This window comes from Bidens hawaiensis, unplaced genomic scaffold, assembly GCF_021521415.1.
Source record: "Bidens hawaiensis isolate Kalapana, Puna unplaced genomic scaffold, B.hawaiensis_p1.1 tig00001032_1, whole genome shotgun sequence".
Classification (NCBI taxonomy): Eukaryota; Viridiplantae; Streptophyta; class Magnoliopsida; order Asterales; family Asteraceae; genus Bidens; species Bidens hawaiensis.
The window spans coordinates 675,854-743,406 of NW_027491060.1; the positions used below are offsets into that span (position 1 = coordinate 675,854).

The 67,553-nt window shown below is 38.2% G+C and overlaps 1 protein-coding gene and 1 pseudogene across 3 annotated transcripts in view; one reads left to right on the forward strand and one right to left on the reverse strand.

The window, feature by feature from the left end:
- LOC143554260 (uncharacterized) overlaps positions 1–6,500 on the forward strand; it is a 9,312-nt pseudogene extending 2,812 nt beyond the window's left edge. The window contains exons 7-18 of the transcript XR_013138981.1: positions 3,555–3,736; positions 3,814–3,874; positions 3,966–4,143; positions 4,721–4,759; positions 4,864–4,925; positions 5,009–5,045; positions 5,126–5,175; positions 5,267–5,336; positions 5,845–5,920; positions 5,986–6,065; positions 6,137–6,205; positions 6,334–6,500. The product of XR_013138981.1 is annotated as an uncharacterized LOC143554260 (transcript). The remainder of the gene's footprint in view (positions 1–3,554; positions 3,737–3,813; positions 3,875–3,965; positions 4,144–4,720; positions 4,760–4,863; positions 4,926–5,008; positions 5,046–5,125; positions 5,176–5,266; positions 5,337–5,844; positions 5,921–5,985; positions 6,066–6,136; positions 6,206–6,333) is intronic.
- A 20,626-nt stretch (positions 6,501–27,126) lies between these two features.
- On the reverse strand, positions 27,127–50,120 carry LOC143554269 (serine/threonine-protein kinase TOR-like). 2 transcript variants are annotated; one of them, XM_077044075.1, is made up of 56 exons: positions 49,752–50,120; positions 48,701–49,039; positions 48,547–48,621; positions 48,256–48,428; positions 47,664–47,762; positions 47,247–47,406; positions 47,007–47,150; positions 46,744–46,913; positions 46,456–46,660; positions 46,199–46,384; positions 45,883–46,035; positions 45,414–45,535; positions 45,228–45,327; positions 45,060–45,158; positions 44,295–44,425; positions 43,691–43,793; positions 43,434–43,616; positions 43,266–43,358; positions 43,134–43,169; positions 42,110–42,208; positions 41,924–42,022; positions 41,659–41,821; positions 41,451–41,575; positions 41,306–41,358; positions 41,077–41,200; positions 40,812–40,988; positions 40,568–40,720; positions 40,342–40,494; positions 40,012–40,083; positions 39,784–39,918; positions 39,635–39,696; positions 39,416–39,513; positions 39,051–39,160; positions 38,766–38,939; positions 38,620–38,685; positions 32,928–32,996; positions 32,714–32,824; positions 32,492–32,632; positions 32,271–32,399; positions 32,011–32,170; positions 31,686–31,900; positions 31,327–31,533; positions 31,133–31,246; positions 30,847–31,050; positions 30,648–30,728; positions 30,504–30,578; positions 30,312–30,378; positions 29,682–30,016; positions 29,472–29,600; positions 29,266–29,349; positions 28,906–28,967; positions 28,754–28,826; positions 28,535–28,669; positions 28,287–28,457; positions 27,950–28,206; positions 27,127–27,310 (listed from the first exon to the last, which is right to left on the reverse strand). In XM_077044075.1, exons 1-56 carry the CDS (start codon positions 49,869–49,871, stop codon positions 27,292–27,294), a joined length of 7,392 nt encoding a protein of 2,463 aa, XP_076900190.1. In that variant the 5' UTR covers positions 49,872–50,120; the 3' UTR covers positions 27,127–27,291. The 2 variants fall into 2 exon arrangements, with proteins under 2 accessions (XP_076900190.1, XP_076900187.1); XM_077044072.1 differs by lacking the exon at positions 49,752–50,120 and having other exon boundaries at positions 48,701–49,043.
- Positions 50,121–67,553: the final 17,433 nt, after the last annotated feature.

Genomic DNA, 67,553 nt, shown 5'->3' on the forward strand with positions numbered 1-67,553 from the left:
ACATAAACAACCTTTTCCTGTTAAAAAACTTGTAAAGAATCCATTGTTGCTTATCACACCGAAACATCTGAACCAGTTGACCAACCTTATAGTGCATTTATCCCCCAATTTCACACCATTGATTCTGGACTGCACAGAACCCTTGTAAAACCCAAGAAGATCCTCATCTTCAGATGACATCGCTTCATCCAGACTTCCAGAGTGAAATCAGTTTGATTGCTACTGCTAGCCGCTAGGCTTCTGGTTTCATAGCCTGTTTAAAATGAATTTGAAGATGCTTCTAGGGTTAAGGGTTTTCTTTTGGTATATATGCTATATATTCAAAATAATAAAATTAGATAGTTAAATGGGTTTAATCATGTTGCAAATGGGTTATGTGGGTTTTGCACGAATTTAATCGTGTTTGACCTATTTAAGTCAAAATCATGCTTAACTTCGTGTCGTGTTAACCGTGTTAGGATTAAACGCACACACGAAACTGAACACACACACGAAAGCAGTAAACGAACACGAGGATTTAACGTGGTTCGGTCTAAACTGACCTACGTCCACGGGTGGCAACTAGGTATATCTTTATTGAGTGACAAATATTACAAGTACATAATGTTGTTTATATAGAGACTGAACTAGGGTTAGTAAATTATTATGCAGGAAATCTAAACCGGGCCGGGCTTGGGCCCGACCGCCCACACCCATCTCCTCTTTTGACTTCATATAATAAACCGGGCCAACAAGGCCTACGAACCCAACAATCTCCCACTCGGAGGCCTTGAGTACTCTCGTCTGCACTCCTGATTGTACTTCTGTAATCTGAACATTAAACTTCTTCTAGTTGCCACCGCCTTCTCATCAATTAACCTGAAGGCCCGTTGAAGCTCCCCGGAGCTCCAACACGTCAGTCATGGCTGAAACTGCCCCTGACCCGTTCTCTGTCCCTACCCGGCTCCCACTGTAACGAACTACCGGATCCTGAGATAACCTGAGAACAAACACTCTCCATATTCAGCAAGTAATTCATTGGAGAGACTTTTACAGCTGGAATACTGGTTTTCTTAATCCACTGTCGACCTGGAACTGTAACTGAAACACGACCTGTGCTCCCACTGTCACGATGTCCCCCAACTGATTTAACCTTCCTAGCTCGTTCATCCTGAATCTTCACTTTGGCTCTGGGTTTGTTACTTGCAAAACGAACCTTCTTCTGCCCACGAGATTCTGTGAACCGGATTTTGTCTTTCACCAAAACTGGATCCACTCCTTTCGATGACATATCGACCATATACAACGAACCCATTTTCTTGCCACGAGCAACCACGAGATTCCCTTTGACTACTTTCCACTGCCCATATCCCGAACTTAACATCGTGCCCCTGGTCATCCAACTGCCCAACTGAAATCAAACGTTTCTTCAAACTTGGAATAACCCTCACGTCTTTCAAAGTCCAAGAAGTACCGGCTGAAGTTATCAAATCAACGTCTCCCATACCCGTAACCTCTAAAATATCATCATTCGCTAGTCGAACCTTTCCAAAATCCCCAAATTTAAGATTCTTCATCGTTTCACTACAGTGAGTGGCATGAAACGATGCACCAGAATCCATCACCCAAGCATCAACGCTACTCTCAACACTACAAACCAAAGCCTCATCACTACTGACCCCGTCATCTGTGTCGTCTTCTGTAACGTTCACCTCTTTCTTACCATTCGGACACTGATTCCTGAAGTGTCCTTTCTCTTTACAACCCCAACATTCAATATCCTTACGAGTCTTAGACTGACTCCTCTTCCTGCTCCCACTGCCCATCGCTGTTTTCTCCTGCCTCTACCTTCTGTGACTAGCATATTGCCTGATGATTCACCTGAACTTCTGCGTCTTGAATCTTCTCCCAGAATCAGATCTCGAATCCCATCGAAAGTAATATTTGTAGACGAACTACAAACTGCAGTCACTGTTTGCGACCAACTGTCGGGCAAAAGAGGATAATAACAAGAGGCCTTGAACTTCATCATCAAACTTAATGTCAACTGACACTAAGCGGGACAAGATCGAATTAAGATTATTGATATGAGTTGTAACTGACCCACCCTCTTTCATTCGAGTTGTCACTAGCTCTCTGATAAGATAGACCTTATTCGCTGCCGAAGGCTTCTCATACATGTTGGATAGTGCGTCCATCATTACACGGGCTGTGGTTTCTTTCATGACGTTAAACGCCACATCTTCCGACATCGACAATGTAATACAAGCCCTAGCTTTCTTGTCTACTTCTTCAATCTGCTTCTGACAACTTTTCTGGTTTTTCATCTCGAACACTACATCCAAGTCTTTCTGACAAAGTAGTGCCTCAATCTGCATCTTCCACCAACCGAACTTCTGTCCGTCAAACTTCTGTATCGAAACCTTTCCGTCTTCTGCCATAACAATGACTAAAAACGAAAAACTGGATAAAAAAAAACAGAGACAGACACAGCAACACGAGCCTGAACTTAACGATTGTTCTAACTGAACTCTGTTAAACAATCAACCTATTTAACGTGCAGCGGAATAACGAACTGTAAATCAGAAACCGAAACTTTAAACTGAAACGATAAACCTGACAAACGCGGTTGGCACTGGTTCTAAGTTTCTTTAAATTTCTTCTGACTTGAAACTGTTCTTCAACGAAAATAGGATCTTGATTCGCTGTTATTGACTCGTACTTTGCAAAGTAGGATCTCGACTCGCAAAACTTCTGCCTTCTTTTCAACCTTCCGGTCGATCGCTGGATACGTCGGCTAGCTGCCAACACCGAAAACCTAGATCGACAACCTGAATCTGACCTGTGGCAACTGGTGGCAGCGAAACCCTAGCAGCAGTTAGCGGTAACGCGGCGGAACCCTAGCCCCGATCACTGGTGCGGCGGCGACACGCGGAACTGGTTCACCGTGTTCTTCGTGTGATCCGAACCTAAGCTCTAGATACCACTTGTTAGGATTAAACGCACACACGAAACTGAACACACACACGAAAGCAGTAAACGAACACGAGGATTTAACGTGGTTCGGTCTAAACTGACCTACGTCCACGGGTGGCAACTAGGTATATCTTTATTGAGTGACAAATATTACAAGTACATAATGTTGTTTATATAGAGACTGAACTAGGGTTAGTAAATTATTATGCAGGAAATCTAAACCGGGCCGGGCTTGGGCCCGACCGCCCACACCCGTCTCCTCTTTTGACTTCATATAATAAACCGGGCCAACAAGGCCTACGAACCCAACAAACCGGCCATGTCAAAAATTGCCTAAGCCACATTGACCCATCCATAAACTAAAATTAACAGTTTTGATCTGTTACCCAACCTGTATGACGTGTTGCCATCTCTACTCTACGTGTGTTTGATTTATTCATTCAATAGCATACATGTTCTGTATTCTTTTCAGATTCATGTTCTGTATTCTTTTCAAATTCATGTTATTTCTTTCGTTTTTCACTTCCATGTTTATAATTGTGAATTGTATAATGACTTTTGCAAATATGATTTTTGTTTTGTTGGTTTCTTTTGTGCAGTAACGCTCTGAGAAACTTAGAAAGGATAACAGCCAACGTATTTGGGAGGAGAGCCCATGGTAGACCAGCACGCACCGATGATTTCGATTGCACGCTTTGCTTAAAACTACTATATGAACCAATTACAACTCCATGTGGTCACACCTTTTGTCGCTCTTGCCTATTCCAATCAATGGACCGAGGTTGGTCAACTTCCTTGGTGGACCCAACATACTTTTTTCCGTTACTAATTCTTTTCTGTCCTTTGAATAAATGATAGGAAACAGATGCCCTTTGTGTCGAACAGTTTTGTTTATTAGTCCTAGAACTTGTGCAATAAGGTGAGTGTGTTTGTTTCTGTTTTTTAAGTTTTAAACTTTTAGTCTTCTATAAACTGTTATTATTATGTTAATAACATTTTTTTTGTTTTAGTGTGACACTGAACAGCATAATAGAGAGAACCTTTCCACAAGAATATGCAGAGAGGAAACTAGAACACGAGAGTTTAGCTAACATGGGTCCCGATTTGATACCTCTTTTTGTCATGGATGTTGTGCTACCTTGTCAGAAATTACATTTAAACATTTTTGAAGCTCGTTACCGACTTATGGTGAGTTATAAAAGGTTCTTTATTATTAGTTAGTTGTTTAAGAATATAGTGATTCAAATTAGGCTTGCAAAAGAACCACGAACAGAACAACACGTGTCGTGTTTGTTCGTTTAACTTTAACCGAACAAATGACCGGACATGAAAAACTAATGAACGGGGTTTCCATGTCCATGTTCTTACGTCAAAAAAATATCAGTGTGTTCATGTATATTTGTTTGTTAATGGTATAAACGAAAGTAAACGAACAAAGATAACTTAACATAGATGAAAAAAATATGTTTTGAGGGAACAGCAATTAAAAGTAAACATGTACAAAATCTGTTCGCCTAAAAGTTCATTAACACCAGACTAAATTGTAACGGGCTATCATAAACTAAATGAACAAAAATTTTGCTCGTCTTCGTTCGCTTATTAAATAAACGAACATAAATGAACTTCCTGGCTAATGGTTTATGAACAGTTCACTGAACGTTCGGTTCATTTACAGGCCTAATTCTAATGATCTTATTGGCATAAAACAACAATGGAAATAAACATGTACAAGAATGTTATGTGTGATCTTTGTGTTAAATGACAGGTAAGGAGGATTATGGAGGGAAACCGACGAATGGGAATGGTATGTAACTGTATATAATCATTGTTTCATTTCTTTCCCCTTTGATTAAGATAGCTTGGTGGATTAGTGCTGAATAGATATAACTTTTCTTTCAATTTGTGCAGGTTATACTTGATTCCGCTACAGGGTCTGTTGCCGATTATGCTTGTGAAGTGGAGATCACAGAGTATGCTTTGGTTAAGATTAGGACACAAGTTTAAATGTATTTTTAACAAAATTTTATTGAACCTTTCTTTTATTTACATGCAGTTGTGAGCCTCTTCCTGATGGCCGCTTTTTCCTTGAGGTGAATTAGTTATAGCTTTTTTATTAATCTGTTTGAGGTTGTTTTAGTTACACCTGTTTTAACTGATTAAATCGATGCAGGTCGAGAGTCGGAGAAGATTACACATCCTTAGAAACTGGGATCAAGATGGGTCAGTAGCATCATTGTTGTCAACCACCTATCTTGACTGCTTGAAACAATGTGGTTTTAAGTTTGACTTTTTATCTTTTTTGTCTATGAAGGTACCGTGTTGCTGAGGTGGAATGGGTGCAAGATTTCTCTCCGCCTGAAGGATCAAAAGAGAAACATGACGTAAGTATACTTAAGATGTAAACGTTTTCAAGCTCTATTTCTAAAGCTCGAACTTGGCTCATCAGTAGTTTCTTCAAGCTCAAGCTCAGTTCAGGGTCGGCTCATTTATTATTTATTCTTTTAATTATCTTATGTACATATAAATTTATAATTATTTTTGTATATATTTATAATTATGATGTTATATATAATGAATTTTATTTTCATAAATGTATACATAATAGTAATTATTATGTAAATACATATCTAATATATTTTAATATAAGTTATCTAAATAGTAGACTCGTGTAGGGTCAGGACCTAATCAGCTCGTTAAGTGAAGCTTGGGCTCTAGCTAGTTTAATCTCAGCTTAATTCGAGCTTTTAGCGAGCCGATCTCGAACCCTAGATCTTGGCTTGTAAACATTTCTTTTCTTATATAATGACTTATTTTTGTTTCTTTCTAAATTGGAAAATAAGATTACATTCGTTGGAACTTATGTTACTAGTTTAATCATACCCTTAACAGTTACTGCAAACAACGGATAAAGTAGCAGCATATGCGCGATCATGGATAAAGGTGGCTCAAGAGGCTGCACGAAGAGGTAAAATAAACAAAATCAATATCTATAGTTTTCGGTTGAACATAATTTTAAAAAATTTCATGCAGATCAATCAAGACTTATGGAATTGCATAGAGCCGAAGGTCTAATGCCTTCAACAAGCGACCCCGAATCCTTCAGTTTTTGGGTATGTACGTTCACATCGTCTTGTTTTTATTTTTATAGTAACCAGTTTATGATGAACAACATTTGTTGCAGCTTGCTTCCTTAACTAATCAAAGACCACAGGACCGGCTGGCTCTTCTTCGCCTTAGAGATACAAAAGAGGTACTCAACTAGGTTGCTAATCGAGTCGTGTTCTTGGGTTGACAGTTGACACCAACACAAGCTATTTGACCATAATTTTTAACATGATTAAGGTAGTATTTTTTATTATTCTTTTTTTTTTGTTGCAGAGGTTAAAAAGGGGGTACTATTACATGAAAGCAGAAGAACAGTGATGTGGATTTGAATGAACATAAAGATATATAATTATATTCATTTATTCATCAAGTATATTTTTGTTTTATAGGCAATTATATATTCTTTTATCTTGATATAGAGGTTAAATACAAATGGTAAACGGCCACCTTTTGTTTTGAATTTGGAATTGTAATAGAAAAAGGCTGAATTGCATCCATCCTGGTGTCTAGACATAACATTTTTTTTAAGGCAACTTATGATAAGTACCTTATTTGAGTTACAATGTACCTACATGGTATGTTTGTAGCAATTTCCTGATGGTCTTTCGGGTAACTAAAATCAAACAAATTCGTAAGTCGAACATCTATAAGAAAGACTTGTTTTGGATGCTTTGGATGTGGATGAGAGACCTGTAATTTATCACACGTGATTGAAAGAACTAGAACCAATAAATCTTGATGTGGAGATTCAATTTTATCCCTACTCTGCAACATATTCCCTAAATGTTCATAATAAAATAGTCGTCAAGCCTAGATTATTAAGTCAACGAGTGAGTCAAGAATATTGGACGGGTTGAGTATTTTAGGCCAAGAATATTGCTGGACGAGTATTTTGTAGAACAAAATGTGAGGGTTGACTATTTTAGGAAAAAAATTAGTCTGGAATGAGTTTTTGTGTAACCTTTTTTCCTTTTATGAAGTAAGGAGTGCTCCTTTTTATAACCCGTTCAAGGTTTTGTCCTTCCTTTAATGTGGGATAAACTCTCACATCTTCCACTTACATTGTTAAAGATTTGACGACTTTAACATGTTCAAACACCCAACTTTTCATCCTAACTTCATTTTGGACATTGTTTGGTTCACTGTGAAGCTCTCACAACATAGTGCACAAACGAAATAGTTAGGATTTACATTAACCACAATTATATATAAATAACTATGTCCAAATTTGTGAAAAATACATATTTAGTGAAAACTCATTTTCACAATTTTTCTAACACCTGTATATATAACATGTACAATTTAAAATATATCATTTGATTATTATCACTACTAAATAAATCACTACTAGATAAATGAGTATTAACTAGAACAAAATACTGACAACCATAATCCCATGGTGATCACAGATGGTTACCAACTGAGACCAACAGATTTTGTTGCTTCTCCGTCAGTGACAAGCAGTTTGGTCGCTTAACAAATAGTTGGTGATCCGTCGGAAAGTAAGCTAGTGACGTCCTTTGGTGACCTCAGTCGGTAACATGGGCGGACCTAGCTTTGTGCGAGGGGGGTTCGTCGTCCCCTATGGATTTTTAGTGCTATTATATTATAAAAAGCCCAACCAACCCTTATAAAATATTGATACCGGTCCCTATAGAATTTCAAGAAGATCCTAATAAATTTAAAAGAAATTTTTACAAATAAACTTATATAAATGTATTATAATAATTTATCCAATTAATTTTGAGTTTAATACTCAATTTTTTAGTCCGATACCCAACCCAATCAATCACTACACAAATTTTTTAAGCCCAATCTGTCACACCCCGATCAAAGGCGGCGGAACATGCCGGGGTGCAACGATTGCTCATAAGCGCATGACACTATTTAAAGCGACAATATTTAACAAACTCATTTCATTTCACAACATCGAAAATGTCACATAACCTGATATTCATAAGTCAAATACAACAAAATATAACAAAATATAGCAAATCAAATATTGTTCATTTTTGCTAATATCCTAACGGTATTTGTGACATTTTCTTCACCGAACTCCAAAATCAACCTAGATGCAAACCTGTAACATTTCATAAAATAAAGTTTATCAACACAAAGGTTGGTGAGCAATTCATAAGTTTGAACAATAGATATATAGTATGAAAAAGCCACAAAACTAGTATACAAAACCATAAATAATAGCTATAAACTTGGATAAATAGTTATCGCTAACAAGTTAGCGACACCCAACTATAAGGGGTTGCCAAATAGTTTAGGATTTTATAGTTATCGTTAATTGCATTACGTTAACGACACCTTGCCATGAGGGGTTGCCAAATGGTCTAGGATTTATAGTTCCACCATCCAAAAGCGATAAACACATAGGCAAATAAGCATAGAACACCAAATCGAACAATTATTCAAGTAAAGTATACAACAACGTTTGTGGTTTAAGACCCAAGTATAAAATATTTAGTTTAGATAAGATGAAATGTCACCCCAAAAATAAAAGATAGAAAACGGGGTATGAAGTTACTCACGTTCAAGTATAAAACTTGATCGGTAAAAGATGAATAACCGGATGTATGAAGTTTAACGAGCAAGGCCTAAATGACAATAAAATCTTGGATTTAGAATGGTTGTCTTGAAGATCTCTAAATAAAATAATTGTTGCAAAAAGTAAACAATTAAAGTTCAAGGTTTAAAATGTAACTATTTAAGAATTTATAATAACAATCATTTAAAAATGTAGGTTTGCTCGAAACTGGGTTAAAGTATCTAACCTTAATATTTACTTAACCAATGTTAAGTAATAAGGTGGGAAAAATGCTAAAATGCAAGTTCCTTTGGGACAAAGATACTAAAACGGGTCTTTAACGAGTGTTCGGGTTGTCGGTTCGGGTCTTGACAAATGGTCAAACCCAAAGTCAACTTTCCAACATATTAATTGTTATGAGATAACTCATTAAAATATACTAACACTTAACCAAGTATGTAGATCTATTGTTTAGAACTAACAACACACGTTAAGCGAGTGTTCGGTTTTGTCTGTCCAAACTATGTGATGAGATCAAGTTGGATCCAACAATTCCAAGTATTTAAGAAAATAATTAAAATCAGTTTGTAAACTATTTTTAAAGAAATATACAAGTCTTGATAGCTAAAAACACACTTGTGTGTCTTAAGCGAGTAAAAGTCGGTATAGTTCGGTTTGGTTCGGTCTCCATCTCACAAATAGTTCATAGATGGTTTCTACATGCCCAAATATCATAGAACCTGTATATTGGTTTATAAATGAAGAAAACTTAAATTTTACAACTAAAAAGTTAACTCCAAGTCTTTTAAGCAAAAGTTTCGGTTTAGTTCGGTTTCCATCTCCCAACGAGTTCATAGATGGATTCCATATGCTTAATATCAAAGAACTTGTAAAAATGATTTTTGAAACTCAAATCTAGCAATAAACATGTTTAAACAACTATTTTAACAAAACTAGTAAACAAAAGTTCGGTTTCCGGTTTGGACTAGTTTCGGTTAGACCGAGGTTAGTCTTATACAAACCCACACCATGGAACTTGTAAATAAGACGAACAAACTAAAAAGGGTTAGAAGTTAGTCATAAGTGATATGTATAATAAGTTATGTGTGTGTAAATATATATCAAGAACACGAAGTCCTCCATGAAGTCTTGCCTTATGACATTCGAAACTTAACCAACCGGAGTCGGTGAAGTAACAAATAAAGGAAACAAGGGGTGTGTTGTACCACCATATTCAAGTGTTAGTAATATTAGATGAACAAGTTAAAATGAAAGACTATAGTTAGTTGACTTTAAGAAATCAAAATAACAAAATGTTGAAAATGAATACTTGGATTTGAGAGAGATTTGGAGAAGATGAACAACCAAAATGGTGTATGGAGCCTTGCTTTTATAATGGTAAGAGTATGGTTCATACAAATAGGGTAAAGATGCATGTGATGGTTAAAATGGTCAAACAAGTTTTTGGTAAATGGAAATAATAGTCCCCAAAGTTTGGTTTAAGTCATTTTTAAAGAGTTTTAAGGACCAAAAAGAATGTTTTCAAGACTCAACAAGTGTAAAACAATATTGTAACATAAAATCCATCATTTTGATTATATCATAAGCTTTGGTTTACAAAATGGGTCGGTTTACATGATAAACGAATACAAAAACGAATGTAAACGAGACCCGAAATTGACGAATGTCACACAATTCCAACTCAATAAATCTCTACCCATATTATAAGCCCAATACCCAACCCAATCTACATTTAACCTTATTAAAAAAATAAGTGGGGTCGAAATTCTAATTTGTTTGAAGTGTGTAAACCTTCGACCATCAGACCTAGCCTCTGACCTTACCAAACAATTGCTCACGCTGGACCTGCTTGCTGTCGACTGGCCACCATCTGGCCAACCGCCTATCCCTGTTTCCCTCTCTTCCAAACTCTCATCCATATTAGATATATTATATTTTAATTATGTATTTCTAATGACGTTTCACGTACTTTTTTCAGTTATATGATATTTTTTTTATTATCTTCTTTTATATGACCCGACCGCAATGGCCGAACTAGACAAAGAGTTACATACCGATTTTCTCCCGATCCGAACGGTCTGAACCATATCGATTTTTTTTTATATAACTAAGTACCGACTCAATAAATTTCCGACCACTATGAAAATTTCCTGGGTCCGCCAATAGTCAGTAACCTATCCCATGATAGTCAGATTGGAAGTCTTTACAATATTGTCAATCGTTAGTCGATAACTAACATCACAAGGTTATCCATCGGTAAGACCCGTCGCTAATCTGTTGCAAAAGAGATTATCCACTACCAAAACACCGATGGACTTTCCACTGTTTCTCTGTGGGTAACGACTAGTATTGATGGAACACAGACGAGTATGACCGTTACATACCCATAGATAATACTCGTTTATTTATTTTGTATATTTTTTAATTTGTTTAATTTACTCTATATAATTTGTCAAAAACATAAAAACTCGACCTTCCTTATGTAGGTAAAATATCTCTCTCTTATAATAAAAGACTACCATTTTTGTCACTTGTCAATCTTATAGTTATTCTCACATTTTTTTCAAACAATTTCAATATATGGTCCTTTATCTTTTAAGTTATTTTAATATATGAATTCAATATTTTAATTGAATATAAAGCCTAACCGATTCATTCATTAATATGACTTTTTACATAAGATTGGTTTCAAATTTTGGTATTAAAATTTTCTCATGTGCGTTTAAACAAAGGAAAATGTGTATTTTCTTAATTTTCCACAAAAATTTTGTATAAATTTTGCAAACATGAAGAATACTTATTATATATACATATCTTGGTGCTTAGCATTAAATCATTGAAATTGAATATTATAATTATAATTCATATGTATAACGATTTACTATATGAATTATCTGTCATTTATTTATATAACTTTTTTTTTTGTGTGTAGTATAAAGGGTTTTAGCAATAAGAAGATCAATATTTAGTTTTCAATATTTCTTTCATAACTCAGACCAAAATGCTTCAGAAACATATATATTTATGATTTGATTTATACTTTTTTACACATTTAAATATATTTGTGTAATTTTAATTATGTAATTTTAATATAAATTGTAATTGTATTAACAATATATGATCATTTTTCTTGATAGTATTTCACTTAATGGTTATTTTCATTAATTATCCGTGTAATACACGGGCCTTAAACTAGTTTTCTTATAAAATGAAATCTGAATACAATTTTCTTGTTAATTAACTAACTTAATAGGCAATTAAATTATAAATAGAAAATATAACAAGCTGGAGTGTCGGTGGCATAAAAATTATTGTGATATAAAATTAATTTATTCAATCATGATTTGGAAAGCTAATTGAATCACAGCAGGATTTTAGATATATTATTATTCATTTTTTATTTGTTATTTTGTGTAGATGATGATAATGAAGAGCAAAGACAAAAAATACTTTACAAGAGTAGTCTCATTATTTGTTATTCGAGTTGTCTATTAATTATTTTTATATAGATTTGGTTAAGGTTTCATTTTCCATGATGATTAATATGGTCAGTGATGTTAGAATTTTATATGAACTTATTTGTAAGGGTTGTAAGGCATGGCGTGTCTATGATGCTATGAAGATATACACATTCTTAAGGTGTGTTTAATACGGGTTCGAATCATTTGTATTTTTGTACTGATTTTACGAGCGATTTTACTTACCATTGGAGTTACCATATCTCGCAACATCAGTGTCACTCAATTAGTCAATTAGGGTGGATCTTAATGAAGCTTAATGGTCTTTGTTGATCCCGGGTGTGGGTTTGACGATAAATGATTATCGATTTTCGTCAAATGAGAGATCAAGATAAACTGTGATTTACCTTATCTTATTGGTTACTAAAATATTCACATGTCCCTTAATATTTTGTTAATGGATTCTTATGATTAAAAAAAACTCATTAACCAAACACTCTAAAGCATAGCCTAATAGATATGTTGGAAAATTTTATATATATATATATTTTTTGTTATCTAGAATAAAGCCAAATTATGGGTATAAGCATATATAGTAAATTCTTAAAAACCTTGCCTAAAATAAATGCCACTCACCAACTGAGAGATAACACATGTAAAGATACGCTAATAATTATTTTCCTAATTTATTGTATATTTCTACTTAGAAACTAAATTATTTTTCAATTATACTAATTCTTTTCTAATATTCCAAATTTTAAAAAATATAGATATGTTAAACTCCTTAGACTTTTTAACTGTATACAAACAAAAACTAATGACCAAGTTGGGGAGGGGCACTCCCCCTTGCAATCAAGGTAGTTTGGAAGCTAAAATAAGATAACAACAAATTAGCAATCATCTTGTTGGTAATCATTTATTAAATCTAAACATGAATTTTGATCTTTGGACATAAAAATGGTGAAACATTAGGTATACATGTTTTTAAACATACTTTTTTTCTGACAAAGATAACGGTATCCAGCATCTTTAAAGAGTTGAATCTTATCATTTTCAATATTAAAGTATAATATGTTTCATTAATCACCTTGTAATTGTAAAAGTGGCGATTATTATTTTTCTTTAAATATTTTTTTGCAAAAACTATGTATGTGTGATAACAATGATTATATTTCTTAAAATGAAAAAAAGAGTCAAGTGTTATTTTCGTCATTATGGTTTAGCAAATAATGCTAATTTAGTCCTTTTTTTGCGTATAGACCATCCACGTTTCCCCGTTCTTGGCAACTACATCCAAATCACTAACCTTGTCTTTTCACTCTTTCTTTATTATAATACTAATGTCAATGAATTGCGGTTTTCATCCATGTGGTTTGTCCAAATCTACGGTTTTAGTCCAGTAGTTTCAAATTTGTAATTTTCGTCTCTATGGTTTCATTTCACTGGCAATTAATAATTTACCTACTGAAATCACTTTGTAAAAGTGGCGTTTATTATTTTTCTTTAAATATTTATTACATAAAGTATATATCTGTGATAATGGGTTTGGTTCATATAAAGAAATTTGCGTGCTAATTGTGAGAATCAAGTAGAGTAATTATATATACAAGTATTAATTTTCATTATTAACACGCTAATTTCAGTTATACGTTAACCTTTCTCATGTGATAACAATTGATAATATTTCTTAGAATAAATTATCAGTCTTGTTGGGATGATTACAAAGCATTGGTTATATAAGCCAGGAACAAAACAGCTTGGTTAGTTGGTGGCCTCAGATACATCAAACACATATCTCAAAGATATATATATATATATATATATATATATATATACTTTTCATATTATTCTAGTATTTCACAAAAAGAAAAGTATAGATATATTACTAAAAGAAAATAAAATATAGTTTTAAAAAAACCGATGCTTGTTTTAAGGAACCTTATTGTTCATCACCTGAATTACATGTGTGTTCAGATTCTTTTTTATACATTTATTAAAGCAGTATATTTATTTGAACAAATGGTGGGAAAAAAGGAAACCATATGGCTAACAACAAAAGACTATAAAACTATAAAGGGAAAATTTTTAATACATAAATAATTTTAAGTAGATTGTCGTGAAAATCACGTAGCTAATATATAATAGAAGAGAGAAAAATAGTATATTATGCGATTAAATATATGTTTTACGTATATAGTTAAAATATTTATGTATATATGATTCTTATAATTTTCTACCGTTTATAATTTTCTATTTGAAATTATTAATGTATTAATTTTCTACCATTTATAATTTTTTATTTGAATTAAATAATGTGTTAGCAGGAAGGAATCTGATTAATAATTATCATTCGATAGATCGATAGTAAAGAAATTAATAGGTATTAGGACATGTGTCTTGGGACGAATAGGTTAAATTGCACAAAAAAATAAACGTCAAAACGTTGAACCATGCACGCGGACACGTTAAACTATGGAAAAAAAATTAGAAGTCTTTGAAAGTATATAATATAAAACCAAAATTTTTACGTAAACCTACCCCGCATGAGAAAAGCATGTAAGAAAAGTCCAAAAACAAATCTAAAAGTTTAAATAAAAAAGAAAGTTAAAAAAATAAAAATTAAAAATCTTTTTTGATGCTTGTACATTTTTGCTTCGTAAACTTGTACATTGTCAAACATTAAACACGTCATCACGATACTACATCATATTTCAAAAATTATATGAGTAAAATATAAAAAAATCAAATCAATGTGAATGCAACCTTTAGCATAACTTGATTGGATAGAAAATTATAATTTAAGAAAACAATGTATTATTAACTTGTATGATATTTTATAATAATGTGTCGTGAAAATTGTTAATCTTAGTAAATCTCACACACATTCATCAAAAGTTAATAAAAAAAAAACCCAATGATTTACCATAAGCATTTAATGTGTTGATGTCATGAAGCAATTAACCACTTCCTTGTTCCATTTAAATATAGAAAAAATAGCCACATTCCTAATACAATCCACATCTCTGGAATCACCAATTCCATACCTCTTCAATTCCAATGGAGAGAACAACAATCAAAATCATCAGAAAATCAATCCACACCTTCCTCAAACACTACAATTACTTCACAAACATATCCCTGTTAGCACTTCCATTCTCAGCCTCAATCCTCATCCTCTCATCATCTCTTTCACCTCATTCCAATTCCCTCCACAAAACACTCCATTTCCGCCTCCTTTCGCTCTTCGACGCCTTCGGAATCCCTTATTATTCCCATGAACTCTTCTCCATTTTCACTCTCAAACTCTCCCAAACCATCACCTCATCATTCCTACTCCTACCCTTCACCTTTTCCTTCCTACTCATCACAAAAACATCCATAATCCAACACCTTCATAATCATCACCAACATAACAAACCGCCACCTTTCGTCGAAATCTTCAATTCCATCCTCCAAACACAACTATGGAATTCATTCCTACTCATCTCCGTAAACGCCACATCATTTTTCACACTTTTTATCACCTACAACTGCTTAGAAACCCTCAACATCTTCTCATCTTCCACCTTGATCATATTATTTTCCATAACCGGAGGAATCGTGTATTCCGTAGTTATAGCCTATTCCATGATCATATGCAACATGGCTCTAATACTCTCAGGAATGGAAACACAAGGAGGATGGCTTATTTCTATTTTCAAAGCATGTGTTATTATCAAAACAAGAACTACAACTGCTCTTTCATTAGCTCTTTACATCAACATAACTTTGGCTGGAATCGAAGCGATATTCCAGTTCCGGATGGCAAGTGTTTATGCATACACAAGAACAAGTAATCCCAGTCCTTTTATTATATTAGAAGGGTTGTTGATAGCTTATCTATACTCCATTGTCATTACACTTGACACCATTACAAGCTGTATGTTCTACAAAAGCAGTAAACTTGCAGGCCTTAAGAATATTGTTCTTTATCAAGAAGAAGGTAAGATATATGAGTATTGCTTGGAAGTCAAAGGTGAAGAAGATGAGCTTCAATGAATTAATTACCTTTTATTCGGATTTTTTTTTTTGTGATTATGAACTTTTTACTTATTCATTTCATTTGAGACTAGATCATAGGAATAAAAAAAGGAGGATGTAAATTATCTCCCAATTTGGATGAAACATGATTGTGTGTGGATTGTGGTCTTATAAGGTAAATGTACATATATTTTGTCATTTAATTAATAACTAACTACATATCATCATTAGTCATTTTCTAGATGTAAAAATGACAATTATGTGATAAAATAAGTTTTCTTCCCAAAATAAACCATGTATATTGTTTAAACTAAAAAAAATGTACATAGTATTTGTTTTAACTAATTTAATTGAGTTATATTAAGTGAATAAAATTAGGTAATCTAAAAACAACACCCGGTTCTATGTAGCAAACCAGCTTTTAACAGTTATAATAACAGGGTTAAATAATCGAGTTTTATTTACGAATTCTTAACAGTTAATACTTTACTCTTAAATCATCAAACTCACATAATACAGGATTTGAACCATCGACCTTCAAAGAAAGGAGCACTTATTAGTTCGTGTAATAACTAATAAGTGCTCATTTCTTTTAATCTTAAAAAATAATAACTTGTATATGGTTTTTGTTTTTAATTAAAAATAATCGGGTTATATTGAGTGAAAAAATTAAATTAGATAACTTGAAAGTAGTGTCACGTTTTATGTGTAGCAATTATATTTTATTAGTTATGGGACCCGATTAAATAATAAGATTTTATAATTACTTTTTAATTAAATTTCTTAATAATAAAAGGTGGATTATATTCAGGTGTTTTCTTTATCATTCACCGATTTAATTTGGACGCATTAAATCATTATGATCTCAACAATCCATGTTTATCTATATGACGTTGATATTATTATTATTATTTATATTTTTTATTACAACATCAAACACTAAAGATAGACACATTTGGTTGTCATCATCATCATCATCGTACTCAGTATATCCCACCAATAGCAAAGCTATAGTATATCCCACCAATAGCAAAGCTATGGTATCATTATCATGAACCTCCAACATTTGGTTGTATGAAATATAAATCATGAACCTCCAAAATAGCAGTCATGAATGAATTCAGCCCCTCAAGTTAACCAACTACGGTTATCATTATCATAAGTACCCAAAAATACTTGTCACATTTAAATTGTTGTGCTTGTTTGCTCAAAGAATTTGTGAGGTTTTCACATGTATTTCTCACATGAATGAAAAAAAAAACAAAAAAAACATCAAACATAGCTTGCAATGCATGAGTCACATGTTCCTTGCACATAAAGTAGTTTCGGTTACTAGCCTATGGCAAAAAGAATACGCGTCTAAAGACTATGATTGGTTATTTTTCTAAACCAAACCGATTATAGCTAGTGCTAGTAGATTTTAGCGATTTCCGGTTGAAACTTGGGGCACAAGTTTGGTCCCACGGATGGCGCCATGAAGAGGTAGGTCCCAGCAGAGCCCAGTTGGACCCGCAAGACTCACCTCAAAGAGACGTCTGTGCAGTTGAACCCGCAAGACTCACCTGCAACAGGGACGTCTGCGCAAAGGCTAAACTCGCAAAGACTCACCTTGAAGAGAGACGTCTGCGCAGAAACCAACTGGATCCGCAGGACCCACCATGCTCAGAGACGTGACGTCCTTACGCGCAGTACGCAAGCTGTTCCCTCAGGAAAAGCCTCCCAATGGTCGACGTACTCCGCCTGTTCCCGTAGCAACGGATACTAGCCATCAGGGAAGGCTACCCGCGCAGCAAGGCTACACGCACAAGGCACTTAACTCTTAAATAATTCAGTAATGTCACCTGAAGAGGAGATGAGCAAGCCGGGAACACTCCCGCACAAAGCCGGGAAAACTCCCGCCCAAATGAGCCAGTCCGTACGATACTGGAGGATCTTTTGTACTGTACCTGACGATGTATGGACAAAAGATCTGACCAAAGATACGACAGCTCACTGACAACAGTATGACGAGCAGCATGCTCTTGTACTGTATCACTATCAGCCGCTGCCTACTCACCAACCTGTCGAAGGACGTGCATAGCCTGCAGTTGGTGGAACAGGAATAGTACACAGCCGGCCTGGTCACTATCAGCCGCTGCCTACCCACCAACCACCAGCATGGCATGTGCGTAGCCCACAGTTGGCAGAACAGGAATATTATACAGCTGGCTGTACCTGCTTGGAAACCTACCTTCGGCTATAAATACTCCAACACCTTGGAACGGTATCATCATCTTATATCTTCATATATTATCTGATATCTGCTCTAGTCATTTCTCTTAATATACGCTTATATTCAAGAGCAATCTAGTCTGATTCTCACGCCGGAGGGTGGTCACAAGGAGGTACCCCCCCTTCTCAGTGACGAGCTCACGGTGTCTGTTTTGCAGGTTATCAGAACAACCATCTTTGCCGGACATAACCCTCTTGGGAAACATCTATTTAACCCCCAGATTATCCGTAATCTGCCCGGGGTCGATTAGTGTTTCTTAATTGGCGCCATCGGTGCATAAAAGCTAGAACTAATTCATTCAGTTTTTTCAAACTTCTGGAAAGATGGTTAAGGTTACTCCGTTGCCAAAGCCAGCGAGTGACCAAGAAATCCGGGTAATCACAACCCCAGCTACTGGGAGGAACACCGGCGAGCACACAAATTTTACGAACACTACCCCGGTTACTCAAGCCGGGGCAAGTGCAGTAAATTTTACGAACACTACCCCGGTTACCCGAGCCGGGGCAAGTGCAGTAAACAATCCTTCACTGGGATTCACCAATACCCAGTTGGAGAGACAACAGACGAGGCTCCCCCGCTAAACACTCGATCAAGTTAAAGCGTGGGCCGAAGCACGTCAGAAGGAATTCCAAGCTGAGTTGGATGAACGCTTGCGTTCACTCCAACAGGCTGACGAATTCGGAAGCACTCAACAGCTTAACATGAGCAATGAGTGCGAGTACTTGGACGATGATTCGGAGGAATCCGACACCGAAACAAACCCTCGCCATAGGGCGAAAGGGAAGCGTAAGGAAACGGACTTCCAACCGAGAAGGAATTTTGGAGAAACCTTCAAACCAAAAAACGCGGGTGGAAACCCACGTGACTTCTCTAAAACCTTCAGACCAACCGCTGCAAATGCGGGAACCTCCAAGTTTGCAAGGGACATTGCGGAAGCAATCGCCCCAAGAAGTGCCAAACAGATGTCCAACATCGGCACTTATGATGGTATATCCGACCCAGACGATCATTTGAACAGATTCATAGCGGGGGCAACCGTCAGCAACTGGACGGAACCCACGTGGTGTTATATGTTCCAGATGACGCTGGTTGGAGCAGCCAGAGCGTGGTTCGACCGTCTACCGGTCCACCACATCTACGATTGGGCAGACTTCCAACAGAAGTTTAGCTAGCACTTCAGCCAACAAAGAAAGTATACCGAAGAGCAATGGACAATCCTCAATTGCATTCGAGAGGAAGATGAATCTTTGCTAGACTTCATCACTCGCTTCAACTCAAAGAAGCTAAGTCTGGGTAGTATTAGCGAAGATCTTGTTCGCGCTGCTTTCATCCAGGGCACAAAAGACCCAGAGCTCATCCGCACCTTAACGGGTAAAGATGGCATGCCATCCACATGGGATGCCATCATGACAGCAGCTAAACGCTTCGCGGAAACGGAAAAGCAACTGGGTAGAGATCTTCCCCAGAGCACAAACCTCTACACCCAGAAAACAAGAGAAAACAATGTCCTTACCGCCCGACTAAACAAAAAGAGGAAGCTAGGCATTTGGCAGTCAAGGGTAAACTTTGACACCTCATCCGGCTCGCACCCTCGGTTAGGCGGAAAGGATAACATGCCGTCGTCAAACCGGAACTCCAGATGGACGCCACTCACCAAAAGCGTCACCGAGATATTCGACACCGAGAGACTCCCATGGCCAAAGGCTCCAATAATCCGAGAGCGTCACAACGCTGATCAGAGCAAATTCTGTGACTTCCACAGGACAAGAGGCCACAACACCGAGGAATGCGTAGACTTTAAGGACATCGTCGAAGCATTTGTCAGAGATGGGACGCTCACGCACCTCGTGGCGTAATGAACGCTGAGCAGGCTAATGCGTGTAGAACCCCAGTTGGGGAAAACACGAATAAAACTGCAGCTTCAATGTCGGAGACTACATACTGCGTAAACAACGAGATTCCGAACCAAGTGCATATCGGCTCGAAAAGCTCGATGACACTCCCAAGAACATGGAAGGGAGCTCAATTACACAGTCTGCATGTAGATCAATTCCAAACTTGTAAAAGAAAAGGCCCAGAGCCACTTCTAATGGAAATGATTCTCCTTATCACATTGACACTGATGGTCTTACATTTATACTTAAACTTTCCACACTGATATGCCGGTCTTCACCGCATACATAAGTGGGAAAACAAATCGTTACGTGTGGAAAGCGGCAAAACCCACATAAACACAAAAAACGGCAAACCTTCACGCAGGTCAGTCATAGGTGAAGTTCGGTCATCCCACTAAATGAAAGTGCCGGACCTAACCGCACAAATCATGATAGAGGAAATTGAACTTTAACCTATTGACAACCGCGCGTCGAACGGTTAACTTATTCAGAACACTTAGAAAATATCTTCAAGGAAAAAATGAGGAAAACCTCCACGCAGGTCAGATATAGGTAAAGTTTAGCCATCCTACTAAGTGCAAGTGACGGTCTTACCCGCACAATCACGAAAAAGGAAGCAAAACTTTAACCTATTATCTGCCACGTTGATAGGTTAACTTATTCAAAGTACTTAAGAAATTGCTAAGTTAAACTAAAGTATGCACAAGCGAATCATATATTGCTTATACGGCAAAACAAATGCCAAATTAAACTATAATATGCATGAGCAAGTCGTATAACGTTTATAAAGCAAGAGTGAAGGTTCTACCCGCACAAAGGATTTACACTCTATAAAAATTCAAGTATTACAAGAATGGCCGGGTATCTACCCGCCTACAAGAGTGTAAATCTATACAAAAACATAAACCTATCCTAACAGTGGAAAGGGATCTAAAGGTTCAAGCTTCAGGACCACTTCCTCCAAACCCACTTGTACCCGCACCATCACTTGGCTGTAGCGGTTCAAGGAAGGTCTTGAGAATGGTTAACCCATCATCAGCAGCAGCAACTTCGTTCACCTTCTCCACCACTGGATGCGGGAAGGCAGCATACTGGTTCACTGCTTGGTCATAAGCAGCTTCAGTATCCACATCATATAAAGGGAAGTTGGAAGGCGGGATGCCCTTCTCAACGAACCCTAGACCAAGCAGGAAGCCAGCCTTTTCCCCATCCTTATGAGAAGCGTTGAGGGCTGTGCTCATGGCATCGTCATATGATGTGTCCGTGAAGACCCGATGCACAACCTACAAAACAAAAATACAAGTATCAAAACCTTTTCTAAGTATAAAGAAAAGCGTGAAGACATTATGAAGCTAAGCTTACCTGCGACAACGCTTCTCGTAGAAGCCATTCCTTGGTAACCAGAGCCTCCTGGAGGGCAGCTTGAGCTTGGTTATGGGCGCGTTCGGCTTCACTTTTGTTAAGGTTGGCAAGCAACACTTCTTTAGCCGCAGCCTCTTCGACGCCCTTTAGCTTACGCTCAGTATGGTCAAGCACGCCCCTCTGGTCCAAGATCTCTTGGAGCTTCTTGGCGTCTTCCATGGCCAAGGCATCATGAGCCTGTTGGAGCCTCTCTAGTTTGGCTTTAAGTTCCTCATTCTCGAGGCGTAGAGGCTCAGCAACAGCTTCAGCCTTGGTGGCCCTCTCAGTTGCGTTCCGTGCAGTTTCCTTAGCCAGCCAAAGATGTTCGTTAACAGCTTGGGCAGCCCTGGAACGGGCCTCGAGACGGGCCTGAACTTCAACCTCGAGGGCCTTGAAGGCCTTCATCTTTTCCGCAGCAACAGCGGAGAGCCTCCTGTTCTCCTCTCGGACAGCCCGCGCCTGAGCTACTTCTTGGATCCGAGCTGCCTTTAACTTGTCGTTTTCACGACAAAGCAGCTCGACGCGCGGCTGCATCCGGGCTAGGAGAATCCGGAGCTCATTTGTCAGCCTACCCTCCTGGTAGCTTGACATTGCTACCCCCAGCGCCCCACTTGGGGCGGCGTGGCGCGACCACTCGACGCATTCCACAGGCGTCCGAAGGGTTGTTCCTCGGCGGATGTTCCATCGTGGAACATACACTTCATTGGAATCCGACACTGCAAAAGCAAAAAGCAGTTAAGAAAAGATGATATATAAAATAAAATAATAAAAGGCCAAAGTAACCCTACGCACCTGTAGGGTCGACGACAGGCCTGTAGCCGCCAAACCCATCACCCGAACCTAACGGATATCCATCCAAGAGGTCAGGCAGATGGGAAGGAGGCAGAGATTGGCTTGACGCCCCAACCCTAGACATACCTGAAGGACCGGTCGTAGTCGCCGGCGCCGGAGGAGGCATAGCGGAGGCCGCCGTGGTAGAAACCAACGGAGGTGAACTCACAACCGCGGCCGCGGCTGTGGAAGAATCCACAGAAACACTCACCGCCGGATCAGTGAAGGAATCAGTGAATATGGCACTGACAGCCGGCGGAGACATCGTCACAGTTGGAACAGTTGGCTCAACCGGGTGAGCAACTGAACCAACTGAAGCAGGCGCAGTCGCCTGGGTCATCGCCTCAGGTAGGTTGACCAAACCTACCGTCATGGGTCCGGAGGTGCTCCTCCCCGCTCCACCCTGGAATGCGGTAGCATCCACGCCTGCAAAAAGAAGATATATAAGTATAATGGCGGAAAGTTATGCAGTTAAGATAAAGGAAGTATACTTACGGGTCCTTTTGAGCTTGAAGGTGCGAACGGGCGGGGACGAACCCGATGGAGCCGGCCTCTTCGTACCGGTCACCGTCGTTGTCCTGGGCTGCTCGGAGGTGACAGCCGTTTCAACCTCCAGAGCAGTGGTCGCAACACCACCCGGGTTCCCCGCCGCCTCTTCACTCTCGGTCTCCGACTCAGACAGGTTCACCTGGTCGGCAGTGGAGGCTACCTTCGCCTTGCCCTTCCCGCCAGCAGCCTTCTTCCGCTCAAGAAAAGGACCATCTGCCGGATTCCTCATCAGAAGATGACAAGATTAGAGGAATTCCAGCAGAGGTTTCAGCATTCAGAGGGCGAGGGTTAAATAGTCTTTTACCTGGCCGCGTGGCGCTCAGTATTTCGTGGCCTGGCGGGTAGGCCTCCACAAACCGATCCGCAGTCTGCGCAAGGATGGGCAACTCGTTCTCGTCAAGAGCACGAGTACCCATCCGAGCGGGACCATCACTCTCCCGCGGCTGCAGGAGAGACTGCAAGTCGTTTCCCTCTGAAAACAAAAAGAAAAAACGGTTAGAACAAAAACCCTAAATTAACGGATAATATGAAGCATACCGTAAGGGACAGAGTTCAAACCGTATTCGAGGACGATGGGAATCTGTGACGCCTCCTTCCACACCCGGCTCATCCCGAGCATCACCATCCCTGACTCCGCAAAGCGGTAAACCGGAGACTGGATCCGGGAAACCTTGGAGAACCATTCCGCCTCCTGGTAATTGGAGGCGTGAAGGTTCGGCAGAGCTCTCCCGTTCTTGAACGTCATCGCTATGGGACGACGCGAGCGGAGATATAGAAGAACTCCCGCTTCCAAGATCGAAGACTGCGCTCGGTAGCGCAGATCTTCAAACCCTTGATCCGATTGACCAAGGTATACCACCCCTGGATGCACCTCCAGGAATAGAAGATCATCAGGCGGTCAACATGGGGCTCCACACCCAGAATGAGACACACCCACTCGAAATGGCGGATCTTGGCGATCGCCATTGGGTGTACCTCAGTCAGATGCACACCATGTCTCTCCAGAACACGGTATACAAACTTCGTCAATGGGAACCTGAGATTCCCATAGACGAAGAATGCAGCGTACACCCCTATCTTGCCCTTGGGGGCATCGTACACCGTCTGATGAGATGCAGGAAACTCAGGCTCGAAAGGCTCGAGCATGAACTTCCTGACGACGTACTGATAGAGGTCGACCGGAAGAGCACACTGGCACTCGCCAGCAGTACTCTTGTCATCCTTGTCCGACGTGGACGACGGATTCTCGAGGTATACATCGGACTCCTCGACAGTCACCTCAGGATCATGAGAAGACATGTTTGGGATGTAAAGAAGAACGATTTCAGGAGAATGCTCGACGGAAAAGTTAGAGTATTCGCCGGAAATCGTTTAGAAGAAGAAGAGAGAGATGAAACTGTGAGTTGAGATGCATCCTCTCCTCCCTTTATATACTCATCGCAATGAATGCGATGAATTTAATGCGAAAGAGAGAGGAAAGCGCAGGTGCAATGAAACTATGACACGTGGAATATGCAAGCTGGCAACAACTGTTGACAGGACGCGTGCCGTAAACTTCGCGGCCACGCGCCCGAAAACTCGCGCCCACGCGCCTGAAAAAGCGTCTGGAATGACCATATACTGTCACGTCGCCATAACTTCCTGCACGTCCTGACACTGTCAGAAGAAACCGTCGGACGACGTTTCAACAGTTTGAACTGTTCTTATCCTTTCACTAACTCTTCGAATTTCAAAAAGATTCAAAAGTAAGCGGGACTATACCCCTTACCTTGGCAACCAAGTAACTATAAGACAGGTGTGAGTACAGTGTTAAGGCAAAACCCTTCACATACTTAGCACCTGCAGGGAATTGAAGCCAAGAATACCTCGGCAACCAAGTAACTATAAGACGGATGCGGGTACAGTGTCTAAGGCAAAACCCTTCACATACTTAGCACCCGCAGGGAATTGAAGCCAGGAATACCTTGGAAGTAAAGTAACTATAAGACGAGTGCGGGTACAGTGTCAAGGCAAAACCCTTCACATACCTAGCACTCCGCAGGGAATTGAAACCAAGAAGGATCTTCTGGGCCATGCTTGCGGAAACGGGAATAACATCCCCGCATAGCGGGAACGTCGAGAACTAGATTGTGTGAAGCTCCAAGATGGAATTGGTTGTTTAACATAATTGATCACTATGTTCAAAACTACCAAAACCTCATGGAGAATCTATACAAGTGGAACTCAACGCTCCTGACTTGCGAGGAGGTTACAGACCTACCCGCATCATACCCAAAGATCAGGCAGAAAAGTCGGGAATTTCTGCGTGACATTAGGACTTCCGCGGGAAGAATCCCCATGGAAAACCTTAAAACTAAACCCTTTTCAAAACCCTTTGCTTAAGTCCAAAAGTTCACCTCACTTATTAGCAATTCATGAGAAGAACATTAGACTGGGGGGACTTGAAGAGGTAGGTCCCAGCAGAGCCCAGTTGGACCCGCAAGACTCACCTCAAAGAGACGTCTGTGCAGTTGAACCCGCAAGACTCACCTGCAACAGGGACGTCTGCGCAAAGGCTAAACTCGCAAAGACTCACCTTGAAGAGAGACGTCTACGCAGAAACCAACTGGATCCGCAGGACCCACCATGCTCAGAGACGTGACGTCCTTACGCGCAGTACGCAAGCTGTTCCCGCAGGAAAAGCCTCCCAATGGTCGACGTACTCCGCCTGTTCTCGCAGCAACGGATACTAGCCATCAGGGAAGGCTACCCACGCAGCAAGGCTACACGCACAAGGCACTTAACTCTTAAATAATTCAGTAATGTCACCTGAAGAGGAGATAAGCAAGCCGGGAACACTCCCGCACAAAGCCGGGAAAACTCCCGCCCAAATGAGCCAGTCCGTACGATACTGGAGGATCTTTTGTACTGTACCTGACGAGGTATGGACAAAAGATCTGACCAAAGATACGACAGCTCACTGACAACAGTATGACGAGCAGCACACTCTTGTACTGTATCACTATCAGCCGCTGCCTACTCAAACCTGTCGGAGGACGTGCATAGCCTGCAGTTGGTGGAACAGGAATAGTACACAGCCGGCCTGGTCACTATCAGCCGCTGCCTACCCACCAACCACCAGCATGGCATGTGCGTAGCCCACAGTTGGCAGAACAGGAATATTATACAGCTGGCTGTACCTGCTTGGAAACCTACCTTCGGCTATAAATACTCCAACACCTTGGAACGGTATCATCATCTTATATCTTCATATATTATCTGATATCTGCTCTAGTCATTTCTCTTAATATACGCTTATATTCAAGAGCAATCTAGTCTGATTCTCACGCCGGAGGGTGGTCACAAGGAGGTACCCCCCCCCCCTTCTCAGTGACGAGCTCACGGTGTCTGTTTTGCAGGTCATCAGAACAACCATCTTTGCCGGACATAACCCTCGTGGGAAACATCTATTTAACCCCCAGATTATCCGTAATCTGCCTGGGATCGATTAGTGTTTCTTCAGGTGCCAAGTTGATAATTAAGGATGAAGGCTATTACTTCCTAAACAAGTAACTCGTTCAGGTTGTTAGGATAAGTTTATTTTTATATTAGTTATGTTGTTTAGCAATGCTAGTCAGTAGTTATAGTCTAACGTATCTTAGATTTGAGTCAGCGTCTTGGTAATCAATGGGTGACAGCCAAATACAGTGCATATCAATTCTTATCGTGAGCAGACTCATAAATAGACCAATTAGACATTGCAAATGGTCTACAAAATGACACAATTAAAAATTAGCATAACTAGAGCTATATTTTGAGTTGGGGGGCTTTAAGTAATCCGACATAAACATCTTTATAAGCATGATCATGTGGCGAACGCCGAACAACCATAGGCAGCTTGCTCAAACTGCCCAACCCGAATTCCATCATCTGGAGCGCTGATTTCACATTCAAGAGTTTCTCAATTTTGCAACCTAACTTTTACCTTATATTGTTATTTCTTTTTAGATTGTTTTGCCACATACTTTTTCACATTTTTTTCTATACTCTCATAAGAGTAAGTTTTTTGTTCAATTTCTATTTTTTTAAAAACTTTTTTGCTATGAATACCGCCATCCATTACTAGAACTCTTCTAATAACTACAAAGTCACACAAGTTCACATCCAAAAACGATGTTTAAATTATATACACACAAGTATTACATAACTTACAGAAGAGGGCCTAAATATATGCACAAGTGTTTGTATATGTACCTCCTACATTTGATTTTACCAGAATGGACACCACCTGCATACACAAAATCAAAATATCAGTTCCAAGGTGTATCTTTGATTATCATTATTGATATATTATAAACTTTGTAATTTTAATATAATACAGACCAATGATTCATATGTTTTTGGACAAAAAGGGTTATAAAATGCAGTTCGGCATCTTCTGAGAAGATTTATTAATTTCTAGGCCTACAAACGAACAGAACACTCAGCAAACAGTTCGTGAACCATTCGGCAGGAAGTTCGTTTATAAATGAATGAACATGAACAAAAAGTTTTGTTCATTTACTTAAATGAACATGAACACGTCTCGTTTGTTCATTGTAACTCGTTTATTTTCATTTGTTTACGTTCATGTGTTTATTTTCGTAAGTTTAAGTTTAACTTTTAATAACTCTTTAGGCCTAACACACTGTTCTTCACATTAATTTTAATTTTTAACTAGTTTTAGCTCATTTATGTTCGTGAACCATTCGTGTATATTGCTAACAAACATACATGAACAAGAAAACCCTATTCGTTTAATAGTTTGAGTTCGATTGTTTGTTCAGTTATAGTTAAACGAACGTACATGAATGTACTGCATTCGTGTTCGTATACAAGCCTATTAATTTCTAAAGATGAACAAATACGAGTTATATCGAAAACATACCCAACATAATTTTGGCATAAATTTTCATGGGAAGTGGCCTGTAAAATTAGCTTTTGAACTTGTAGCTTAACCGATAAACCATGCTCCACCTCACGAGTATCGCCAGATATTAAACTGGTGTTTTCGGTTGCGACGATGGCTGGTAATGTAGAACACGTTGAAAAATCACGACCTGTAAGTTTATTACTCATCCGTGCCATAACTACCACCGCCCGTTCATTCAAAACCTCGTTAGCATCACCAAGTTGATGAACAGCCTACACAAAACAATTATTATCATTATTGTTATAACTGTTACAATTATTATAATATAAACAGATGGATGAGATACAGAAACCTGTAAAAGCTCGCGTTCACGAGCACCGCGTTGCGGTTGAAGAAGATGATTTGTAGCAGCTTCTTCACCGGTGACAGCTGCCTGGGCATTTGTGGATGCAAGGGTTGACATTTGTGTCACTTCATTGAAGTTGAAAAGACGCCAATTTATAAGGGGATCATGAACGAAGGCCTGAGACCGAATGAAACGATATTTGTTTAAATTTAAGTTGTACTAAATATATAATAATAAACCGAGATAGTATTTACCTCCATCATAGCCATTACACTATCTTTATTTGTTCTAAGAACTTGCATCACATTTTCACAAGTTGACCGGAAATTCCCTTCAATCCCGCTAACTTCCATAGCCTTTACAAGCATTCTAGTCAACCGAAAAGGAACCTGCAATAGAATACAGAGCAAGTTTAATGCTTAAATGACATATAAATTAAAATAGTCTTAACGAATAATTTTATAGAATTACACCTTTTCAGGGAACTTCTCACGATTCATTGACGCTTCAAAGCAATCTCCAAAATCAATATGCAAGATCTTTCCACTACATAACACTCAGATCCTCAACAATATTATGATATAATATTGTAACTGAAGAGAGACAATCAATGATTATCATGTACCTGAAGCGATGCAGCATAAGATTGCTAGGGTGGCGATCACCTAAACCAAGAAGGTAACCAACCTGTAGCATGTGTCATTAGTTTCTATGAACTTTAAAAAATGACAATTACCCTTGTATGTATCTACACAAATAGTCCTTTGCAACCAAATATGTAATTAGTTAAAAGGGCAAAACTGTCATTTTTAAAAATTTAACAAAAGTTAGTGTTATACCCCATTCATGTTACCAACTGAAAACCACAGATACCAAACTTGTTACTTTTCAAAATTATACCCCACACCCTCCTATTTTTGTAGAGCCATATGGACCATTTATGTAATTCAAAGAACAAACATATGATGTCGAGGAGATATCATACCATACTCATGACAGCCAAACTTCTAGTATAATTAGTCCTTCTGTCAAGCCAGACTTCTGAAGTGCGGCTTCTTAACCAAAGCACCTACATAACAGAAACAATTCTTAATCTATTATAGATACTCATGTGTCAACAGGCAGAATGCTTTTCTGGCAGCAAAAACAAAGGTTGCATACAAAACATTTTCAGTAGATAAACACACATACCCTAGCCAAATCGTTTCCTTCTGTACTATCAAGGGCATACTCGAATACCTCCACTTTAGCTACCAGTGGCAAGTGATCGTAATCTGGAGCAAAACTAAGCATATATTTATGCTCTTGATTCAGGGTGATCTACACAAGAATAAAGAATCAACAGGATTATAAAACTTATGGTATATAAATCAAAAGAGAGGAGAGTGAAGAAAAATAAACCTTGCGGGCATCCCTGTACTCTCGAATGAGTTGGTGCAGGGTATCACAATTCGGGACCCACCCTATCAGCCCACTATTTGGAGATAATGGGATAACCTCGTATCGCTGGATAGAAAGGTCTTTTTCTGAAGTTTTTCTAGAGTTCTCCAGTAGAGTATTTACTAAACCAAAAAGCTGCATGACTCGTTCATCCTGTCTTAAATCTTCATGTCCTTTAAGCAAAAAAGCATAATCTTCCCCATCACTGCCATGAATAGTCAACTTTCTGGGTCGTTGTTTGGATGTAATGACAACAAGCTGTGGTGCAAATGATGCAATTGTCACCACTGGTGAATCTGAAACAGGTGATGCACGCAAGTATATCAGCACAGGCGGTATCTTGAACCCGTTTACTTACAAACGGGTCTCAAACATAAAATAAAAAATAAAAAAACCTCAGCCAACAGATCACGTAGAATGAACTTTTATTCTAAAATTCAGATTATTATTGTAAAAGTAGTATGTTCATAATCAAGATTAAAATACTATCAATTAAGTAAACCAAAATAGGGTAGAAAAGTGTATCCGAAGCAACACAACCGAACCTGTTTCAAAGACAAGTCAAAATATTATGATATGAGAATACAATACCAGCACGGTAGGTCCCAGGAACAGCAAGCTCTAAATCATGACACTCTACTAATTCTGGAGAAACCAACTGTTTGCACAAGAAAAACAAAATCCTAAGAGAACCTTTCACAAACATGCGACATGCATACAATGCTATGTATTGGCCTTAAAAGCAAGAAAAAGTAACTTATATGCATGAAAAAGTTTTCTTACCTGAAGATCCAATGTAGTAAGAGACTGAAGCTGCTTATCTATCCGTCTAAAGACATGATAGTAGAGATCCCAGGCCTGAAGGAAAAAAAATCATTTGATACATACCCATAAATGCAAAGAAATTAGTATACAAATATATCATACCCGAGTGAGCTCGGCGTCTTTTCCAGAATTCTTATATTCCATACAGCAATCATAGGCCTCCAGTAATTCGTGATGATATGTCTAGTATTCCATAAAGACACGTCAAACCGGTGTGTAGCACAAACAATACAAGAATCTTATTAAATAACTTATCTTTAACACAAAACGAGGATACACAATGTCCAATTTGAGGACATACCTGAAGAAAAGCTTTCTCTTTTATGGTTATGTTGCTCTTCATTGCGCCTTCTGCAAGCATTTCATGCAATGGCTCTAAAACCTTTAACATTCCCTCAATGTTATGTTCACCAAAATACAAGCGACTAGCTTCTTCTAGTGCCTCGTGCCACATTTCATGCCAAAGAATTGCAACCCTAATCAATTCCTCTGATACAAGTTGTGCCTTTATATGAAGAAAACCAACTGTCAGCTTAAATCAAGAAATCCAAAACAAAATCATATTAACAGTTTTGTTATAATTTCACCTGATCCACCAACAGACCACTGTGCTGTCTAACTTTGTCTACCACTTCTTGAGCTGCAGCTTTACGCAAATTGCTTATTGATTTACAAGCCACGAGAAGAGGGTACATAAGAGCCTGTAACACAGTTTATAGAGATAAGTCTATCTGACACTGATACATGCTTAAAAAACAACAGACAATTACAGACTACAGACCTGTGGGTGCCATTGACCTATGCGAACCAGAAGAGATTGTATCAATTCTCTCACAGCGTGATTATTTGAATGTATTCTGGCAATAATCTGAGGTAAAACAACCAACCACGTGTTGATATTAACATGTGAAAATCCTCTCTGCAATGCTGTTTGAACCTCAGCAGTAGCTCCATGGTTAAACCACAAAGTCAGGAGTCGAAGAATATCCTGTAAACCAGAAATGCATCTCAAAAGCCTTATAAAAACATATGAAAAACAGAAATAAGGACATCAAATTCTTACTTCAAGATACGCATGAGTAATGTATAGACTTCAGAAATAACTGAAGTAATTAAAAAAAAAATAAGATGGTGACTAACCTGCAAGCTGTCATCTACACCCTTAGCATGTGCTGCGCAAGCAATTGAATGAAAATATCCAGTGACTGCTGCTACTACAAATTGTGCAGCAAAATCAGGATGGCCTTTGAGTGTGTAATGAGACATGACTGCTGTATTGAAAAGAGCCCAGGTGTGCCACGCTTTTGCCCGTGTTGAAGCATAATGAGTCGCATGCCTGAATGAGCTAAGAATTTCTACAAAATACACAACAATTAATTATACAAATGGATGTCAGAACTCAGAAGTGATTATAATTACACATTTACATCTTGTGTAAAAAATCTTAAAACTTATGGCTGGCTACCTTGTATGGAATCATCATCAAGACCAGGGGAAAGAGCCCATTGCCATATTCCAAGTTTTAGATATACACGCGCCATAAGTGATGCATTTGGAGCACCAACCATACCAATTGGTGTAGATGATTGAATGCCAGACGAACTTGAAAGCTCTATAGCAAGATGCTAAAAGAGAATAAGACGAAATAAGTAAGCTAATAATTAATTATGAAAGTCGTTTCCTTGACAGTTCTAAAAACAAAAATAATTGAAATGATTAACCTACCTGCAACCTAGTAAAAGCTTCCTTACGCTTCTGGTCCTCCCCAAGTGACCATTGGTATTTTAAGTACGCAAGTATTACTTGTGGAGGCCCACGATATTGTACATTTTCAGGAATTGTTTCAGGATCAAACTGTGTAAAAGTAGTAATAAGTAATATACAAATTTAAGAGAAAAGAATACCAAACTTAACATCTCAATTAACTTAAACAAACAAAAACAAACCTGTAAAAGTTTGATTAAAGTGGATTTGGCTTGACTAATCCTACCACTTTTCCGACAAAGCGAAGCAAATTTCAGCCATGTTTCACTGTCTTCGGTAGGAGGTAATACAAGTGACCTGACTGCCAAAAGAGCTTGCCAAACCTATAAATCAAAATTTTAATAAGTTTTAACAAATCTGCAGAGTGTTATGTAATGCATGTCCCAATACTTTTGACTGCATACCTCAACATTTCGTTTTGTGCCTTTAATTCGTTCGTTCCACATGTTACGAATTAGTGCTCTTCGTCCCTCAGCAACAGAATTTCCAACTGGAAGAGTACAGTAATCAATGACCTGTCACAAATCAAAGTAACAAGAAAATCATACTCCGGAACGGAAAAATAAAAATCAGTAAAATCTGCAGAACAGAGTTTTAAAAAATGATCAAATAACATACCTCCTCTAACTCTGACAATTGTTGAACACAAACCATATTACTGTATGCTCGCTCATAGCTTTCAAGGACCTACATTAAAATAAACAAGCAGAAATCTAAATACCACTCTACAGTGTTTTTAACGTGATCCAGGAGAAATGTTGTCCAAGATCCAAATGAGCCTTAATTTTGGGTGTTTCGTTAAAATGGTTGTGTTCGATATTTGGGTTAAAATGGGTTTGGATTTTAGTATTCATTCAGTTCAGAGGAAATTGTCAATGATTGTCTTCTTAATGTGCAGCGTGTCCCCTTTAAACATAAAGATCAATTCATATGGCTAAAAGGATGAAGAAACACCTAAACAAGAGTGCCGAGGATTTTGACCCATGTTTTCCAACTATAGTAATCTTACAGGCTGCAGGGGTTAACCTTTGATCTTGATTTCACATGTGAAACAGGTCAAGAAGTCGAAGATGAGTTTGAGTCTATTTACGTTTATCGAAGACGAGTAGTTTATTTATGTTAATCGATAAACTAAAAAGCTGATTTATACTAATACTTATCTGGACCCAACAACTCGATAAACAGTATAAACAACTCATCGTTGATTTCTTGACCCGTATCACATGTGAAATCATGATTAACCCTTATTAGACAAGTAATTGATATTTATGTATATGATTTATATTAGAGGGTATTAGAGTGTATTTATGTAATCTATTTATATCTTGTAATCTCTTATGCATAATCACACAATATAATACAATCTTCGTTGTTTATTTTGGTATCAAGAGCCAAAAAGGGTCACAAACCCTAATTTTTTATTTCTGCCGTCAAACACCCCAGCCAACCACCCTCTGCTGCCATGGCACTTCTTGCATCCTTCACCCAAGCAGAAAAACAGAGTCACAACTCACACAAGTTCGGTTTTACACTCTCTACAACTAATTATGGCTACTGGAAAACATTAATCCAGCCATTCCTTGTTACCAACAACCTTTTTCCCTATGTTGATGACACCATTCCTTGCCCAGACCCGTTCATCACCATTCCTTCTACTGATAAAGACCAGCCGCCAGTCAGCCAACATAACCCAAATCATGCAGCGTGGGTGTCTAATGATGCTCATGTTCGCATGTTAATCCTATCTACCATTTCTGAGAGTGCCTTCCAGCATGTTCAAGGTGATACATCTAAAGAATTATGGGCTGCTCTTGAACGTGCCTTTGCACCTCACACCATATCTCGAGAATACACCCTCAAATCACAGCTTCTTTGTCTGAACATGGAACCTGATGAGACCAGCGCTGCTTATCTCCTTCGTGCATGTGAGTATGCTGATGCCCTAGCCAATATTGGCGAACCATACAAGGAAAAAGATCTCGTTATGCTGGTTGTAACTGGCCTTCGTGACGAATACGATGGCTTCAAATCACAGATTATGGGTCGACAATTTCCCACTGCTTTTTCAGATTTACATGCCCTCCTCTCTAATTATGAATACATGATCAGGAAGACTCCAGCAACCCCTATGCAAGCCTTTACAGCCGCAACACCACCAGCTAGCTCTTCTTCAGTCGCGGCTCCTTCATTGCCTCCTGACACGGTTCATGCTCTTCAACAGGTTATGTCACAACTTGGCCTTCTTAAGCCACAATCTTCGGTTTCACAGCCCGCTTTTCCACATCATCAGGCAAACTATGCCTCTCGGGGCCGTGGTCGCAGTTCGTACAATCGGGGTCGTGGAAATCGCAACAATTCTAGGAACTACAACAACAATCACAGTTTCAACAACTCTAATGGTGGTAATAGAAATCAGTTTTCTTGGGCATCTACTCAAAACATGGTTTTTGGTACTTGTAACAGGTGCGGAATTGGACATATTCCATCTCAGTGTCCTAACAGGGATCCGAGTACTATGAGGTCTACACCTTCAGCAAAGTTTGCTGACTACCGTTCACAGGCAACAACTAATTGGCTTCCAGACACTGGTTGCAGCGGACACTCTGCTATGGATCAACACAGCCTTAACCATACTATGGTAAGGATTCTCTTTATGTTGGTAATGGTGAAAGTCTCCCTATTTTACACATTGGTTCAACCAAAATTTACTCCCCACACAAAACCTTTACCCTTTCAAACATCCTCCATGTCCCTCAATTAAAACGAAATCTCCTTTCTGTCCAACAATTTTGCTTTGATAATAATGTGTATTTTGAATTTCACTCCACTTTTTTTGCTGTGAAGGACACGCTTACGCGGAAAACCCTCCTCACGGGTCCAAGTGACAACGGCCTTTACTCTCTTCGGCTTCCACTTTCACGTCCTGTTCACCGTGTTGCTTTTTCTGCTGTTCGTGCATCTTCTGACACATGGCATCGAAGACTTGGACATCCACATCCAGATCTTTTGAAGTCTATGTTATCTCAATTTTCTCTTCCTGTTAGCAATAAAAGTTTGAGTGCCTCTTGTAATTCTTGTCACATGGGGAAATCCTCGAAACTACATTTATTAACTTCATCGTTTACTAGTACTAATGTTTTGGATTTAATATTCTGTGATGTTTGGGCCCTGCACCCGTTAAATCCTTTAATGGGGATTCCTATTTCTTATCATGTGTTGATCATTTTACCCGTTACATGTGGATCTTTCCATTAAAACACAAGTCTGATGTTTGTGTTATCTTTAAAACTTTTCATGCTATGGTTGAAAGACAATTCAACACTAAACTTAAATCTATTCAAACAGATTGGGGAGGGGAATTTCGATCTCTTTCTCCCTTTCTCTCTTCCTTGGGCATTATTCATCGTCTCTCATGCCCTCACACCAGTGAACAAAATGGTTTTGTTGAGAGACGCCACCGACATGTGGTGGAAACGGGTCTTACTCTTCTTGCCTAGTCAGGTGCTCCTAAAAGGTTCTGGAACTTTGCCTTTGATACAGCTGTCTACTTGATTAACAGGATGCCTTCTCGTGTTGCTTCCAAAATCTCTCCTTTTGAACACATCTTTAAATGCAAACCTGACTATTCCTTTTTAAAAGTTTTCGGTTGCCAGTGTTATCCTCATCTCCGTCCTTACAATCCTCACAAAATGGACTTTCATTCCATACCCTGTCTCTTTCTTGGTTACAGTCCATCCCATCATGGTTATCGTTGCCTTGATCTCAAAACACATCGCCTATACATTGCTCGCCATGTTCGGTTTCATGAACAATATTTCCCTTTTCTTCATTCGTCTCTCCTCAGTCTACACATTCCCAATCTACACAGTCCCAACCTGATCCTTACTTCTCCTTTCCACTCTCTTGTTGCTCTCCGACACAACCTGCAACAAAACCTCAGAACCTGTTTCTACCCAACCAAATCTGTCCGTTTCTGACCGACAACCCAGCCCACAACCAGCTCACCCAGACCTATCAAACCTGCCCGCTACTGACCTAGAACCATCCCTACCACAACAGCCCGTCTCTGACCCACAAACCAGCCCCGAAACTACCTACCCTGATGCACAATCATCCCCGACCGTTACCAGCCCACAATCGACCCACTCACATACTACCGCCTCTATTGAAACACAACCGAACCAATCTGTTCCAAATCACCCAACCTCATCGACATCTATCCCACCTAATACCTCCACCAGACCAGCACATCTTCGCCAAAATCCTCCAAAAACTAAACGTTATGATCCCTCGGCTTTTCACACCACCACTGAACCAATTGTCACTGAACCCACGACCTTCACTATTGCTAACAAGGATCCTCAATGGCAACAAGCCATGTCTGAGGAATACAGGGCTTTGATGAAAAATGGCACGTGGACTTGGGTTCCACCTATCTCAAATGTTAATGTGGTTGATTGCAAATGGGTGTACAAACTAAAACGGGAGCAACATGGGGCTATTAAACGGTACAAGGCACGCTTAGTTGCAAAAGGGTTCCATCAACAAGCCGGTGTTGATTATCATGAAACCTTCAGTCCCGTTGTTAAACCGACCACCATCCGGGTTGTTCTTTCTTTGGCGGTTACCCGTGGGTGGCCTCATCGTCAGTTAGATGTACAAAATGCATTTTTACACGGTGAATTAAAGGAGACTGTTTATTTGAGACAACCACCTTGATTTGTGGATCCAGCTAGACCTGACCATTTATGCCTTCTACACAAGTCTTTATATGGCTTGAAACAGGCCCCTAGAGCATGGTTTCAACATTTATCTAAAGCTTTGCATCTTTTGGGTTTCAAAGGGTCCACTACCGACCCCTCACTTTTTATCTACTCTTTTGCGCAGGCATTATTCTTTACATGTTAGTTTATGTTGATGATATAATCCTAACCGACAACAATGATGCAGCCATTAGTCATGTTGTTCATAGCTTGAGTTCCACTTTTGCTCTTCAAGACATGGGTGCACTGTCTTATTTCTTGGGAATTGAAGTTAAATCTGTTAGTTCGGACCTCATTCTTTCTCAGAGGAAATACATCTTGGAAATCTTAAAAAAGGCTGGTCTCTTACAATCCAAACCGGTTACCTCCCCATGCTCCACTACGGCTCATCTTTCTCTTAGTGACAGTCCGGTTTTTGAAAATCCAGTTCGTTACCGGCAGGTTGTAGGTGCTCTTCAGTATCTCACTTTAACTCGGCCTGACATTGCCTTTGTTGTGAACAAAGTTTGTCAATATATGCATTCCCCGACAGAAAATCAATGGTGTGCTGTTAAGCGTATTCTTCGATATATACATGGCACTTTGAATCATGGTCTCCTCATCAAACGGTCGTCTGGCTCTACTTTGCATGCTTATACTGATGCGTATTATCAGTCTTTTACAGCATATTCAGATGCGGACTGGGCTGGCTGCCCCGATGATCGTCGATCCACGGGGGGATATGCTATTTATCTTGGTTCCAATATTGTATCTTGGTCAGCTCGGAAACAAAAGACTGTCTCTCGATCATCGACTGAATCCGAATATAAAGCCTTAGCCGACACAGTTGCTGAACTTACATGGCTTGATTCGCTTATGCGTGAACTACGAGTGCCAATGAAATCTGCTCCGATCTTATGGTGCACAATCTGGGGGCTACATACCTATCTGCAAATCCTATTTTTCATGCCCGTACGAAACATGTTGAAGTTGATTTTCACTTTGTTCGAGAAAAGGTTGCTCACGGTCGACTCTTTGTTCAGTTTATTTCTACACGTGATCAGATTGCAGACATCTTTACAAAGCCGTTGCCAACTGACAGATTTGTGACTCTACGGGACAAGCTACAGCTTGTTTCCCACGCTTAGCTTGAGGGGGGATATTAGACAAGTTATTGATATTTATGTATATGATTTATATTAGAGGGTATTAGAGTGTATTTATGTAATCTATTTATATCTTGTAATCTCTTATTCATAATCACACAATACAATACAATCTTCGTTGTTTATTTACCCTTTTATTCTCCCCTTAATTTTGATTTCACATGTAAAACAGGCCAAGAGATGAGCTTGAGTATATACTATCAATCGAGTTGTTGGGTCTAGAGAAGTATTAGTATTTAACCAGTTTTGTTTAACACATAGGATTATCTAGATTGGTTTGATATAATTGTTTAATTAGCATTTGAGTCATAATAGGTTGACCATACCACAGAGACAAAAACGTAATTTACACTTAAATATTCTTGTCGGAAGAAAACTTATACTCATAAAAGATAAACTAACCAATGCAGCAAGCTCAGTTGCCAAGCATTTCCTTGCTCTTTCAACATATTCGCGAGCTTCATCATACTGTAAAAATTAAGGAAAGACGTTGAAAATTATCCACGCGAACAGTTAAAAACTGAACAAATCCATATTCCAAACAGTACCTTTCCCCTACGAACTAATAAAACAGCCCTGAAGAACGTGCCATTGCTTCCACCATCACCTGTAGCAGCAGTATTCCCTAACACTCTGAGTTTAGTTTCATCACCGTCGTCCAGTTTAGATACATATTCTGCCATCTGGTCCCACTCGCCCATGTTCCATGCAGCATTAGCAGCCTGAGGCAAATAATAATAATAATAATAATAATAATAATAATAATAATAATAATAAAGACTGAAGCAAATGCAACCACGTATGGTTAAGAGTCATATATGTTATCAACAGACCATTGGTGCCATTTCTAAGCGAGCAGCTGGCTCAGCAGATGTCCAGTAATCCCTACACATGTTGTTAAGCTCTTCCCATCGAGCCAATGCAGCAAGACTCCTAATCCGTCCTAATCACAGGTAAATATTACATAATATACTTAACTCTTTATATGATACAAGATGTGTGACGGTTGAGAAACGCATATATAGATTCATATCCAAATAAGAACCCTAGCATTATTTTGAACTACTAAACAGTAAATTAAAATGCCAGTAGAAGGATATTGGTGAATATATGGTTCTTAATCTAAAACATGACAGTTGACAAGCACATAGCCAAATAAATTCTGAAAATCTGTAACATCTTATAACTTAAATAATACCTAGTGTAGCATCCAAAATCAGATGTTGACTTGTTGCCTGAGCAGATTTTGCAGTGTATGCCTTAAGGGCATCATCCCACCGCTGCAATTTTTCGTACCTTGTATTTGCATGAAAAAATAGTTATAGTACTGATAAGTAACTCCAGGACCAAGATATTAGTAATAGAAGAAATATGAAAATGAAAGTGATTTTGGATGATAGGATCTTAGATATAATACCATGATTCTTTCAGTTGCACATCCAAACGTTGTTGAGCATAGGTCAATATTCCAACTGCAGCCTAAAATTAATATGTTTATGTCAATACTCCACTATTCATATGAAAGACCAGAGAAGGGGAACTAAAGATAATATTATATCTATGCACCTCATGCTGATGTAACTGACTGTTTATATGAATGAGTGCTTCAACTACAGCAACAGGATTTGCATCCATCTTCTTGGTAAGTGCGCCTTCAAATTCCATCTCTTTGTAATGCAAAGCCTTAGCAAATGCTCGACACTGCATCAGAATAAGCATATAAACACAACAATGCAATGAAATGTAAGTGTATGCATCAGAAGTTTATATATACAACGTTGTAAGCCATCACACCTTTTCAGCAAGAGCACCAAGGAGACGAATATCAATAGGTAGTGGTTTCTCATCATGTTCCATGAACTCGGCCTGTAAAATAAGTGTTGCAGTTTGATATTAAGAATCAACAGAAGCACACAGATTACAAAAACGCTTAAAAGGACAGATCTGTATTTCTTGGTTGTCTTTCTTCATGTAAATACACAACTTATGTATACACTAATTTCTTGGTCTAATGTGACAAAATGCATCAAGTCTAAGATCCAGATCCAGCAACTTCATATTAAAACAGTACTAATAAATTGCTACTTTAAAATAAGATCAACATAGAAGGTAAGAAGGTCATACCAAGTTTAGTAATGTTGCAAGAATTTCAGGGGGTATATTAGGAGAAGAAAATGCCATCTCCAAACTGCGAACAAGGGCTTTTTGGCTAGATTCATGGAGTTGTGACCAGCAGCTAGCAAATCCTGCTGCAAACAGCTCTCGTCCAACAAAAGGCTGCAGATAAATTTGGTTTAATTTGAACTCAATAATACTGTTTACAAAAAAAAAAAAAAAAGATTACCAATACCTGTAACTGTGCAAGCCTAGCACACGTTCGTAGAGCCGGGGAAGGTGATTCCTTCAACAGTTCAATGCTGAAATGCCTCATCCATTCTGCCCAATCTTCTTTTGTGCTACGCTGAGAAGCTTCTCCAGCAGCACGTAATCGACCATCATTAACCTGTGGGACCCAATGATTAGAAATCAAGATTTTGAAGAACAATTACAACGAGTCACATGTTAATGACTTCATTACTTTGAAGTATAACCACCTTATGAACTTTGAGTTGTTTGTGCACATCTTCATAAGGATCATTATCCATATCACTTAAAGGATCACTAATAACCTCAACAGGAGGCTGCCGGATTGACTTTTGAGCTGCTACACTGCCCAGGGCTAAAGATCCACGCCTTTGCAACCTCCCCTCAATTTCTTCAAATTCCTTGTGCTGACAGCAAAAGTATAACATTTAAGTATCTACAAATCAGCACATGATTTTAACAAGTTAAGAATTAACAAAACATTAGAAAAGAGACCCGCAGCCGATGCTTCAGAAGAAGTTTGTGAATCGATGGGATGAAGATAGTGAAGTCCTCGCCAAGAGCATGTGCCAAACAACAAAGTGCATCAACAGCATCCTTCCTAAGATCATAATTTTTTCTGCATACATGAAGATAATGATGTAAAAAAAACTATTTAGCGAAATGCTTTATCGAATAAATACTCATGCAAACGCAATATGACACAAAATCACATACAACATACCCATCCAATACAAGCTTAAGGTGATGCACAAGTGCTGATATGTGACCCGTAACCTAGTAAAAACAATAGATATCATGGCATTTAATTAAAAATTTTAATATAAATATATTATAGTAATTATTTTAAGGCCAAAGAAATGATTAACCTGGACACGGGGAATCAATCTTATCAAAGTCTTAATAGCAGCACGCCTTATGTCAACAGAAGCATCCACTTTAAATAACCGTATGAGTGCAGGAAGAAGCAGATGCATATGTTCATCCAATGTTCCTGTACAGTAAAATTGCATTACAAATTTTGGCATGTTGGCCTTTATTTATATTTAATTCTGTTGTTTCCACAATCACACTAACCACCAAACACTTCCAATGTGCGAAGAATATCCCGAACATATGTATAATCATTACACCTTTCAGCATCACTCAGAACTTGAATACAGCCTGGGAGAATGACAGGAAGATATCTCCTGAATTCATCATTGAGAGCCAGACAAAGTTGTTCAACTAGGTGCAGGATCTGATAAAGAAATCATGATAGTAGATATACATAAACAATTAAATTACTTTCCACCGACATAAATGCATTATACTTGAATATCAATACTAAAGCAAACTTTACCGGTGGTCCATGAACAGGGCGTTTAGATGCGGGCAGGCTGAATGATGACCATAACTCTGATATTAAAGAGAGTAGTTCTGGCAGATATTTTCGAATGTGCTACACAAGCAACCGGGAACAGTGAATGATCTCCTGACATCTAAAAGGCATTAACTTTAAACTTTACAGCATGAAGCATTAATCTACCTGGCGCACGATTGAAACAAGTGTTCCAAGCTTCCAAGTTATGAACTCCTTCAGACTATCGTCGCATGTGCGGATTGTGTGAAAGAAGTCAGGCAAAACCTAGAGATTAGAGTAAGATATATCAGATAAGTTTCGAAAAGTTCTTACGAAATCACTGAATGTATACAAAAATTATCTACATCAGTGAAACCAAAAATTATCGAATCTCCGATACCAAGTTAAACTTTGTAATTGTATTGTATGTTTGTATATCATAACTGTATTGTCGCATCTATAATCTTAAGAGTCGACAAATTGACAAAATTAATATCCATACTTGTGCAGCACCTTGAAACCTTTTATATCAGCATAAGCAAGAACATGTCCCCTAGCATTTCCCTTTCTCATATTTTACTAACCCGTCATGGGGTGAAAGATGTATGAAACGGTTGTTCCAATGATGTCTAGATAGTTAACTAGTCATAGTCTGGAGGAGTCAAATTTTAATTTGAGGGCAATATGAACTCTATTAGTTCCACTTCTAAAAGGCAGTGTGTTTTTTCCTGGTAACAATCATCACCACAAGCTAATAGATCCTCACCAATCTCCATCTATCTTGGACTGCATCAATCTCCATTTTAATTAATAGTTAAAACCTTACAAACTTTATATGATAAAAAAAATAAAAAAAGGTACACACAAAAACAGTTTCAGAAAAGGGTTGCATATATCACGATTCAAGTGCACTTAAATTGAAACCTTAATAAAACGCTACCAAGTCCTAAATTAATATATTCAAGCTATGAAAATAGTTGCATGGCGACAATTGTACTTCATAGAACTACCAAAAGAACAGAAAACATCTGACAAGCAAACATTGTAGAGACATAAAACAAATTGCAGATAAAATTCATGCTCTTGTTGATCACCAATGGTGACAGAACAACGAATTGTGCTCATATGAAGCTATGTTTCTCTTGGCTCACAGGCTGAACAAAACCAAGATTAGAACAATGTTTAGAAACTGTATGCTAAATGGACTAACCTTTGGCAAGTATGGCACGCAACCAAGACCCATTGACTGATCTTGCACAAATAAATGGAAAAAAGATTAGAGATCAATGAAGCCGTAAAGTGAATTTACAACTAATGTATAGCATTTTATAAGTAAACAAACCTTAAAGATAAACATGAGAGACCCAACTACTTTTTGATGATAACTAGAAAGAGATGGGTCCCTAAGTATCCGAACAAGGGAATTGATAGCAACCTGCAAGTAATAAATGAGAATGGTAAACAGGGATGGTGGACGCTTATGTATTTGTTTTTGCTATTTAAAACTTACAGTGGAGAAATAATCTTCTGATGTCGCAAATGACGGCCAAAGATCCATTGGCAACTCATCGCTGGACTGAATGTGTGGGACCGCTTCACTGGTCGTGCGAGTACCATCACCAAGAGGCCCTGGCAAGCTTTGTTGATTGCGTTTATGAACATGAGGATCTAAAGCACCCATTATGCCAAGAACCTATTCATCATTTCGGGAAAGTTTTAGCAAAGCCTCATTACCCAGGAATTCAAAGAAAACACTTAATAGCATACCTTTAGAACTTCCCGACGTGTTGACCATGCCAGCTCACCATTCAACAAGTTTAAGAGTAAGCCAAGCAATTGTGGATATTCGTTATATGGAGTAATGACATACCTATGGACAAAAACCAACTCTTGTAAGACATATATTAACAAAAAGTACTATGAAGTCAAACGATTCATATGAATTCAAAGAGCGAGAAATCACACTATTCACATGACAAGAACATCACGAGCATATCTTGATACAAAGCAATATATACATCATTCCTAAGTTGGTCTGTCGTAAGGAATCACTATAAGTTTAATAACAGGTGAAACGGGAACAGGTGTGCAACAATCTGGGTATCAGACTTCCTATGTTTTATACATATTCTTGGCGCCTAAACATTTTTTGTCTCCACTAGGAGATTGTACCAAAACTCAACCAGTGACCTAAGCATAGATGATTCTGAATTCCATAAAGCTTATAAAAACTGACACTCACAAAGAAAACTTTAAACATGAGGTTTGGAAAACTTTTGAATTCTGGTGACTAACTACAAACAAATACATGTAAATAGTGCAAAATGTAATGTCACTTTCTATTTTGTTCGAGATGAAGCAGTCAACATACCCTGTGCTCTGTACAACCTGACCAAGAGTAGCAACAGCAACCTCACGTTTAGTAGCAGCAGCTCCATCCAATAAAGCTTCAACAATTCTTGGCATGAGTTCAGGAATATATTCTCGCATTGCAAAACCACCCTGAACAAACAAGTGAGGATATACACAGCACAGTGTAAGGATAGGTTATGCTCAGAGAGGCTACACTACCATGTTAAGACACCAAAAGCTCAAGAACAAAAAATACAAAACTCTAGATTCTTACAAGAAAATTCATCTAAAACCATATGCATTTGAGAATCAGAAAGATAACCAAAAGGGAAAGACCTAGCATACTACAAGGAGTAGCATTGCTCAAAAGCACCAAGTAACTATTTATGCAAGAAAAAACATAGATTTGAATTGAAGAATAGCTATGAGAATCATAATATGTAAGAATGCTTGTTCATAAAAAGGAAGCAATTACAAGGGATGGCAGAATCATATATATCAAAGATATTACCAAAAAACTTTAATAGAATACCCACCTATTTTCAAAGTTGGGAACTATCATAAACCTACATTATATGTTTGTGTACAAAATGCTTCATCAATAAATACGATGTTAAATGGAGTTGAGATTACTTCATCAGGAAAAACTAAAATTGCCACTAGTATGAAATCACCAAAGGTGGCCAAGTGGTAACAGAAAAAGATAAATGTATTCTCAATATCAAATAGCATGTACCAAATAAAAATAACAAGAACAAGAAAGAATTCAACACAAGTGACTTACCACTCTAGCAAGATCCCCCACAGTCACAAGAACCCCACTGATTATGCCATTGTTGGCATTCACTCCTGCTGTTCCTTCACATAGTTTAGCCAAAAGTGCCTGCAAGAAACTTATTTGAGCTATACAAGAAAATGATAAGAAAATATATAATGTGCAAGCTTATTAAACCTTATGTATTGGAGAAATATATGGAAGTATAAGTCGTTCACAACTGCGGATAAGGCAACCCAACAATTTTGCACTCTCTTCTCGGCATTTGCTATCAGCACTGTTAAATGAAGAGCGAAAAATAAAGTTGTCAAATAAGACCTCATATCAAGCATTTAAAAAATAGTAGTAAAATGATTGGCTTACCTTTGCCCAAGATAAGTTAATAACTGAATAAGGTGGCGGCGAAGTGCTGGAAAAACATATGTAGGATTCTTTTCTGATAATCTACCAGCCACAGATATCGCATACTCCCGAACTTGAAAATCCTGATAGATAGATATACAGACAAATGAATGGCATTCTAATTCTGACCTATTTCAACGTATAACTCGTTAAACTCTATAAATCAATATTGCTCAATCTAAGACAATTCAGGCTCTGTCAAAACTACTAGAAGCCAGATATAGAGAATAACAAGCATATAAAAAACACTGTAATAAATGCAGACAACATTCCAGAAAACCTATGCATGGTATTGCAACTGGAGACTGCTTCTAAACACAATCAATAACCTCCAGACTTAATACTCATTACAAAAAGATAACTATATACTTGAATATCATATGTACACACTTCAAATCCAAATGAACATATATGATAATTTACAGTGTACCTCATCATTCAGAGCAGCAAAAATAGCAGTCAAGCTATCAGCTTGGGCTAAAAAATCATCAAACCCTTCATTCCCATGCAGGGAAGAGAAGATTGAGTTCCGCACTGAAACATCAGCATCTGCTACCGCTGCAATAAGCAGCTTCTCCACAATCTGCAGTGACAAACTAACATCACCGTGTTCTCATGTTCATTTGACACAGAAGACTTATTTATTAATCAAGCAACACCAATTTAGAGCAGAACATGTGGTGTGAATGACCAAATAAAGATTTTTAAGAGCAGTTTATGGTAAATGAAAACATAGATTATCAAACCTCTTCAATAAGACGTCTCCGTTTGCCCCCAGCTCGACTGGACCTGCTAAGACTGAATTGTGCAATGGAGAAAGAATTTACAACTAATTTGCAGCAGCAAAGGGCAGCGTCCTTTCGTGTGGCTCCATCATCATCTTCCAAATAAACTACAACTGACTCTCTAGCAAACTCAAGAAGATCATGGCCCTAGATACACAAAAGTGAAACAATAGATAACATGATTCATGTTTTGCTTAGATTAAGCAGTTAAATGTTACCTTAAAATTGAATCGTGCTAGTGTTTGTAATGCAAGCTGCTCCAGAGCCGAACCACTAAGTTCTGACACCTGTTGCGTGTTGTTAGCCGGATTTACTCGACCAGGAGTTCCAGATGTCCTTATTTGGGCATTGTGAGGCTTTGAAAGAACTGTTGAAATACTTTCAAGCAACCGATCTTGGATAGTAGGCAGTAATGAAGGAATGCTGAGGCAACCGTCATTGTTATTAGTCAAAAGTCAAAACCCTTCATAAAATGCAAAACCAGAGTTCCTTTGAAACTAGCAAACCTGATGGTTATTTGCTCAAGGGATTCGACTAGTACTGCAGAAAGACCAGCTGAAAACATGGCATCCAAAAGGGAACGGACATGAGTTTCCATGGTGGGACCCATTGCTTTTGCAATATTTCCAACACAAGCCAAAGCCTCAAGTGAGGGTCTGCCTCTACGAGGAGCAATCTGAAAATTCAACAAGTACACATAAGTTACTGTGGTTTCAAAACAAAATGAATGCTTTACAAGAAGCAATCAAAATTAACTCAAATAACATACTGCTTCACGTAAGTGAGATGTTATTGTCGGCAAGTAGTGGACTAGTTCACCATCCAAAGCACCAGCCATCTCCCCAAGAGCTATAAATCCACTGGCACGTTCAGTTGGTATCTTGAGAACCGCAAGGATATGATTCATGCATATCTGTTTACGAGCAAACCCCTCTTCCAGGTTTAGACGTTAACGGCATTTAATAAAAGAAATTTAATAACAGTGATTTGAGGGAAGAATTTGACTAACTGTAAGATAGTTTGTCACAAATCGATCACGCAGAAAATGTGCGATCCGGGGAAGCAAAGAAGTTATACTGAGACGAACAAGAGGGTTCTTATGCTCCAGATATCTAAGAACAATTTCTGCAACCTCTCTGTACCTTGACATCATGAATTCACCTGTATTTCTGCCCAATGAAAAAGTCAAGATATGTCAAAAAAACAAGGTGTCATGGACTTTTTCTAGGTGGCCAAAAGATGAATATACAGAACACCATCCCTCGAAAATTATACAAACATCATCCCTCCATATTCTAAAAGATCTAGTAGAGCTAAAAATCAGAGAGTAAAGTTACAAAAGAAATACAAGACAACAATCAAAGAACATATACCAGTATACTTATGTATAGTGAGCATAATAAATTTTCACAACATATCCACCAACCTCAAGAGTTCCCCAACAGCAAGTAGAGAGCCATGAATGCTGTGAACAGAAGCATTTTTCCCAAGACCATCTTGTGTGGCCTCAAACATACGGTAATACCTGTAAAATTAATAAGACAGATTACAAATCTACATGTATGAATAACCTGAACTAATATTTGATATACTAACACAGTATGCACAATTAGAAGAGAAAAAAAAAAGGAGAGAGAAATATAGAACATTAAAAATAATAATTGTATATCAATATCAGAGTGCAGGGCAGACTTCACATGTCGGATATTTAGATATGCCTGAAATTTCAGGGACAGTGAGAAAAATGGGCAGTAGCTAATTTGATGTGAAATTACCGAATATCTAATACTACTTATAAATAAACTGATTCATGGTGGGTTCAATACTTCAGCATCAAACTTAGTATGAGCAAAATGGTCATTTGATCAATAGGTACAAAACGCAATAAAAACAAAAAAGGAAGGAAAGCCAGGACCAACATAGGATGTCCAAAACTAAAAGTGTACAAATAATTATACATGGGAGAGATGAGAGAATGTAGCTAAAGAAAAAAGTAACGACTTTGTATATGCACTAACCATTGCACACGCCAGCGTGTCTCTCGCTTTTCAATGACACGAAGGCAAGCGCGCAATGCCTCAACAGCCCGCTCCCGAACTGCTAATGTCGGATCCCTCAATGCCACCCAAATGGCATCCACAAATTCAGGCACATGGACATTGAAAACTGTGGAAGCATTCTCAGCCATTTCCTGAAATCAGAAGACAAGGCAATGAAGTTGCATGAAAAAAGATGTAAATAAGTAGCATATGAAAACTAAAATACTGTGAAAACCTCAAAAGGAAGTACCCAACACAGCAAACATCTACCTTTAAGATTAGGACAGCAGCAAAGCGACGATACTCAACTCTCTCGCCACCAAGCCATTGAAGTGCATTTTTCACCTGTGATGGTATAAGTACTAAAAGTTATTGAGACCCCAATAAAACACCAATAATATAAAAAGGATGAAACCATACACACCTGGCATTCCACCTCATCTGCTGTCATGGCCCCGCCAGATCTGGCTAGATGGCCAAGAACTTTACTAGCGAGGATCAAAATCTCGGGGTCACGCTTAGTATCAAATACAATACGCATGTAATTAGAAAACTTTGAAACCTTGGTGCCACTTGCTCCAAGTTTCAAGTCTATCAGTTCATCCATAGCCCTTAAAGCACCTAAATTATCAGCAACATCACTGCTCTCTAGAAGACTAGTAATTCTATCATATAACTGATCCATGTAACGAGAAAAAGCTTCTCCATTAAGAGCACGTGCCTCTTCTTCAACATGTTTTCTTAACGCCAAAGCGGAACCATCCTGCCATAATTCAATTCAACAAAAGTATTCACGTGTTAGTTAGATGAACATGAACTAATCACTACATACAAACAACTCGCACTGCATAAGAAACTTGGATATACATAACCAAACAAAAAAATGCATTCAATCGTCTCTATATTGTATACATCAGGGCTGACAATTCGTGCCTTATCGTGTTTAACAGGTTAGAGGCGACACGATTAACACAAGTATCAAACATGAAAACAACTTGTTTTAACACTTGGCTTTCGTGGTCTGAGTATTATATGTTTTATGTATCAAAACGGAGAAATGATAAACCCTAGCTTCCTAATTTAATTATTTTTAAAGTATAAAATTGCATATTGTACTTTTTTGCTAAACAGGTCTTAATTAATTTATCGTATCTACACAGGTACCCAATTTGCCAGCTAATACACCCAAACACACATACATAAATACATCTGCGTTAATTCAAATCACAACTACCACAACCTGAGCTACCAAGGCTTCAAAGTTTTACCTACTAGATTAAGCTCAACACTAGCACATGGAGGCTTCACTTAATAAGCTGTACAATACACTCACTACATTAAATGCACGAAAACCTAAATCTAACCAATTATTATCTAAACCTAGGTTTCAAATTATAACAATGTAGCTCGAAACTCTTGATAACGTAACGATTTAACACAATTCTAGGGTACACGAATCAAATTGATTAACTCGCCTTGGGAATGCCTCTAGTACAGAGATCGGCAAGGACTCGATTAAGAGCGTCGATGTTTCCGGCAGCAGGTGCAGCGGTGGCCGGAGCTCCGAAGCGGAAGGATTGAGGCGGAGCCGCCATGTCTTGTTCTTCGTCAGTAATAATAACAACAGTAGTACCCCAAAACCCTAACCCCAACCTTAGGAAGAAGGGGGGAGAATCTAGGGTGGGCAAACAGTTGCCCACCTTGACTTATTGATTAGATTCAATTAACAATTACAATTACAACAACAATAATTATTATTATAATTATTATTATTATGATTGAAGCTGATCAAATTCATCTGCAGAAGAGGATACTAGTACTAGTAAGATGTGATGCGACGATATGTAATTGTAACCTGTATCTGTATGTATTTAAATTATAAAACCCTATATAATAAACTAGTAATTAAGTTGAGATGTGACAGGTGATTAGTTTATTTATGATGGATGACATATTAATATTTCCTAAATTGACATCTTATTGGGTGGGCCACATCTAGAAGTTGGTGGTACACTTCATTTTAGTGAAACCCAGGGTAGCCACGTATCGGTGACTGGAGTTTTATGTATCAGCTCGTTTGCGTGTTTTAACCATAACTTACCTCTTTTGGAACAACTGTTGTAGTTGGACTTGAACCGAGATCGGGATTGTACCCGTACCTGTATCTGAAGGTACCCTTATCTAAAATCAGTAAATCTTGGTACCCATACTCGTACCCGAATTATATGGTACGAGTACGGGTACAGATACTTTGGGTACGGTACTCGTTTTGATACCTCTTTGTTCTTTTAAAAAAATCTATACTAAACTAGGTATCGGTGACAATCAATTAACTATAATACCAAAACCGTAATACCACAACCAGAACCGTAGTACCGCAACTAAAACATAATACAAAAACTAAAAATGAAACAAGTCAATCATCATCATCATCATCATCGTACTCAGTATATCCCACCAATAGCAAAGCTATGGTAGGGTCTGAGTAGGGTAAGATGTAGGCAGCCTTACCTCTACCCCATAGGGATAGAGAGGCTGCTTCCGGTGAGACCCCCGGCTCGATAGTAGTTTTGCATCAAGCCTTAGACATAAGGCACATAGCACTCAATCATCGGGACACCTGCTGATCGGTGCATGTACCCTTATCTTTCAGCTATCAACGCCACTACATGATGCCTGATTAACCGTCCGTCACTTTTAACGTTATTTTCACGAGATTAGTAAAATAACGTCAAAATTAGTGCAATTTCACTTTTGCCCACCCGAGGGTTCACACATATATACATCATATGTGCGCACCGCAAGCAGGGCTAAAACAAGTCAATCATAATATAAAATCTATTCTCTTTTCCTTTTCTTTGTTTATTGTTTCCTCATTTTTTATAGAAAAACAAGAAAGAAAAATTAATACATGTTACTTAATGATATACACAATTATACATACATGAAATAAAAATATACGAATAAACAATATATGAATATACACATATAGTTTGAGAATGATCTTATTCAACTAATACATATTATGTTTTGAAAATCTCGCTTGAAAGTTAAGTCATGAGTATTGAAAACCTAATAAAAGTCCTTACATATTTTAAACGGGTACCAGTACCCGTAATACACGTACATGTACCTATAACCAGTAAATTTGGATATCCATACTCGTACGCAATAGACACGTACGGGTACATGTACAGGTATGGATACGGGTATTCAAGAAAAAAATTCATCCCTAGAATGAGATAATCAAAGTTGGGTCAAGAGGATTTGACACCTACGTGGTAATATTCCTTTTGCCACTTGTTTCTCTTAGTTTGTTATTATAGGCTTACTTGTCCAATTTATTTAATTAAATGCTTTCAGACATTTCCGCCTCTATAGTCATTAAGGTCTTCCAATTAATTACTAAGCTAAACATTTGCGTATTGTGTCTATGGATCGATAAATGCATACGATATGTATGTGGACCATGCGGTTAGTTGGTAAAAATCATTTTCATAAATTTAATCACCATAGTATGAAACTCTATAATGTTATATACCCTTTTCGCATGCATAATATTTGTTATGATTTATAGAGGAGTTGAAGAATAGCTCACTGCAAGGTATTACATTGATGCTAGCTCCTATATTAAACAAGATAATACTTGATCACAAACGAAATAGTGTTAAACACTCAATGGCAAAGAAGTCACTTGGAAAAGTTAAGCATAGTGCAATTGCTTAGTCCATGGGCGAATCCACCTCTTTAATGGTAAATTCACAACTAAGTCGTGTCGCTTACAACTCCAAAGCCATAATGAACAGCCGGTTTTCAATATGAATTGGAATAAATGGGTTCCTTTAAAGGTTAATTTGTTCGGTTGGAAAGCAAAAATGGGTAGAATTGCAACTTCGGGCGCACTTTGCAAAAGGAAGGTTATTAATGAAACTAATTGGTATCCGCTTTGTGAAGGAGAAAGGGAATTGGCCGAACACATTCTTCTATCTTGTTATGTTGCTTCGGTGATATGGCAATTTATTAGTCGCTGGTGCGGAATCCCTCCAGTTTATGCGTTCGAAATTAGTGACCTTCTAAAAATACATCTCATAGGTGACTGCGAGAAAAATAAAAGAAAAGCGGTCCATTCGGTGATTCTCATGGCTTGTTGGTGTGTTTGGAAGGCTCGTAATGTCACACCCCATCTTAGGCCTAGGAGTGCGACCGTTAGTTGGTACCATGTTTGTAAAAAATCAGAGTAGCGGGTTGTAGCGGAAGACTTTTATAAAACATAAGGATCAAACTTATAAATATTTACATTACAAAAAGACGAGACGAAAATCTCGTTTGGTATTTACATGTTTATATGTTTTACAAAAATATCATATTTTAATATTCAAACAAAATTATCCGAGCCATCGGATTCTTGAGCCCTTCGTCCGTCAAGCTCTATTCTTGGTTACCTTCAAAATATTATAAAATATGTCAGCAACGAATGCTGGTGAATATGCTGACGCAAAAATATTTTCTTTACTTAATCACCCATCGAGACCACGTAAGCCTCGCCCCATCTTGGCTTAGGAATAATCAAGTTAAACAATCATCATAAATTCGAGTCTCTACAGTAGGTCACCTCAGCAAAACACCGCAGCGTTTCGACATAACTTAGGTACCATAAATATACACATGGTCAATCTCACTCGGACGTAACTTAGGTCCGACCCATCGTGGCTGGAGGTCGTGACCAAGCGTGGTGCGATGTGCCCACCGCATTCCACATATGTAAGGATCCAGACAAACGTATACCACAGCCTGAGGGCTAGGCTTATACTCTTATTTACAATGTTTTTAGAGACACGTAGCCTCATGTAAAGTTTTACACATAACACATTTGATTTGTTTGAAAACAAGTTTATAAAAGTGGGGCGTATTCACCTTTTCAATGGGATCGGCTTCTAACACCGTCCGTGAGTCTTTCTCTTGCTATCTCGCACCTATAGTACGAGTATAACTTTTATTAGTCGGATACACGATCCGACTTAAGACCTTTAGTCTTATTTATATCGATGAACCTTTAGTTCATTATCTCTTTTTACTTTAAAACCTTTAGTTAAAAATAATCTTTATAAACCTTTAGTTTATTTATAAAAACTATGTTTCTTCTTCTTTAAGAAACGTATTTCTTTATTTATTATTTAAGTATACTCATTATACTTAAATAATATATTTTATAACAAAGAATAATCATATACATATATATATATATATATATATATATATATACACTCACATATATATTTCATTTTTCTTTTTCTTTATTTTTTCTTTGTTATACATTTCTTTGTTTATCGAGAATAACTTCGACTTGGGGTATTAAGCTCTTATAATATTTTATTATTATTTTATTCGGGCATTATGCCTACCTTTCTTGGCTCAATATACCCTTCACACTCGGGCAGCACTTCGATTCTATTTTCCTTATCAACTTTCTTGATTAACACCTTCTCTTTGGCACGCTTATCGAGACACAAATACTTCTTGACACGCACTTCGAGATGATCGTCAGGACGTCGGAACAGCACTACTTCTTTGTTTGGAATGTCGTCGGGGAATGGTACAAATATCGAGATATAGAACGGAAATCAAGGTTTGTTGTGGCACGTTTTACGAGGGATTTTTAGAGAGACAGTGGATATTCTAGAGAGAGAGTTGAGAGCTGAGTTTGGGATGGATTGAATGAGACCCCATGGCTGCTATTTATAGACATTTCTCGGAAGTCCATCGCGGTACGCGATGGCTTCTTGGGCACCCATCGCGTATCGCGATATAGCTTGGATGAGTCACCCAGTAGGCCTACCACGTGGCGACACGTGGCAGGCGTCTTGCCATGTGGCGGCAGACGGTGCCACCGTGTGCCACGTGGCACACGCGTCACAACGTGTCAGACACCCCATCGCGATACGCGATGGGATTCTTTTCTGATCCATCGCGTAGCCCGATGGGTCATGAAATCAGAATTTATATTTTTGACCCTGGAGTTTGAAAATTGACAGAATTGGTCCCTTGACTTTGAATTTTGACATTTTTGGCTCGATATTTTTCCGTGATGTTACACGTAATGAGGCCCTTTTCAATAGCAAAAGGGTTTTGGTGAGTACACTTAAAGAAGACATCAAAAGACTTAGTTTTCTTTGGTGAAGAATAGGGGAAAATTAGTGGGGGTAGATTGGGAATCTTGGTGTTCATTTTCCTTTTGATTGTAAACTTGTACTCAGTGTTTTGTTGTTTGGTTGACTAGCTTCTTGTTAGTCTTTGTTTTTCAATAAAATTGGCTGTTAAAAAAAAACCATACAACCCAACCAAACTCAATTTTTCACTCTCATTCACAACTCAACCCAAACCATTTTTCTTATTAAATTAACAATTATGATTTATTGTCAGCTTTTATTCAATAAAAGTTACTATAAATATTAAAATTAAATTATCTTATCTCAAAATTAAAAATTATTTATTTTGAATTAAAAAACTTAAAATTATAGTATGTTTTAAATCGTACTTTAAAAGATTAGATATAATTATATAAATAACTAAAAGTTGGTATGAAACTTTGTAAATATTATAGATATAAATATTAGAGAATTTTTTTTGCAATCTTGTTTCCCCCCCTTAAATATTGAATCGGTAAATGTTTCTTTAAGATAGTATGTTTTATTTCAAAAAAAAAAGAAAATATAACCAACTAATAACAGGATGCCATGTGTAAAAAAAGTTAAAAAATAATAATAAGAAAATACACTATCAAGGCTGGTGGACCGACTAAGTTGGTTCAGATTGTTTGGTTTAACTTATTCTTCATTTTTCCTTTAATAAAAGCGTCGGTCGAACAAGCACAATGCCCGCCGATGAGAGTAGTGTTGGTGCATACAATCAATGTTGTCGTTCGTTCCCAAGAATCTATGTTCTACCCCAACATAAAGTAGTCTTGTTAAATATTCATCATTTGTCCTTACATGTACTCTTGACTAAAGCATAAAATAACACATTCCATGAACTTTATAAGTAGGGGCGGACCCAAGCGTAGTGTACGAGGGTTAGCCGACCATGTGGGAAAAAGAAATATAGTGTCATACATACGTTAAAATCCTGACCGACACATTGAAATTTTGACACCACCCCATGTGGATCTTTGACAAAGCCACACTAGAATATTTGGTGGCAGACTTCAGAAATTTTAAGGCGAGCGTCGCCAAAATTTTGTGCTGGATATGCTGGTTGACGGATTAAACAAGAAAGAAGAATTGTTAAAAGCAACATAAATAATAATAAAAAATATTGAGAGACAGATGTTTTTAATGTTTAAAATAGGTGCGTGGAAAAATTAATTTTAACATTGTAGGGTTAGACTTTGAATTTGACTACAATATTTTTTTACTTTTTTATTTCAAAATAATTTTATTTTATTTTTTTCTTTTCTGTCGAAGTGGGTTTATTTTTGTTTTCCTTTTTTTAATTTACTAATTTATTTTCTTGTAATACATGAGTAATTCTTGAAAATACAATATTTAATAAATAATATGTATACAACAAATAATAAACCCGTTAAACACTATTAATACAGTCGTTGGACAATAGTATTTAAAACAATTCTAAAGTAAAGGATAATTATAAATAAGTAAAATTCCCAAAATAGTTCAAAACAAGAAAGAGAAATTGAAAATAGTCCAAAACTTTTCAAAATTCCAATTTTAGTCCATCAAAATTCATCTCCGTCGATTCATTTGGAATCGTACCGACAGATTTCGATAAAAGTGATGTAATGACATGTGTAAAGGTGACAACATTTTTTAGTTGAAATCTGTCTGGGCCGTTATTTTTTAATCCAAATTCATCTCGTCAAAAACCATGGTTTTCCACTTAAATGTGCCTAGCCTGTGAGTTTTCTAAAGTCATCGAATTTCACGTTTTATTGAAATTCATCTCCCCGGATGCATTTCAGGTAAATTTAATCTCCTAAGATGAATTTCAAAAAAGTATGAAAAAACCGATAATTTTCCAGTCAATTTAGTCTCCTCAAACGGGTTATGGTTGATATTAAACCACAAGAAATAAACAATGACAATGTTGACGACGTTATTCAACGCGATCTTGAGCCCGAGAAAAATGAAGACAAAGCAGACAAAGTTAACAGACAAAATTATCGGTTTTTTAAAACTTTTTTGAAAATCATCTGAGGAGACTAAATTCAGTGGAAAATTATCGGTTTTTTCTTATTTTTTTGAAATTCATCTGAGGAGATTAAATTCAACTGAAATGCATCCGGGGAGATGAATTTCAATAAAAAGCAAATATCATATTCTTTTGAAAACTCACGGACCAGACAAATTTAAGTGGAAAACCATGGTTTTTGAGAGGATGATTTTGGATTAAAAAATAACGGGGAAGACAGATTTCAACTAAAATCTTTCGTCAGTTTTACACGTGTCATTAACACATCGGTTACTGAAATCTGTCGGCACGATTCCAAATGTATCGGCGGAAATTAATTTGATGGACTAAAATTGGAATTTTGAAAAGTTTTGGACTATTTTCAATTTATCTCTCTTGTTTTGGACTATTTTGGTAATTTTCCCTTATAAATATCAATTGTTTTAAAAAAATAGGAAATATATATTAAAATAACAAATTTTGAAACTTGAAGCATAAATTTATTAAAAAGGGTGAGGTTTAATATAAGAGTGACAAGTGACAAAACTTATAGCATTTTATTAGAGAGTATAAATATAAATATATAGATTCGATGCATTTTTTTTTCCATTTGGTAATTTTTTTTATATATTAACTTGCACAATTTAATGTATGCTAGGATGAATTTTGTTAATATGTAGTTTAAGAAATATGAATATCATTAAATAGATTCTCAAAAAAGTTGTCGCTAGATTATATAACTTATTCGAACAAAATGAAAATAAATAAATAAAATTAAAAAGTATAAAAAAATATACTGTTTTTTCTTAAAATAAATAAGTTGGTTAGTTAAATAATAATTTTTTTGTTATATAAAAAGAAGTGTATGAATCAAATACAAATAAAATTAACATATGAACTTTGAAAATCAAGTGAAGTTCTTATATATACAAGTAGAATAGTTATATTTTTTTTATTGAATTATGTCTTTCTTTGTTTGTGTCACACACCCTTCTAGGGTCTGGGAGCGTGACCCAACAGTTGGTATCGTAGTTGTAAATAAATCAGAGTTACGTTTATTTGCGGAAGACTTATAAAACTTTTAAGGATCGAAATTGTAATATTTACATATAACAAAAGACGGGATTAAAACACTCGTTCAAGTTAACAAAATATTTAAGTGTTTATACAAACCACCATATTAAGTTTTACAAAAAGAAATCGGAGCCGTCGGATATATCTAAGCACTTCGTCACTCCAAGTGCTAAACTTGTTCACCTGCAAAATGTAAGAAAATACGTCAGCAACGAATGCTGGTGAACACGCTGACGCAAAAATACTTCTTTTACTTAATTACCCCTCGAGGCTACGCCTGCCTCGGCCCAACGTGGCTTAGGAATAATCAAGTCAAATAACACATTATAAATACGAGTCTCTACGCTAGGTCACCTCAGCAAACACCGCAGCGTTCGACTTAGTTAAGTACCCGTAAATATACACATACGGTCGTACTCCCTGCAGGAGAGCATCCTACGACCAAGGGTGGTGCGATCATGCCCATACATCGCATAGTACCACCTATGTAAGGATCCAGACATACGTATACCACAGCCTGAGGGCTAGGTTTATACCCATAGTTATAACGGTTTTAGGAACACATAGTTTCTTGTAAACAATTTCATATAACAAGTTTGACTCATTTGAAAACAAGTTTAAAAGTTTGGGGGCGTATTCACCTTATCTCTTTAGGATCGGCTTCACTCACCGTCCAAGGGTCTTTCCCTTTCTTTATCTCGCACCTATAGTACGAGTATAAATATTTGTTAGTCGGATACACGATCCGGCTTAAGACCTTTAGTCTTATATCTCAATCCTCGATTGAACCTTTAGTTCAATTCTTATTTACTTGAAACCTCTTGTTTAAAAGTAAATTATAAACCTTTAGTTTATATAAAAACCCGACGTTTCTTCTTCTCCAAGAAACGTAATCTTTTCTTTTATTATTTAAGAATACTCTTTATTCATTAAATAATATTTCATAACAAAGAATATATATACATATATACTTACACACACATATATGTAATTCACAACATTCAATACTCAAACTTTCATTTGTTTCTTTGTTATGTTTTCTTTTCTTTTATCGAGGCATCTAGTATAACCACGACTTAAGGCTTAAGCCTTGAATATAATATTGAATTATATTGAATTCGTTATTACGCCTAACCTTAATGGCGTACCGAAATCCTAGAGAAATGAGCAGCACTCCGACGCCGCTTTACTTTTCTCGATCAACTTTGATATGCTAACTTCAACACTCGTCGGCACGTCTTTCGGGACTCTTTGCCATTACAACAACACCTTCTTGATAAATGAGGGTGGAGGGTGGCACGAACTTCGAGGAAACGGTGTACACAAACAAAGGATCGTGGCACGCTTATCGAGGCAACGAGGCACGAATTTCGAGGTATTCTTAGAGAGAGATGTGAGAGCTGAGTTGGGATGTGAAAATGAGCAGCCCTTGGCCGCTATTTATAGACCAAATCTGGTGTCCCATCGCGTACCGCGCCCGGGTCCCTGGGCACCCATCGCGTACCGCGACGTAGCCAAGGTGAGTCACTGCGTAGGCTTGCCACGTGGCGACACGTGGTAGCCGTTGCGACACGTGGCGACACGTGGCAACACATGGTGCCACCGTGTGCCACGTGGCACACGTGTCACACGTTGTCGGACATCCCATCGCGTACCGCGATGGGAGTCTCTTCTGACTCATCGCGTAGCACGATGGGTCAAAAAACCAGAATTTTCATTTTTAACCCTCAAGTTTGGATTTTGGCAATTTTAGTCCCTAGACTTTGAAAAGTTGATACTTTGAACTCGAAATTTTCACGTTGTTACATCCTCCCCACTTGAAAAGAATCTCGTCCTCGATATTGCTTTACAAGAATAGTTGGGGGTATTTCTTTCTCATTTCTAATTCGAGTTCCCAAGTATATTCAGGCCCTCTACGCGAGTCCCATTTAACTTTCACAATTTTTAAAGTTCGTCTCTTTAATTTCTTTGTTTTCGAAACTTCAATTTTAATTGGACGCTCTACGAATTTTAAATTTTCGTTTATTTCTACGTCTTTCAATGGCATAGCCATAGATTCATCAGTTAAACACTTACGCAGATTCGAAACATGGAATACATCATGTATTCCTTGCATTTCCTCGAGCAATCGCAAACGGTATGCAACATTGCCGATTCGTTTGAGTATCTTAAAAGGTCCAACGAATCGAGGACTCAGTTTTCCTTTCTTACTGAAGCGAACTACGCCTTATAAGGCGAGACTTTTAATAATACTTTATCACCGACATTAAATTCTAACGGCTTACGACGGACGTCAGCATAACTCTTTTGACGATCACGCGCCGTTTTAAGCCGTTCTCGGATTTGGAGTATCTTGTGGACGGTTTCTTGGACTATCTCGGGTCCAGATAACTGATTGTCTCCGGTTTCAGACCAACACACGGGCTTTCTACACTTTCGACCATATAACGCTTCGAATGGTGCGGCTTGTATACTCGTGTGATAACTCTTGTTATACGAGAATTCCATTAGGGGTAAGTGGTCGTCCCAACTTCCACCTAAGTCGATCACACAAGCGCGGAGCATATCTTCCAATGTTTGGATAGTCCTTTCGCTTTTCCGATCGGTTTGTGGATGATAGGCAGTGCTAAGGTTTAACTTCGTATCAAGAGCTTGTTGGAAGCTTTTCCAGAAACGAGACGTAAAACGACTGTCTCGATCAGAAATGATAGACAACGGTACTCCATGTAAGGCGACAATGTTGTTCACATAAACACGCACTAGTCTATCCATTGAATACGACTCATTGATGGGTATGAAGTGTGCAGATTTCGTCAATCGATCCACAATAACCCATATAGCATTGTGTTGTCGAGTCGTCTTCGGGAGTTTGGTAATAAAGTCCATAGTGATTAACTCTCATTTCCACACGGGAAGTTCGGGTTGCTAAAGTAATCCCGAAGGCTTTTGGTGTTCAGCCTTGACTTTCAAACACGTCAAACATTTCGCAACATGCGAAGCGACATCCCTTTTGATCCCATTCCACCAATAATTTGTCTTAAGGTTATGGTACATTTTGTCGCTTCCGGGATGCATCATATATTTCGACTTATGAGATTCGTTCAAAATTTTCTCACGCAATCCTCCAACGATTGGTACCCAAATCCTATTACCGAGTCTAAGGATACCATCATCACCTTTGACTAACGAGTCAATGATGCCATTACGTTTTTCATCAGCGATTTGGTTTTCATTGATTGCTTGAACTTGAGCGGACTTGATTTGCTCAATGAGATTAATTTGAAGTTCTAGGCGCAACGCTCGAACCCTTTTGGGTTTCTCATGTTCTTTGCGACTCAAGGCATCGGCCACGACGTTGGCTTTGCCTTCATGATAAACAATCTCATAGTCGTAATCATTGAGCATTTCCATCCATCGCCGTTGGCGTATGTTCAACTCTTTTTGATCAAAGATATGTTTCAGACTCTTATGATCGGTGTACACGGTAAATCTAACTCCATAGAGATAGTGCCTCCAAATCTTAAGTGCAAAGATTATGACGCCTAACTCTAGATCGTGAGTCGTGTATTTCTTTTCGTGTACTTTGAGTTGTCGAGAGGCGTAGGCGATTACCTTCTTTCGTTGCATTAGTACACATCCAAAACCCGAGTGGGACGCGTCACTAAATACCACAAAATCCTCAGTACCTTCTGGCAAAGCCAAGATAGGTGCTTGAGTGAGCTTTTGTTTAAGTATATCAAACGCCTCTTGTTGTTTCGTCCCCCATTCATACTTGATGTTCTTACAAGTTAAGGAAGTTAAGGGAACGGCGATACGAGAAAAGTTCTCGATGAACCTACGGTAATAGCCAGCCAAACCTAAGAAACTTCGGATCTCGGTTGGCGACTTCGGAATCTCCCACTTAGAGATAGCTTCAATCTTAACGGGGTCCACTTGAATACCATTAACGTTGATAATGTGACCAAGAAATTGTACCTCGTGCAACCAGAACTCGCATTTTGAGAACTTGGCGTACAACTTCTCGGTTCTAAGGATTTCAAGCAACGTTCGAAGATGAATTTCATGATCGGCCTTGGATTTAGAATAAATAAGTATGTCGTCGATGAAGACGATAACAAATTTATCTAAGTACGGTTTACAGATTCGGTTCATCATGTCCATGAATGCAGCTGGGGCATTAGTAAGTCCAAATGACATAACCGTGAACTCATAATGTCCGTACCTTGTTCGAAAAGCAGTATTTTGAATGTCTTCGGTTTGAACTTTAAGTTGGTTATAGCCGGAACGAAGATCAATTTTTGAAAAATAGCTAGCACCTTGAAGTTGGTTAAAAAGATCATCGATACGAGGGAGTGGATATCGGTTTTTGATTGTGACTTTGTTTAAAGCACGATAATCGATACACATTCTCATGGAACCATCTTTCTTCTTGACGAATAGGATTAGTGCTCCCCAAGGCGACGAACTTGGTCGAATGAAACCTTTTTCCGAAAGCTCGTCGAGCTGTTTCTTTAATTCTTTCATCTCGGTTGGCGCTAAACGATACGGAGCTTTGGCGATCGGAGCAGTACCGGGAACAAGATCGATCCTAAACTCTACTTCACGATCGGGAGGGATTCCAGGAAGTTCATCAGGAAAAACGTCAGAAAAGTCAGAAACAATAGGAACGTCTTGGATTTGTTTTGGCTTAGACTCTTCAGTGACGTAGGCCATGAATGCGAGGCATTCTTGATTTAAAAACTTGTTAGCCCTAATCATGGAGATTATGCTAACTGGCCAGCGTCTTTGTCCCCTTCAATTTGAATCGTTCGTTTATCGGGGGCTTGAAGTTCAATAGTTTTGCTATTGCAGATGATACGAGCATGGTAATCGGATAACCAATCCATGCCAAGTACAATATCAAAACCAGCCAAACTCATAGGCAACAAACAAATAGGCAGAATATAACCAGCTAAAAGGATTTTTCCGTTTTCAAGGGCTTCGGAGATTTTAACGATTTCGCCACTAGCAGTCTCGACGCTTAGAGTTTTATTTAATTTAGTTATTGGTTCGTTTAATAGACTACAGAAACTATAATCTATAAAACTTAAATTCGCACCAGAATCAAATAAAACTCTAGCATAGGTGTCGTTGACTAGAAACGTACCGGTGATGGTTTCCGGCAAGTCTGAGGCCTTCTTTGTGTCGAGCACGAAGACTCCAGCGTTTTCCTTTTTGTTTTGGCCACTTCCACCCGCACCACCAGCAGCAGGCTTGTTCTTTAGGCACTCGAAACTCAAATGGCCCATCTCCTTGCAGTTATAGCAAGTCATCTTCTTCTTCCAACAATTAGCGGCATCGTGTCCCATACGATTACAGGACTCACAGACTTTAGGAGACGGGACGAAATTGCATCGGCCCTTATGATACCTCCTACAAGTCTTGGATGACGTAGAGTTATTTCGGTTTACGCCCTTGCCTCTAAAGTTAGAACTTCCTCCAGTCTTTCCTTGAGCAGCCGTTGGTGTCACCTTCTTATCCTCTTCTTTGTTGCGGACCATGCCGCCCATCAAGTAATCGGCCAACTCCATAGCAGAGTAAGTGGTTTGAGGTAGGTGAGACCTTACCATGTCGCGGATTTCCCGTGGCAGTCCCCATATGTATCTTGTGACTTTGCTGGACTCAGGGTTAACCAACTGGGGAACTAGGCGACAATACTCAAGGAACTTGGTATTGTACTCTCGGAGGTTTGTCCATACGACCTTATGGTTAAGGAACTTGGTTTGGATTTGGTCGGTTTCATGCATATGACAAAACTTTGCCATCACCATGGCCTTAAACTCCTCCCACGACAAACTATACATCTTATCTCTACCCTTGCTCATCAACAGAGCATTCCACCATTCATGTGCTTCACCCTTGAACATCAGGGCAGAGTACTGGATCTTCTCCTCTTCGGAACACTTGCTTGTGATAACAAGAGTCTCCATTTCCTCGAGCCACCTCACGATTGTGATGGCTCCTTTGTCACCATGGAACTCTTTTGGTCCATAGTATTTAAAATCTTTGAAATTACACCCACTAACTTTCATTATTTTAAACTTTTGTCTAATGCCTTCGCCGACATTAGACCCATGATCGCTCTCTTCATCATGAGATGGATTTGGATGGGATCTTTCGATTTTTCGAGAGGGGTGAACGGAAGGATTAACAGTTTGAGAATGTTTAGATTGTCTAAATTGTGATCTCCACTCATATTCCTCTCTCACGGCTTGTTTAATCATCTTTTGGATTTTGTTTATGTATTTTTCGGGAATTTCTTCCTCTCGCTCGTTTTCAGGGCTTTTCCCCTTATCTCTCATTTCTCTTTCTTTTCGAGCATTATTATTATTGTTACTTTGTTCAGACATTTTTCTCTTTCTTTTCAATCTAGTCTGAAAGTTTTAATAACATTTCTTTATTAAACACACATTTTATTTCATATATACATATCTCAAACGGATATGTATATTTCATATTACACACACACACACACACACACACATATATATATATATATATATATATATATATATCGTCTCAATGATATATATAATTCGTCCTATCATTACATGAGAACGTTTTAAACGTTCTTTATTTATACACATAGCATTTGGGACTATTTTACACATAGTTTCCACATGGCCACCATCTTCAGTTCTTCAAGAACTTCTTCACAACCTTAGATATCTTATTGCATTTATGAAGGATTGTTTCTCCAACTTTCTTCTTTTTCTTCTCTTCCTCGTGCACCTTCTTCCTCCAATCGTCGGTTTCATGTAGAGCGCGGTCCAAGTGCTCTTCGTACGATTGTGGGATTACATTGGGTATCCATACTGCGGAGGTGGGTCACGGTAACCCAGCGTCACCATCTCGTAATGATTGGTCGGTTCTGGATATGGAACATAATCCATGGTGGATGAAAGGTAGAGATAGGTTTTAGCAGCTTGATTCTGTTCACGGATCTCATCAGCTTGTTCTTGAATTGACGGAATCTCACCTTGGAATGGTGGAAAGATTGATGAAGTCCCAATCCTAAGTTTCTCTAGGCATTGGACATAGGGATCCACAGAACCATAGCTTGGGTTTTGGGAAGTGAGTGATCCATCCATTGGGCTTGGCATTTCATTAGGATTCTCAGGATGTTCTTCTTCCGGTTCCTCTTCAGTTTTTTCCTCGGGATCCTCCTCATCATCGGGGTCCTCTTCTTCTTCGGGTTCATCTTCCTCCATGGGTTGTTTGGGTTCATTGATTATTGGGATCATCTGGAAAGTCTCAGTAGGCATCATTACTCTCATCTTGGGTCTACGGGACGGTCCTTCACCGTGGTTTGGTTGGGAACTAGCTTCATTGAATGTGGAACTTCCGGCATTCCATTCTTGTTGTTCGGAGAGATATTTCATCCACTCGGAGGATGGTTGAGAGTTTGGTAGGTATCCGGCTGGATAGCATTGAGGTGTCTCCACGGGTTGGTAAGTGGGAATCTTCGATAGGTGATACGTTGGTATTTCGGAAGTATTATATATTGGTAGGGTTGGTGGATGATAGCTTGAGTGTCTTGGTGGCTCCATTCCTTGTTTTGGTGGACTGTCGGGAATATCTATCGGGTAGTGTCGACTTCCGGGGTAGTACACATGTTTGGACAAGTAGTGTTCCACATCTTGGTTGAAATAGGCTTCATAATACCCTTCACTCATGTTGTCTTCGGGGTATGGTTCGGCTATTCCGGCCTCCTTTGCCATGCACATAAACTCTTCAATGTGAGCTTTAAATGACATCTATAATATGGGTGGTTTAGAGTGTGGAGTGGGAAAGAAAGGTTACCAGCCTATCTTATCCCTAATACATACAAACAATTATTTCCTAAACTTGGATTGAAGCTTGGGTATTGTTTTATGATACCAAATTCGCTAAGATCAATGGCTCTGATACTAACCTGTCACACCCCCTTCTAGGGCATGGGAGCGTGACCCAACAGTTAGTATCGTAGTTGTAAATAAATCAGAGTTACGTTTATTTGGGGAAGACTTATAAAACTTTTAAGGATCGAAAATGTAATATTTACATATAACAAAAGACGAGATTAAAACACCCGTTCAAGTTAACAAAATATTTAAGTGTTTATACAAACCACCATATTAAGTTTTACAAAAAGAAATCGGAGCCATCGGATATATCTAAGCACTTCGTCACTCCAAGTGCTAAACTTGTTCACCTGCAAAATGTAAGAAAATACGTCAGCAACGAATGCTGGTGAACACGCTGACGCAAAAATACTTCTTTTACTTAATTACCCCTCGAGGCTACGCCTGCCTCGGCCCAACGTGGCTTAGGAATAATCAAGTCAAATAACACATTATAAATACGAGTCTCTACGCTAGGTCACCTCAGCAAACACCGCAGCGTTCGACTTAGTTAAGTACCCGTAAATATACACATACGGTCGTACTCCCTGCAGGAGAGCTCCTACGACCAAGGGTGGTGCGATCATGCCCATACATCACATAGTACCACCTATGTAAGGATCCAGACATACGTATACCACAGCCTGAGGGCTAGGTTTATACCCATAGTTATAACGGTTTTAGGAACACATAGTTCCTTGTAAACAATTTCATATAACAAGTTTGACTCATTTGAAAACAAGTTTAAAAGTTTGGGGGCGTATTCACCTTATCTCTTTAGGATCGGCTTCACTCACCGTCCAAGGGTCTTTCCCTTTCTTTATCTCGCACCTATAGTACGAGTATAAATATTTGTTAGTCGGATACACGATCCGGCTTAAGACCTTTAGTCTTATATCTCAATCCTCGATTGAACCTTTAGTTCAATTCTTATTTACTTGAAAACCTCTTGTTTAAAAGTAAATTATAAACCTTTAGTTTATATAAAAACCCGACGTTTCTTCTTCTCCAAGAAACGTAATCTTTTCTTTTATTATTTAAGAATACTCTTTATTCATTAAATAATATTTCATAACAAAGAATATATATACATATATACTTACACACACATATATGTAATTCACAACATTCAATACTCAAACTTTCATTTGTTTCTTTGTTATGTTTTCTTTTCTTTTATCGAGGCATCGAGTATAACCACGACTTAAGGCTTAAGCCTTGAATATAATATTGAATTATATTGAATTCGTTATTACGCCTAACCTTAATGGCGTACCGAAATCCTAGAGAAATGAGCAGCACTCCGACGCCGCTTTACTTTTCTCGATCAACTTTGATATGCTAACTTCAACACTCGTCGGCATGTCTTTCGGGACTCTTTGCCATTACAACAACGCCTTCTTGATAAATGAGGGTGGAGGGTGGCACGAACTTCGAGGAAACGGTGTACACAAACAAAGGATCGTGGCACGCTTATCGAGGCAACGAGGCACGAATTTCGAGGTATTCTTAGAGAGAGATGTGAGAACTGAGTTGGGATGTGAAAATGAGCAGCCCTTGGCCGCTATTTATAGACCAAATCTGGTGTCCCATCGCGTACCGTGCCCGGGTCCCTGGGCACCCGTCGTGTACCACGACGTAGCCCAGGTGAGTCACTGCGTAGGCTTGCCACGTGGCGGCAGTGGTGCCACGTGGTGACACGTGGCAGCACATGGTGCCACCGTGTGCCACGTGGCACACGTGTCACACGTTGTCAGACATCCCATTGCGTACCGTGATAGGAGTCTCTTCTGACTCATCGCGTAGCTCGATGCGTCAGGAAACCAGAATTTTCATTTTTAACCCTCATGTTTGGATTTTGGCAATTTTAATCCCTAGACTTTGAAAAGTTGATACTTTGAACTCGAAATTTTCACGTTGTTACAATTTGTATATATATAACTCTACTTGATTATCACAATTAGCACGTTAATTTTATTTGTACGTTGACTTTCCCCTAAAGATAAAGGCGGTTAAAAAGAATAATAAAAGAAAACGAAAGTAAAGAAAATATAAAAGAAGCTTGACATTCATAGGCTCAGTGGACAAAATCGCAAC

Excerpts from the sequence above, each read along its gene's own strand:
- LOC143554269 (XM_077044075.1), bottom strand. The coding sequence starts at position 49,871 with ATGGCGGCTCCGCCTCAATCCTTCCGCTTCGGAGCTCCGGCCACCGCT. Across the intron at positions 40,721-40,811 it reads AACAACTCAAAGTTCATAAG|GTTAATGATGGTCGATTACG; the intron begins GTGGTTATACTT and ends TGGGTCCCACAG. Across the intron at positions 28,458-28,534 it reads GTGTAATGGCTATGATGGAG|GCCTTCGTTCATGATCCCCT; the intron begins GTAAATACTATC and ends ATTCGGTCTCAG.